The following is a 60,948-nucleotide window of genomic DNA, read 5'->3' on the forward strand; positions in this document are numbered from 1 at the left end:
ACTTCTCCCATTCCTTCTGGTATAGCCCCGTCCGTGGGCCTCTTTAGCGCCTTGGCCCCGTCAATTGGCTTCTTTGGCACCTCCGTTAACTTCTTGGCCCCCTCCGAGGGCCTCTTCACCCCACTGGTAACCTCCTGGGGTGCCACCATTGGTTGTTTCTACACTTGTTCATGGGCCAGGTAGCTCGATGGCCCAAGCCGCACCCCGGTCGGGCTTGGTCATGTAATTAGGCCTGTGGGCCTGACCTCGAGTCTAACACAGTAAGCCCGACTGTGTTTCGGGCCGGGCTTGGGATTTGTCAAAAAAGCCCAGCCCAACTCAACTCAATATTAAATATTTTATAAAATACATAATATGTATTTTATATATTATATAAAATATATAAATAATATAATATTTGTAATTTAATATATACATTTTTTTATTTTTTTCTTTATAATCTCTCTCTCTATTTAGCCACTTCAGCAATAGTAACAGCATGGGCTAAATTTCGGGCTTGGGCCCAGGCCCACGGGCTTTTTATGAGGGCCGGGCTCGGGCCCAAGTTGTAGGCCGATGGTCGGATCTGGCTTGGGCTCGAGCCTTAGAAAAATTTATTTATACAGAATGAAAGCCTGGCTCGAACCCGGCCCGGTCCGGCCCATGAACAGGTGTAATTGTTTCCCCTTGCGGGGACCAGCGGAAGGCGTTGCAGTTCAAACCTTTTTTTTTATATTTATTTGGGACGCCGTTGAACGTGTAACACGTGTTAAAGTGGCAGAAGGCGGAAATCTGACAGGAAATTCTACAACAGTCCAACTGCAGACGAGATCGGGACTCGAGAAAGGGAGGGAGCGATGGCGAGGTTTTTTATCCTCGGTTCACTGCATTGCCACTCGCTCTCGAGTCTCGACTCTTCCTCTCGGTGGGAAGAAGAGACGAGTGATCTCGGCTGAAGAGCATTGCCGGCCTCTGAAAAAGCTAATCTTTGGAGGTCGGTTGCATTTGTTTCAAGCTTCTCTCAGTTTACATTCACATATGTCATTTTGTCAAAAATTTTCTATAAAGACTCGTTATTATACGTTTAAGCGTATTAGTTACCTTCATCTTCATCTGGTCATCGTTTTATCCGATTCATGTACGTAGTTTCTGAGTCTTTTTTTTTTTTTTCAGGGAAATTAATCCTCACCAACCACCATTTGATTCTAGTACGATTTTCTTTTCTGAATTTACTGATACTGTTGTCGTTTGTTGTGGTTGAATAATTCAACAGTCACAAATTTATTGTAGACCTTTGGTGTGGCTGAGTATTTTTCAACAGTCACAATTTACTATACTAAAACTGCTCCGACATCTCGCCTAAAATTTAGGGATCACGTTTCCATCTTTTCTTCTATAAAAGGGAGCTTCCAGGGAGAAGATGGGTGTGTGGGTAGTGAGCATTTAAGAGTTGAAGAGATTGGGAGATCACCATCGCCATCTTCCAGCGAGATTTGCTCATATTCTGTTTATGATCGGTATACTTCTTCACTGCTACCATTAAAGGTTCTTTCACACCAGATCCAAGTAGTCGTCTATGCAATAGAGTGCTTCAAGGCTTTATTAAAGGCATTTCAGCACTAGTAAGGTGGCCAGTTTGTAGAATTCTAATCAAGAATGGCACATGGGAGATTGCATGGAAGACACTAGTAAGGTGGCCAGTTTGTAGTACTCTCATCAAGAATGGCACATGGGAGATTGCATGGAAGACACTAGTTAGGTGGCCAGTTTGTAGACTTACGATGAAGCCATATCTAGTCCGGACAGTGGTAAGTGGTTAGTTGCCATGGAAGAGGATATTGTATCTCTCGAAAAGAATGGCACATGGGAGCTTGTAATGCCACCACCAAAGAAGAAAATTGTTGGGTGCAAGTGGGTCTACAAGAATAAAGAGGGGATTCCTGGTGTTGAGGATGCTCGACACAAAGCAAGGTTAGTAGCACAGGGTTTCAGTCAAGTTCTAGGTATTGATTATACCGAAGTCTTCTCCCATGTTGTTAAACATTCTTCAATTCGTACCTTGCTTGTTTTGGTAGGTATAAATGATATGGAATTAGAGCAGTTAGATGTTAAAACTGCACTCTTGCATGGTGATTTGAAAGAGAAGACTTATATGAAACAGCTAGACGGTTTTGTTGTGGAAGGAAAGGAAGACAACGTTTGCTTGTTGAAGAAATCTTTGTATGGCCTTAAGCAGTCTCCAAGGCAGTGGTATAAGCGCTTTGACGCTTTCATGACTTCTAGTGGTTATTCCAAGAGTGCTTTTGACAGTTGTGTTTATTTTAGGAAGCTCTCTGATGATTCCTTCATATATCTGTTATTATATGTTGGCGACATGCTCATTGCTTGTAAGAATAAGTCTGAAATTGTGAAGTTGAAGTTTCTCTTGAACAGTGAGTTCGAGATGAAGAATCTGGGTCCAGCGAAGAAAATTCTGGGTATGGAAATTATTCGTGATCGTGAGAACGGGAAACTGTTTCTCAGTCAGTATAACTATATTGAGAAAGTTCTTGATCGTTTTGGCATGACAAATGTTAAACCTGTCTCCACTCCTGTAGCAGATCACTTCAAGTTGTCGGTGAAGTAGTCACCGAAGTCCAATGAGGAGAAGGTCTATATGGCTCGTGTGCCTTACTCTAGTGCTATTGGTAGCATCATGTATGCTATGGTATGTTCGCGTCCAGATATTGCTTAAGCAGTCAGTGTTGTGAGCCGTTATATGTCCTATCCGGGGAAGGCTCATTGGGAAGCAATGAAGTGGATACTTAGGTATTGGAGAGGTACATCTTATTTCTGCCTTGAGTTTGGAAGATCCATAGAGAAGCATGTCGGTTATTGTGATTCTGATTATGCTGGAGATCTTGATCGGAGGAGATCTCTCACTAGCTATTGTTTCACTTTGGGTAGTACCTTTATTAGCTGGAAAGGTTCACTTCAGTCGACTGTTGCTTTGTCTATGACTGAAGCAGAGTATATGGCGGTGGCCGATGCTGCTAAGGAAGCTTTATGGTTGCAAAATCCGGTTGGTGAACTCACAGGTAGTCGGGAAGCTACAGTGATCTATTGTGACAGTCAGAGTGCCATACATCTGACTCATGACTAGATGTTTCATGAGAGGACCAAGCACATTGATGTGCGTTATCACTTTGTTCGTGATGTTGTTGAGGATGGTCGTGTTTTGGTCAACAAAATAGCATCCGCTGAGAATCCCGCAGATATGTTGACAAAGCCATTACCATCATCCAAGTTCGATGCTTGCATTGGCTTAGTTGGTCTTGTCTCATTTGATGCTTGATGCCCTTGGGGCATTTGGAGAGGGAGGTTCCAGAGATTTGCTGATTAAAAGAACTTGTTGAATTCTTGCCAAGGTGGAGATTGTTGACGTTTGGTGTGGCTGAATAATTCAGCAGTCACAAATTTATTGTAGACATTTGGTGTGGCTGAGTATTTCAACAGTCACAATTTACTCCACTAAAATTGCTCCACCATCTTGCCTGAAATTTAGGGACCACGTTCCCATCTTTTCTTCTATAAAAGGGAGTTTCTAGGGAGAAGATGGGTGTGTGGGTAGTGAGCATTAGAGAGCTGAAGAGATTGGGAGATCACCATCGCCATCTTCCGGCGAGATCTGCTCCTACTCTGTTTGGGATCGGTATACTTCTTCACTGCTACCATTAAGGGTTCTTTCACACCAGATCCAAGCAGTCGTCTATGCAATAGAGTGCTTCAAGGCTTTGTTAAAGGCATTTTGGCACTAGTAAGGTGGCCAGTTTGTAGTACTCTCATCAAGAACATGAATAAAACAAGTTCTCTTTCCTCTCCCGTGGATGTAAGTCTCTTTGACCGAACCACGTAAATCTGATGTCATCTTTACTTTTCGCTTTGCTTTTATTATTTGCTTTATAATTCACATATTTCTCAATTGTTTTCTAGATTGTCATACTAATTATTCGGTAATTCAGTATTAATCCTATCAGATACTCGTGCTTGAGGAGCCGGTGAAGGAGCAAATCTAGAGATTCGGGTAGTTCTATAGCTCAAGACTGCAGAGAAATCATGGCTGAAAGTGTTGAAGTTGAGGTTTATTCTGGTAAACTAAATGGAAAGACCCAGCACTCACCACAGGAGTTTGGTGGCACGGTGATAATCCCAAACTCTTTTCCAACTATGGTTGAGACGAGAGCGAGCATCAGCGGGGAAGCCAGACGAGGGGAAGAGAAACAGAGAAGAGAGATTGTGTTGGGAAGGAACGTGCATAAAATGTCTCTTCCTGTAACAGAGCCTGATGTAGACGAGGAGATGACGGGAGAAAAGGAAGCTTATATGGCCAGTATATTGGCCAAATACAGAAAGTCCTTAGTGGAAAGAACCGAACATCATTTGGGTATGTATATATGAAAAGCTTTTCCTTTTCGTTTCAGTTTATTCATGTCGGCAAGTTAAATGGTTTGGCTAATAATGCCATGATCACATCACAGATTGTCAGATTCACACTAGGAAATTCTGGATTTTGTTTTTTTCTTGAAAATTAAATGGTTTAAAGATATTAAAATCTGGGTTTTGTTTGTTTTTTATTTGCTTGAAAATTAAAATGCTTGATTAATTTACAGGTTATCCTTATAACCTGGACTTCGACTATGGTGCTCTAGCTCAGCTGCAACATTTTTCCATCAACAACCTCGGCGATCCTTTTATTGAGAGCAAGTACGGAGTCCATTCCAGACAGTTTGAGGTCGGAGTTCTGGATTGGTTTGCTCGTCTCTGGGAATTAGAGAAGGATGAATACTGGGGATACATCACAAACTGTGGAACAGAAGGCAATCTTCACGGTATCCTAGTTGGGTTAGTAATTTGAAGCTCATATACGTATCTCATCATTCAATTACCATCTATCCATCTCCTATTGAGCATCAATGGGAAATCACTGAAACCTGATTCGGCTGTGCAGGAGAGAAGTGTTGCCAGATGGAATTTTATACGCATCAAGAGAGTCCCACTATTCAGTGTTTAAAGCTGCGCGGATGTACAGAATGGAATGCATTAAGGTCGATACTCTGGCCTCTGGCGAGATCGATTGCACAGATTTCAGAGCCAAATTACTTCCCAACAAGGACAAACCAGCTATCATCAATGTTAATATAGGTGTGTAATGCAAAGGTTATCCCTTTGTGGCCTCCATGTGCGATTCATGTATCTCAATCTCAGTTGTCGTCGTTAAAACTTACAGGGACGACGGTCAAAGGAGCTATAGATGATCTCGATATGGTTATAAAAACACTTGAAGACACTGGGTTCACACAGGACCGGTTCTATATTCACTGTGACGGGGCTCTGTTTGGGCTCATGATGCCTTTCATCAAACGAGTATGTCCACATGGATCGACCAAATCATCACTAATTAACTCAGTTTAAATTTCTTTTGGGTGAATTTGTTTCTGTTGTTGTGATCTTTCGTTGTTCTGAATGAGCTGCAGGCACCCAAGGTTAGCTTCAAGAAGCCCATAGGGAGTGCTAGCGTTTCTGGGCACAAGTTCGTGGGATGCCCAATGCCCTGTGGCGTTGAGATAACAAGACTGGAGCACATCAACGCTCTCTCAAGGAATGTTGAGTATCTAGCTTCTCGGGATGCTACAATCATGGGCAGTCGTAATGGGCACACTCCGATCTTCCTCTGGTACACACTGAACCAAAAAGGCTACAAAGGGTTTCAGAAAGAAGTGCAGAAGTGTCTAAGCAACGCCTTCTATTTGAAGGATCGCCTCCGAGCTGCAGGGGTTGGGGCCATGCTCAACGAGTTCAGCAGCACAGTGGTGTTTGAGCGGCCACAGGATGAGGAATTTGTGCGACGTTGGCATCTCGCTTGTCAGGGGGATATTGCTCACGTTGTGGTGATGCCCAATGTCACCATTGAGAAGCTCGATGTTTTCGTGGATGAACTGATGCAAAAACGTTCGGCATGGTTCCGGAATGGGAGGATTCTTCAACCTCCATGCATCGCAGCCGATGTAGGGAACGAAAACTGTGCTTGTATTTTGCATAAATGATGCGTTAGCAGGCCTCAGCCGTCGTAAGCTGAAGTTTTTGCTTTTCTGCTTTTCTGAAACTTCAGTCCACCGTCGTAAGCTCCAAACTCTGGAGGTTTTAAGTTATTGCCATCAATGGAGAGGAGAATAGGATTTATGAATATAAGGTTTTGCATTATTTTATTATTTTTTATTTATAAGGTTCTAGCCAGGTGCAAAGTTTAGTTCCACTAAACAACAGTTGATGTCAATATTTGTCATATGACTTCATTTCTAGCTTTATCCTTTTTAATTTTACCACTCATTATCCAACTAAGCATTTACACTTTTGTACATTCATTTTGAACGTGTTTGTTTCTTAAGGGGACATTTGGTACGATTGCCATTTTACGAGAGAAAGTGTTTGGTACGAATTTGTCATGGAAATTGGGACAAAACTCTTTTATTCACCTTATGACAACTAATAAGTCAAACCGTAAAAAAAAAAAAAAAAAAAAAAAAAAAGTTATGATATTGAAGAAAATATCATTTTGATATTTTTTCTCACAAATATTTTTTATAAAACTCAAAACCAAGGTTTTAAAAATCAATTCAGACATTAAACCGCTTTGATCAGCGGTTTGATTGTTTGGGTGTAACGGTTCGGACAGTTTTCCCTTTGGGTTAGAAATTTAGTATATTAAGTTATTTCTCTATTTTTCTTATGAGAATAGAGAGAAGAGTTTAAGGTGGCTGTGACAATGATGATGGTGACTGCAACCACAACTTCTTTCTATAATCTCAAATTTCAGATTTAGATATGAGATCTCACTGTTCTACTTAAAGGCCTCAACTTTCACTTGTGACAATGAGGTACCTATCTATATATTTAGAAAATCAATACTCAAGTCCAAATATTACCATTCCAAAATCCTAAAATTACTCTTTGCATGTTTTTGCTCTCTCCTTTATCAAATTTCTAAAATCCTAATTTTTCTCATTTTCTTTCTCAAAATTGAATAATGAGGGCGTTAAAAGTAACATGCGCATTAATAATATCCATTTTTGTCATTTTATTATCTTATTCTCTTAACTGATTTGCACTTGAGTGTTGATCTTTAGAAGTATAAAGTATCCCTTTCCCTTTTAAGTGTCACTACTCCCAAAATACATTTTTGATAACTCCAAGTAATTTTTTCTATATTATTTGCTTTGATTCTTATTCATTATTTTCTAATACCAAAATAAAAATCCTTTTATTGGAATTGCTCTTTATTCCAAATTTCTAAAATTTATGAACAATTTTTAGGGTGATTTTTATCTAATATTTTTGTCGGTGGATGGCTGATCTGGATCTGATGGGCATCAAAATAGAATCCAATGGGAGAAAGCGATGTCCCCTGACCCCTAAGCGCATGGCCCAAAAGCTCTGCGGACCGTGGCCACGAGACGAGACGAGATGCCTTTGCTCTTTGCTCTTTGCTCAAAGGAAACGACAATAAAAAGAATCTTTAATCAAACATGCTCACGTGTCGGTCAAAATCTTATAACATATCACGTGATCTGGAATCTTTTCAAATGATAATTCTCAGTGATCTGAATCTTTCGTCATAAATCTCATCCACTAAAATCCTTCCAAATGATACTTTGTATTCACTACACGTCTTTTGTTTGCGTCACCATTTGATAAATAAGCTATCCTCCCAAGCCAACTGAGTGGTTATCTGCTCCTCACAAAAGGCGCCTCATAACGATTTTCAAAATCTGAATTATTAATGTTAAATATCTACTATGCCAAGGATAATTAAATTACGACACCACTTAGCTTCGTACGCACATCTTACCATGTATTAGAAATAGACCTGTGGCCTGACGGGTTGGTGAGCCCCGGATGGGTTTGAATACGTAAATGAGCCCGTAGGATTAACCTCAAGCCAAAAAGCTCGGCCTACAATAAATTTGAACTGGGCTTAGGATTTGTCAAAATAGTTCGGCTCGACCCCAGTCCGGCCCGACCTATTGACTAAACCCAAAAACCCTAATATCCTAACCCTTCTCATTCATCTCTTTCCACATTTCCTGTTAGTCGAACTGCCTAGTGCCGAACCTCTCTTCGCTTCACATCTTCCTCACACTCTCAAGCAGTCGCAAAACCGGCAAACATTCACCGGCGCAACAACTCTAGCAGATTGGCAGTGAAGTTTCTCTCTCTCTCTCACTTCTTCTCTTTCAAATCTCAAACACCGGCGAGGTAGTGAACACAGGCACCAGTGACGAAGGTGATGAGTCCTCTCTCTCTCTCTCTCTCTCTCTCAGGCGCAAACTCAACATCGATGAACACAATCATCGACGATGAATTCTTTCTTTTGTTAGGTCGGGTTTCGGGCTCGGGCCCAGGCTTTGGACTTTTTATTAGGGCTAGGCTCGGGCCCATGTTATAGGCCCGTTAGTCACGGGAGATGTTCCCATTGCATGGTGGATGTGCATGTGAGGCGCCTAAATGTGAGGAGAAGATCCCGTGTGTGGGGGCAAAGGTGACTAATTAATACCAAAAAAAGCTAATACGGTTTCAGCATTCCGGTCTTAGCAGTTTCAGCATTGATTCCAATCCTGCAAGTCTAGCACGGCCCACCTAATACAATTGTTTCACATTTGACAAAAGATGGCAACTTTTTACCGTAGGTGGTTGTATTGTTTTAAAAGACTTCCTTGAGATGCGAGGCATATAAATTTTACCCTCACAATTTTGATGTGAGGCTTAAGCTTTTATATGCGTAAAAAGCGTGGTTCAAGCCTTAAGACGTCAAACGTAAAAAGGCATAAGCTTCAAGTTTCAATGATTATTAGTAATTTTGTGAAAAAAATATTGTATGCATTTTTATAGTTCAAAATATATAAAAGAAATATTTCGATAATTATGAACTAAATAAATAAAAAGAGTAAAAATGAAAAACCAATAGAAAAAATCAAATTTTATTAGTTTCTCTTAGTGTTTTAGGAGAATTCAATACAAAAAGGGCTAACCAAGTTTTTAGTTTCTCTTCATATATCAAGTGATTTTTTTCTAATTATTTTAAATATAGCACCAAGGGTATTATTTTTTTTTCATTTCTTTTCTTAATGGATTTATTTTTTTTGCACATATCAAATTAACTAAGTTGTTTTCTTTCTTCTAAACTATTGAATGATCATAAATCTAATATCCAATTATATGGATGATTCTTCACATGTTTCTTTTCTTTTAAATTGGTCATTTAAATTATTTGAGAAGTTTGCATTCTAAAACATGAAATGTAAAATATTTATAATTATTAGTTGATTAATTATTATTTTATTTATTGCTTAAATGTTAAAACTTATTGCTTATAAATTTTATTTTATCGATACTTATACATCCTATCAGTTCTACACTTGTATTAAATTCCCAGGCCCCACTATAAAAGATGTGGGCCCTATGTATTTAATACCGGCATAAAACCTTATCATTGGTTCCACTGCTGAACAACTAAATTGTTCATCTAAACTTTATTCCATTCTAACTTGGTATATTATACATTATTTTTATTAATTTATAAACTTTAATTAATTTTATTTTTAAACTGTGAGATTTACGCTTTATAACACATTAAAACTTATGCCTCACCTTTTGGGCCATTACGCCTCAACTACGTCTTTAGCCTTTTAAAACCACTTTGATGTTGTTTTTTCTTGAGAAAATTTAGACCATCGCTTTTTGATGGGCCCACGTAGTTTCCATCCGCACAAATCGTAGCCAATAATTTCCGAGTAAATGGTGGCTGATCAGCTACAACCGCAAGACGTGGGACAATGACATATTTGTTTTATGGGTATAGCTATATAGATAACTAGATTTATCTTTCTTTATGGCTAAATTTTGAAAAATTAAAATTCAGCCGTTGTATTAAAACTGTAGTAAATCTTCAACTTTTTCCCACGGTAATAAAATAACATCTTCTCCCAACAAAACACTTCTAATTCTGTCCCAACTATCCATTTCAGTGGTACATCGAAAACATCTCCTAGACTCCTATGCAAAATTTGCATCAGCGCCCCACAAAGTGCATCCAACACATGCCTCATAGCCAGGCCCAGCCCACTAACGCCTGACAGTGCTAACCACAGTAGGGGAGAAGTCCTATTGCCTTCATATGGAGTCAACCACGGAGCGGTTAGGTGTATCCACCAGGACCTGCCGCCTAACCTTGTACCGCCCTCATATGGTGCGTTCATCTTCACCTACCTCTAACACGCTCAAGTATAAATAAGAGGTAACTCTCACTTGACAGGGGTTCCAGAGCCCAGTATTCTGATACAACTCTCTCATTTACTTTCCGCACTTACCTTGCTTTCTTAGCATTTACTCCTGGGGATCCAGTGCATCCGAGGACTATCACCAAAACCTCATCTACACCTCCTCCTACCTTACACCTCATACTAACTTGAGCATTGGAGTTTCTGCCACAAGTCTCCACCCGGGGCCTCTAACACCCATTGTTATGCAGTACCTCGAGTCTCCAGGAACCTCGTCACTGAGACGACGACCTACAGTCCTCGGCATCTACCATACTCAGGAGGGAACACCTCGCCTCGGCTTACCTCTTTCGAGACCTCAAAGCCTTCGGCCTACCTTCGGAACTTGGAGAGTGAATTTACCTTGTTGCCCCCGGCTAATTCGAGTGGCAACAATTGGCGTCATCTATGGGAACCGTTGTTAAGACAACCCCCTTAAAGGATAAAGAACATTTTTACTTCAAGCGCTCATAAGTTCAAAAGCCATGGTGCAGAGAACCAGGAATAATCAGAACCTAGTCACCTATGAGCAGTTTCAGGCTGTCCTCGATCGTTTGGCCTGCCCTACATAACACGTGGAAGAAGTCTGCCCCCGAGCAAGAGGTCCCTCTAGAGGCGACCGTCTCGCTAGGGTGTCAGAGGATCAGGGCCGACGCGAACACATCAAGCTCCCAGCCCTCGGCCAGGGCAACAACTTGCTGGCCGAGCCATCGGAGTCGGGCAATAATTCACCACAAAGGAATATCTGTCCTCCCAGCCAAAGGGAAGAAGTGCTCGCTCGATCCGAAGACAGTCACCAGCCTTCGGAGCAACACCACCGTCGTCGGAGGGAGTCCCCAGGGACGATGATGGGCATATCGACCACCCTGGAGTTCGCTCCCGAGGCGAGAGCCGATGCCACGCCACTCCGCCTTCTGTCTCGGATCTCTAGGACGTTTTGAATGATCGTTACGCCTGCAAAGGAGCACACATCCCGACCTCGAAGTACTCAAGAATTTGAGCTGACACCCACTGAGTCTATGAAGACAGAAGCGGGGCCCATGCCCCCGTTGACATAGGGCTTGCCGAGTTGTGAGTCGAGATTGGGGCTATCGAGGACGAGCTCCACCAAGTTAAGGAAAGTCGAGCCGACGCCTCAACTAATCACGATAACTCCGCTGGCTGCATGGATGCATTCACCCTGCAAATCATTTTGGAGCCTCTCCCCCCACACTTTAAGGCTCCTACTTTGGAGTTGAACAACGGCTCCTCGGACCCTGACGACCACCTAGAGAGTTTTCGAGCGCTCATGATACTCTATAGGTATTCTGACGCCTTGACGTGCTGAACTTTCCAGGCCACCTTCAAGGGGGAACGCGTCGTTGGTTCTCCAGCCTCCCCCGAGGTCAATTAGTTCTTGGGAGTAGTTCACCAATATGTTTCTCGCCTGCTTTATTAGCAGCAGGCGATGCCAAAAGAGCGTCTTGCTCATTCCCATTAAACAGAAGCTAGGAAAAAGCTTGTGGTCTTACATCAATCGCTTTAAAAAAAGAAAGAGCTCGAGGTCAGGGTTCTCGACCCCATGGTATCAATGCGCGCCGCCACCAACGGACTCCGAGGACTTCTACACGTTAAAGAACGAGATAGAGTCCCTTATCCGCCACAGACACTTGAAGCAGTACGTTAGAGGTGAAGCTGGCGCTTCGTCCTCCCAGCAACAACAACAACAGCAATAGCAACACCAACAAGTCATCGGAGTCATCAATGTCATCATATGGGGCTCGGCCTTAGGTGAAACCTCGGCTTTGGCCTGCAAGGCCTACGCCAAGCAGTTGAACATCCGAGGGCCAGCCCCCAAGAGGCCCAAGCAGCATGAGGACCTTTCCTTCACAGATGAGGACCTTAATGGGATTACAGTCCCCCATGATGATGTGTTGGTAATTTCGGCCGTAGTGGTAAACTTCCTAGTCAAGAGGATTCTCGTCGATAGTGGCTCCTTGGCAGATATCCTCTTCTATGAAGCTTTCGAAAAGATGAAGATAGAGCTAGAACGCCTTCAGCTTTCCGACGTCCCACTTGTCGGCTTCTCCAACAATGTTGTTAGGTCAGAAGGAAAGATCATCCTGCCAATCACGGTAGGAATCGAGCCTCGGCAAGTGACGAAGATGACAGAGTTCCTCGTCATGAGGATCGGCTCCCCCTACAATGCAATCATGGGGAGACTGACCCTTCACACACTGCGAGACACCATGTCCTCCTACCACCTCGCCCTCAAATTCCCAACCGAGCATGCCGTCAGAGTTGTTCGGGGGGATCAATATGTCGCCCACCAGTGCTATTTGGCGGCGCTGAAAGGCAAGAACAAGGAAGCCTTGCCACTTGAGGGCCTTGACCTCAGGGAGGAGCCGGCGAGCCGAGGCCAACCGGTCGAGGACCTCATCTCGGTTCCCCTAGACGAAGACGAGCCCGAGAAGACTGTCCGTGTCGGGTCCAACCTTCCCCCAGAGAGTCTATCCGAACTGGTAAGTTTCCTCAAAACTAATGCTGACGTCTTTGCTTGGTCCACCGATGACATGCCCGGAATTTACCCTTCAGTCATTACTCACAGGCTGGGTGTGGACCCGAGCTTTAAGCCGATTGAGTAAAAGAAGAGGAACTTTGCACCGGAGCGATGGAGGGCCATAGAAGAGGAGGTTGACAAGCTACTCGACGCCAGATTCATTTGAGTGGTATACTATCCTAATTGGTTGTTGAATGTGGTTTTGGTTAAGAAAGCTAATGGGAAATGGCGAATCTGTATTGAGTTCATAAACCTTAACCGAGCCTGTCCCAAGGACAGTTCTCCCTTTCCATGAATAGACCACCTTGTTGATGCCATTGCGGGATATGAACTGCTTAGCTTTATGGATGCCTTCTCCGGATACAATTAGATAAAGATGTACCCTGAAGACGAAAAGAAGACCTCGTTCATCACCGAACATGGCACATACTGCTATAAGGTGATGCCCTTTGGGCTTAAAAACGTAAGAGATACCTACCACCGTCTTGTTAACAAAGTGTTCAAGGATCCAATGGGGAGGAACGTTGAGGCCTATGTAGATGATAGGGTGGTGAAGAGACTAAAAGCCAAGGCCCACACCTCAGACCTGGCTGAGACCTTCGACACTTTGCAAAAGTTTAATATGAAGTTAAACCCCAACAAGTATGCCTTTGGCGTCACTTCATGAAAGTTTTTAGGCTTCATCATCACTCAACGAGGTATCGAGGCCAACCCTAAGAAGATACAGACCATATTGGACATGCCACCTCCTTGGTCGGTGAAGGAAACCTAGAAGCTCACTGGCCATGTGGCGGTGCTCGACCGCTTCATGTCAAAGTTAGTCGACCATTGTCTTCCCTTCTTCCGAGCCATCAAGAAACTAAAAGACTTCCAGTGGACGGGGGAATGTCAGCGAGCTTTTGACGAACTCAAGGAATACCTTACCTCGCCTCCCCTCCTAGCCTACCCGCTCCTTGGAGAAAGTATATACATTTACCTGCCATCTTGGGATGAAGTAGTCTGCTCAGTCCTGATTAAAGAAGATAGAGCACAAAAATTGATATACTATGTCAGCAAAGTACTGTGCGACGCCGAAACCAGATATCCCGAAGTGGAGAAGCTGGCCTTCTCTCTCGTGGTTTCAGCCTGAAAGCTTAGGCTGTACTTCCAAGCTCACACCATTACGGTGTTAACAAATCAGCCCCTCAGAGCTGTCCTTGCCAAGCCTGAGACCTCAGAGCGCCTAATCAAATGGGCCATCGAGCTTTCCAAATTTGACATATGGTACCAGCCGAGGCCCGCCATCAAAGCACAAGCCCTTGCAGATTTTATGACAGAGTAAACCTTCAACAAGCTCTCCCCTAGGCCCCAGAAGATGAATCAGGAAATGGGCGCCCCGCTGGAGACGCTCCTCCTGCTTGGAAGCTTTTTGTGGATGGGTCGTCCAATGCCAAAGGAAGCGGCGCTGGCCTTATCCTTCTCACCCTAGATAACTCAACCATCGAATATGCGCTGAGGTTTGATTTCCCAACATCCAACATTGAAGCCAAGTACAAGGCCCTCCACACCGGACTGCAACTAGCCAAGGACCTTGGGTCATCATATATTAAAGTCTTCAATGACTCTCAGCTAGTGTTCAACCAGGTGAATGGTGAGTACGAAGCCAGAGAGCAAAACATGTCTAAGCACCTCACGAAAGTCTAAGAACTAGCCTGCCATGTCTAGCACTTTACCCTACAGCAAGTCCCACGAGCCAAAAATGCGAGGGCCGATGCCCTATCCAAGTTGGAAAGCACCTTGGACATGATCCTTGGCTGTACTGTTTGCGTGGAGAAGCTACCTCAGCCGACCATTGAAGAAACTCAAGTACTACCAATAGGAGCCGAGACATCATGGATGGACCCTATCATCAACTTCCTCCTTATAGAACAACTGCCCAATGACAAGAAAGAGGCTAGACGTCTCCGACGTCAAGCAGCCCACTATACGTTGCTCGAAGGCAAGTTGTATAGAAGATCCTTCACCCTACCCTATCTCCGATGCCTTCGGCCCGAGGAAGGGGAGTACATTCTTAGGGAAATGGACCTCTTCGTCCCTTTCCCACAAGCGACCGGAGGGGGGGGAGGCTGGAAGTACCTCATCGCCGCCGTGGAGTACTTCACGAAGTGGGTCGAAGCCGAGCCCTTATTCACTATCACGACTCGAGCAATCCAGAACTTCTTCTAGGAAAACATCATCTGTTGCTTTAGCCTCCCCCACATTCTAGTCACTGACAACGAGAAACAGTTCGATGACGCCAAATTTTGAGAATGGTGTGCCTCCCTCAGCATCAAGTAGCAGTACACCTCGGTGGGCTACCCCTAGACAAATGGCCTAGCCGAGGTCACCAACAGAACCATCCTAGACGGACTAAAAACAAGGCTAGAGCGAGCTAAAGGACTGTGGGCCAACAAATTGAACAACGTACTCTGGGCATACTGAACCACACCCCGGACGGCCATGAGAGAAACTCCCTTTGGCCTGACCAGTGGTACCAAAGCGGTAATACCAGCAAAGATTGACCAACCAACGCTCTGAGTTGAAGCCTACAATGAAGTAGAGAACAACGAATCCGTCAGAGCCAACTTGGATCTGCTAGAGGAAGCCCGGGAGCAGGCATAAATCAGGATAGCTGCCTACCAGCAATGTGTGACCCGCTACTACAACTCGAAAGTAAAGGAAAGACGCTTTCGAGAAGGGGACCTCGTCCGTCATGGTCCCCTAACCCGGAGTAGGAAAGTTGGGCCCTAACTGGAAAGGCCCCTACAGAATCAAGTGAGTCCTCGGCCCCGACACTTTCACTTGGAACATTTGGATGGAAGACACATCCCCCGGACTAGGAACTCGGAGAACCTCCAAATGTATTTTCAATGAATGTAGTTGCCTATGGCTAAGTGATGAATGAATGAAGCAAAAAGTTCCTTTTCGCCTCAGATGTTGAATAAATGCATCCTAAGTCCCCAAAAACCCGCAGCCTCGAGACTTATCGACGAGCGAAGCCCTCCTTCGAGGGATGAGCCCATTTCATGGGCCGATGTGGAAAACAATGACGACCCTAGGACAAGCACCTCACCAAGAGCATACACGCCAAGGCGAGAGAGACCTTTTACGCCTACCTCTTCGACGGACGGTGGCCCCCTCAGCACGCCAAGGCGAAAGAGGCCCCTACACGCCTTGTCACCTTTGAGTATGGTGACCCCCTTGGCTACCTATACTTAGCGCAATGGAAATACTGAGATCGAGCCCCCAGCTTCGCCGGTCGGACACCTCGGCCTCCCCTAAGGAAACACTTGGTGAGAAACAAGCCAAGTGAACTGCACCCCGATGGTGCTACTCCACCTTAGCTCCTCGTCTTCCCAAGTACCTTGACGACATATCTCAGCCAATGACCTTGGCCATTGTGCCCGGTCACCTCGGCCTTGCCTAAGTTGACACTTAAGGAATTCTAGAGCCATGTGAGCCCTACGTCGGACATGTGGCCTTGCCTCATCTCCCAATACCCCAATTACTTGAAGTGAGCATGCAAACAAACTATGTACACTATGAGCAAACCATGCGTGCTTTGTGTGTTGTGGTCCCATTGTTCGGAGGGGCAAGGACCTCTCAAAGAAGAAGAAAAAAAGAAGAAAGAAGAAAATAAGAAAGACAACATACACAAAGCACAATGAATACAAAAAATGGCTTCATTCATTGTTTAATCTTTTATATTGCCTTTACAAACAGTTTGTCAAGGCCTCATAGGCCAAGCATATGTACATTCACAAAAAAGAACAAAAAACAACAACTGAACAAAAAGGGGGAGGAATCTATGCTTGAGCCTTTCCATTGGCAAGAGGAGGAACAGAGTCATCGGTAGGTTGGGCTTTGTTGGGAGCATCAGGGATCACCTACAGCCCCTCGACATTAAAATCTGGCATCACTAGTAGGAGCGCCTTCTTCGTGTTTTTAATACAGTCGAGGTAGGAGGACGAAGCGTACTCCGTGAGCTCATCCAGGTAATCAGAGGACTTTTTGTACGCCTCCACCGCCTCAGCCACTGCTTTCCTTGATTGCTCCGCTAACGCCATGGCCTCGACAGCCTTCTTCTCTGCCTCAGCAGCCTTCTTTTTAGCCTTGGTTGTCCGTCTCTCCGCTTCGGAGATAATGCTCTCCAGCTGAACCCTCTCCACCTGTTCCTTGGAGAGTCCTTGCCGCGCCTCCTTCAACTGAATCTCAAGGCGCTCCCGAACTGACTACTTGTCCAAGAATGCATTTCTGAATTTCTCTTATTCCTCCTCGGCAGCGACAGTTGTCTTCTAGAACTTCTTTCATTCCTTCTGGAGTTTTTGCTCGGAAGATTTCTTCTCCTTCTCCGCCTTGTCATTGCGAGACATGGCCAGCCTCATTCGGTTCCCCAAACCGATGAAATGTATGCAGGCCTGCAATAAAACCAATTAGTAAATGAAAAAGTAGGGAGAGAAAGAAATACAAAACCAAAGAGCATCTTACCTTGGCCAGGAGGTATTGGCCCTCTTCGTAGATGGCCTTGGGGTCGCTCTGCCATAGACAGTAGTGGTCCCTCGGCAAGATGGCCCCGCTCACCAACTCCTGGCTGACCCCCTCGTCCTGGATGGAGTCCCCTTCTCGGAGCTGCCACTACGGGTAAAAGATCTTCCCGACCCCCTCGGCTCTCTCGGGGAGCCCCTGTACTGATGGAGGAGCTGATGAAGGCCTGGATGGGCGCTCCCCGGGCATGGACCTCCGCGCCACCTCCTCTGCCTGGCGCTCCATGTTGGCCACCTTCCACGGCAGCTCCTCCCTTGGTGTATCTACAGCGGACCTCTTCCAACCCGCCTTAGCCTTGTCCGTGGACCTCTTCAGCGCCTTGGCCCCGTTAGTTGGCTTCTTCGGTGCCTCCGTTAACTTCTTGGCCCCCTCCGAGGGTCTCTTCACCCCACCGGTAACCTCCTGGGGTGCCACCATTAGTTGTTTCCCCTTGGCGGGGACCTGCGGATTTCCCCCCTTCACGGGGACTGGGGGCAACCTCATCGCCGGGATGCTTCGGCGTCTGTCTTCCGGCCCTCTTCCCAGCCTGCTTCGCCCAGGCCTTCTCGAGCAAGCACTGCTTGGCATCCATGGGAACTTCTATGAAACAATAAAAGAAAGTGGTCAGTACACTAAAGCGAAAATGTGGAAGACGTGCTAAGTAAGTACAAAAACCTCTCCTACCAAGGGGGGTAGGGCTAATCCCAGCGAAGACTAGGGGGACCTCCTTCTCCACCAACGGCTTCGCCTGGAATGTTCCCATCACTAGCAGATGAGCTATGGCTGTAGCCTCTTCATCTCAAAGCGGAGGGGGATATCTTTTGATGATTACGCAGGCCTCCCCCCAATCAGACCCGAACCTTTAGCCCTCGGTTAAAGAGACGTAAAAGAATTTGTCCTTCCACCCATGGACGAGCGAGGGGTTATGCATTGGCTTCCCCCTCCGAGGGTGGAAGTAATACATGTTGGCCTCGGAAGCGTGCTTCCTCGGCGCGAACATGGCATGGAACATCCTTAACGCTAGCTCCACACCCCAAAGCCGAGCCCATACTATCATTGCTACAATGGTCCTAAGGGCGTTGGGTACGAGTTGACTGATAGTGATACCGTACCACTCCAACAACTCAGAGATTAAAGAAGGGAGGGGAAACCTAAGGCCAGACTCAAAAAAATGTTGGTAGGCATAGATTTCCTCCTCCTCGGGGGTCCGCGGCCGATCACCTACATCAGGGACTCTAAGGTCATAAGACTTATATGGAACCTCTTCGCCAGGGATTTGACTTGGCCCACATCCAAGGAGTTGTCCTACTCTGAACGCGGAACACCAACGTCAGCCACCCTTCGGGCAACAGTCCCTCCCGCCGCTTCGGCAACAACCTCTATGACATCCTTCTCAGAGAGAGGAGACCCTTCGGGCTCCCTCGGCGACACCGACGCAACACTTTCAAGGGGAGAGTTATTACCCTAGTGGCAGCCCTCAGCACCCCTCGAGGCTAACCTTTCTCTTAATATGACCACCTCCTGCCGAAAGGGGGGCTACGGCTAAAGAACCTAGGGAAGATAGAGGAGAAGGGGTTTCAGGGGAGCTCCCTCCTGAGGTGTTCGGGAGTTCATGGCATTCAGGGCCCCTCGAGGCTAACCTTTCTCTTAATACGACCACCTCCCGCCGAAAGGGGGGCTACGACTAAAGAACCTAAGGAAGATAGAGGAGAAGGGGTTTTAGGGGAGCTCCCTCCTGAGGTGTTCGGGAGTTCATGGCATTCAGGGCCAGAGTCCAAGAACAACATAGTCGACTACCTAAGTAGGAGGTGAAGACGAGATGTCCTGAAGAATGGAGAACCTGGGAAAGTCCTGAAGGATCGAGAGTTAGGGAGTTGAGTTCATTTGATAGCAAGGGTGTCTAAGTTCAAATGAAGGGGAAAGTCACCACCAAGGCCCCTATTTAAAGGAGAATGGGGGCCCAGATCTCGCTGAATCCAACGGTTGAGGCACCTCCGCTTCCACCATCCAACTACAATGCGCCACCTGGCGCTCATCCTCGGAATGCGAAACAATGCCCAAGCAACGACTCAGATCACCATGGATCCAACAGTCACGGGAACCCTCCACTTTTGCAAACCAGTTCTACTGCACCTTTTAGCGCATGCCCTTGGAAGACAAAATGATGCCAGGTGAACCGCGAGGCTCGCTTGCCGTAGCATGCTGGGCGAATTGCAGGGCCTGCCCATCGCGAACCACCGGGCAGACCGCTCAACACGGCAAACGCGCACCTATCGAAGTGACCATCTTCCGCATGGTAGGCCCTGACATGACATAACTGTGTGTGATACGAAACATTTCAGCTAATCCAAGGCATCCGCACCACACATGTCTCCGAACCGACGAGGGACGTTGCACACAAAGTGAAAGCGATGCCACTGTAGGACACCCCTCGACTGACGAATCTAAAGGCATAGTGACTGCTATTCCCGATGATCAAAGTGGAGGCCTTACCCCGACTATCACCTTCATTACCAGCCGAAGCCAAGGCCTTGCCTCGGCTTTGGGAGTGGGGGGCAAATGATGTGGGCTAGCCGGGCCCAGCCCATTACGGGCTGGGAGGCCCAGCCCATTAACTCCTGACAACACTAGCCACAGTAGGGGGGAAGCCCTGTTTCCTTCGTATGGAGCCAACCCGGAGCTATTAGGCATACCCACCAGGAATTGCCGCCTAACCTCGTATGGCCCTCATCTAGTGCATTCATCTTCACCTACCTCTAGCACGCTCAAGTATAAATAAGAGGTAACTCTCCCTTGACAAGGGATCCAAAGCCCATGATTATAATACAACTTTCTCATTTACTTCCTGCACCTACCTTGCTTCCTTAGCATTTACTCCTGGGGTCCCAGTGCATCCGAGGACTATCATCAAGATCTTGTCTGCACCTCCTCCTACCTTACACCTCATACTAATTTGAGCGTCAGAGTTTCTCGGATCTCCACCCGGGGCCTCTAACACCTCTTGTTTTACAGTACCTCGGGTCTCCAAGAACCTCATCACCGAGACGACGACCTATAGTCCTCGGATTCTACCGTACTCAGGAGGGAACACCTCGCCTCGGCCTATAGTCTTTGGCCTCGGCTTACCTCTTCCGAGACCTCAAAGCGTTCGGCCTACCTTCGGAACTTGGAAAGTGAATTTACCTTGTTGCCCCCGGCTAATTCGAGCGGCAACAATGGGTATAGCTGTATAGATAACTAGATTACTCTTTCTTTTGAAAGAATTGTAGGGTCCATCTAATGGACACCATAAACGTTGCGGAATGGGTGGGCGAATTTCAAAAATTTTCCTACATTCTCCCAACTAGGAATCACATTCCCTAAATTTAGAATACAATATTCAAGGATCCTACTTGAACCATAATCGAACCAGATCTGAACCAAAAGCCAAAGGGAGGAATATACCTGATCCGGAGAAGCAGTATCTCCCAAAGTTGGTGTTCACACCCAAAGAAGAAACCAAGATCCGCTCTTGCTGAAGATGACACAGCTGTGGGTGGAACGGAACCAGCAGAGTGCGTCCTACACACTGGATCCTTCACAATAATCCTCTGGAAACTCTGAACACCAAATCCTCTTCAGTCTTTTCTGTAAGACTGATGTCAAGAACTGGTTTCTTGACTTCTTTCCTCTACAAAGATCGAGTCTTGTGAGAAGCAATGGCGGCAGCGGCTGGAGGAGAACTCCAAGGATGAAGACAGAATAATTGGTTCTCTTCTCTCTGGAGTATGAATGAGAGCTAATCTCTATTCGCAGGAAGCTTTCTTGCCCCTCTAAACCCTTGGTTCGAAATCTGATTTGAATTTGGTCTCCCAGAGTGCAGAAGGTTAAATGCCCAATCCTTTTACTAACATTAATCTTAGATTCGCCCCATAGATGGGTGATCATATCAGCCCAGCTCGAAATGGGCTTTTGGCCCATTTAGTGTTCAGTGTTTAACTAGTTTCCAATCTGCTGCCCAGTTGGGCTTCTTTGTATGGCGTGGGACCCAAGCATTGATCTACACACCAGCCACATGGGTTCGGCCCAACCTTGATTACAAGGCCTAGCCGAATTCACTGAAAAACTCAATGAACCCTTGAGCCCATCACATGGACCCTATGGGCCCAACACTTACATTAAGTGGTCCCTGGGCCAAGCCATCTTATAAAAACCCAGGGACTGTGAGCAGGGGCAAGATTAGCCCATCAGGTACTATCCTAAATGGTCTTACACTTAACCTCTCAGCCCTTAATGATCAAGCACTGCCCAACAAGAGAGGACCTCTCCCTCGGCTGCAAGGAACAGTGTTGCACTCTCTACTCACATGGATCCCGGGAATTAAAACCATTTGCAAACATTTCAAAACCGTACATATACATATATATATATATATATTAATTTTGCAAAACAAAATTCCAATGATTGAAATCAACTGCCGACAGTTTGGTTTCCATCAGAGAGAGTGCCTTTCCCGATCATTACCCTTGTCCGACAAAGGGGCTGATCCTGTCACTATGATCACCCACTCAGATGAATTCTCGGACTGTCCCAACATACCTAGGTTTTGATCCCCGCTAAGGATCTCACTGATTGGCATATCAAAGATAGCCCGATCCGACACCTAGTGAAGTGTCATAATCGAGTCTAGGGGTCAGGTGTAATTTTTCAGTTTTGCCCATCTGTCTCCAAGGTCCAGGGCAATACTGGAAATCTGGTCCGGTTCAATGATTCAAGTAATCCCATACTACATGTGCCTTGGGTCTTACCCTGGTGGCCGAGACAAGCCATCCCAACACTTGGTGGTACACCAGTATCAGCCTTGGCAGGATAAAACTAACACGAGTCTCTATAAGTGTCCAGTTTTAGGGTCTTACACAGAATTATACCAAACAACATGAATCAAACATGCACTTTAATTATTTCCACTAAATAACAAAAGTACATCAAATTAGATTGAAGCTAAGGGCATACAAAACTGTCTAACATCTTTATGGCTAAATTTTGAAAAATTAAAATTCAGTCGTTGTATTAAAACTGTAGTAAATCTTCAACTTTTTCCCACAGTAATAAAATAATATCTTCTCCCAACGAAACACTTCTAATTTTGTCCCAACTATCCATTACAGGTGGTACATCGAAAACATCTCCTAGACTCCTATGCAAAATTTGCATCAGTGACAATCTAAACTCCCCTATGAGAGGTAATGGGATATTGGAACATTGTTGGGAGCATTTTGTTGATAGAAGAACTTTATTCATATTATAGGGATGGCAATTTAACCTGTTCCCATGGGCCCCGATTAGGGCAAGTGTTTTTACCATTGATCGGGGTTCGGGACTGGTTTCAAGGAAACTTGAAACTCTAGGGTGGGGATGGTATTTGTCCACTTCACCTCGACTCTAGCCCCGAAGGCGCCTATATATATAGGTTCATATATATTATATTATTTACATAATATAATATAGTTCTATATAAGTTTCAAAAGATAAAAGGAATTAATATATATGAGCCTATAATAAATATAGGTTCATATATATTATATTATTTACATAATATAATATAGTTCTATATTGCAATTAAAAGTGAATGGAGTGGAATGATGCAAATTCGAGGATCCCCATTCCCTGTGAAAACGGGGATGGGGTTGAAATTTCTAGCCCCGATGGAATTCGGGGCGGAGACAGGACATGCAAAACTAGGAATGGCAACGGGGCAGGGTGGGGACAAGGACAAGGTTATCCCTATCCTCGTCCCCACGGGGATTCCCATTCCTCATAATTTTTTATAATGTTAATCATTTTATTTTTGTTTTTTATTTTATTTTAAAAAATAAAAATAAAATAATTAAAATTTACAATCCGATTAGAAAAGAATTAAACATATTTTTAAAATATTAATATATAGATGTATGTGTACATATATACAAATATATTAGTGGGGATCCCATGGGGCAGGGAGTGCTCTCCCTGTCCCCGGTAATGGGGACGAAAATTTCTCCATCTCTGTCCCCACGGGGGAAAAATCATCCCCATCCTTGCCCCATTCGGGGCGGATCCCCATGGGGATAAGGGAAAAGGGGAAATTGCCATCCCTATGCAAAACCCGGCATGCCCCACCACATTTCCATTCCTACCTATTGAAATTCACACCCAACATGCACACAAAATAAAAAATAGAAAATATCACAAGTTAGAATTTAAAAAAAGAAGGTCGAATTTAATTGGAATCTGTTGCTCTCAAAACGCACCTCACACCTATCTTACAGCCACATCCCACCTTGTATTGAGACCAATAAACTGGAACCATAAACCTGATAGAAAAATACGTAACCGTTTTTGGTCACGTATCATTTTTTTGTGATGTGTGAATTTTTTTTGGCTGAGTACCTCGTCATCTCGTCTACTCCCAAGTGGCTTGTGACTCAGAGGCTCAAGTGGAGCTCTCTGGTGGAGAGCTTCCTAGTGGCGAGCTACCTAGTGGCGAACTGCTTGGTGCCGAGCTGCCTGGTGGCGAACTGCCTGGTGGTGAGCTACCTGGTGGCGAACTGCCTGGTGGTGAACAACCTTGATGAGCTGCTTGGAGGTGAGCTACCTTGATGAGCTGCCTGGTGGGGAGCTACCTTGATGAGCTTTGTTGTTCTTTTAGAGGCCTGCAAGGAACCAAATGTCAGAGGACCTGGGGTGGCTAACCCGGCGAGGTCACTCCGATGCCTAAGTTAGCACTTAGTGGAGAGCTAAGAATGATATTAGAGAATGAGAGAGCTAGAAAGCAGAGGTTACCCATCCTTTTTTCGCATCCCTTGGCCCTTGGGGGGTGAGGTCTTTATATACTGAAGTCCTCGTGGGTTAGGTGGAGTAGTTCCTGGATTCCCGCTGTGAAGGGACCTGCTTTCGTGTTAGGTGGGGATAAAGCCACCAACTTGTAAGGTTGCCTATTTCCGCCTGACTCGGGGAGTGGGTGAGCTAATATAGCCATTACAAGTCACAATTCCGTAAAATGCGGGGTACGGAGGTGTGTTCCTTGATGTTGTTAGGTTGGCGCCTGTGTCAGGCCGTGAAGTCGGTGCCTGAGCCAGGTTGGTAGCTCGTGCCAGGGCCAAGTTGGCAGCTCGTGCCAGGGCCAAGCTGGCAGCTCGTGCCAGGGCCAGGTCACGCCAGGGCCTAGTTGTTCTCAGGTGCCAGGCTACAAGATGGCGAGCTGCCTAGTGGTGAGCTGCCTGTGAAGTGCCGAGTTGTCTAAGTTGCCAGGCTATAAGAGGGTGAGCTGCTTGTGGCGAGCTACCTGTGGCGAACTGCCTGTGGTGAGCTGCCTGTGGCGAGCTGCCTATGGCGAGTTGCATGATGACAAGCTGCCTAGTGGTGAACTGCCTGAGGCGAGCTCGAGCTGTCTAGCTGCCAAGAGGCTGCACTTGGTTGGCATGATGTGCCAGGTGTCACAATGTCATTGGAGGGCCAAATCCGCCCTCATCATTTGCCCCTCACTCCCGAGCTGAAAGTAACTCGATGAAGGGAGTAGATTTCTCCTTTTGGCCCATAATTCGACGAGCTCGTAGGTGCTGATTCAGTTTCTTAGGCTCTGGGAGCTGCTTGGAAGCGAGCTGCCCGTGAGGCGCCAAGGCTTCTGCCAGTTCGGTACTTTAGTCCTTAGATTCTGGGAGTGACTTGTAGTCCATTCTCCTTGACTTTGCCCATGCCGAAGAGGCGAATGGGTCTTATGCAGGTGCCGAGGTGAATTGTTAGCTTGGCCTTTGGTCTTCTGGGGGTGAGGAAGTCTTTTATTAGTCCATCAGTTCGCCTGGGCCAGGCCGCCAGGTTGGCGCCCATGCTAGGTCATGCCAGGCCGGCGCATGTGCCAGGCTGGCAAGCCGCGCGTGGGCTGCGCCAGGCCGTCAGGTGGGCGCCTTAGAGCTATGAAGCGAGAGCTTCAATTTCTAAAAAGGTGAGGACTTAGCTTTCTGAGAGAAGAGGACTTAGCTTTTTTATAAGATAAGAACTTAGCTTTTTGTAGCGTTTTCCCACAGACGATGCCAAATGACATAACCGTTTCTGGTCACGTATCATTTTTTCGTGTTGTGCCAATTTTTTTTTGCTGAGTACCTCGTCATCTCGTATGCTCCAAGTGGCCTGTGACTTAGAGGCTGAAGTGGAGCTCCCTGGTGGCGAGCTACCTAGTGGCGAACTGACTGGTGCCGAGCTGCCTGGTGGTGAGCTACCTGGTGGCGAACTGCCTGGTGGTGAACTACCTTGATGAGCCGCTTGGAGGTGAGCTACCTTGATGAGCTGCCTGGTGGTGAGCTGCCTTGATCAGCTTTGTTGCTCTTTTAGAGCCTTGCAAGGAACCAAATGTCAGAGGACCCGGGGTAGCTAACCCGGCGAGTTCACTTCGATGCCTAAGTTAGCACTTAGTGGAGAGCTGAGAATGATATTAGAGAATGAGAGAGCTAGAGAGCAGAGGTTACCCATCCTTTTTTCGCATCCCTTCGCCCCTAGGGGGTGTGGTCTTTATATACTTGAGTCCTCGTGGGTTAGGTGGAGTAGTTCCTGGATTCCCGTTGTGATGGGACCTGCTTTCGTGTTAGGTGTGGATAAAGCCACCAACTGGTAAGGTTGCCCATTTCTACCTGACTCGGGGAGTGGGTGAGCTAATATAGCCGTTACAAGTCACAATCTCGTAAAATGCGGGGTACGGAGGTGTGTTCCTCAATGTTGTCAGGTTGGCGCCTATGTCAGACCGCCAGGTCGGTGCCTAGGCCAGGCCGGCAGCTCGTGCCAAGGTCAGGTCGCGCCAGGGCCAAGCTGCCAGCTCGTGCTAGGGCCAGGTCGCGCCAGGGCTAGGTCACCAAGTCGCGCCTGTGCCAGGCCACGCCTGTGCCAGGCTACGCCTAGTGAGACACCATCAACTTAACAAAGGCAAGTTGTTGCCAAAGTGGTCTCGGGTGTCACCTAGTTGTTCTTAGGTGCCAGGCTACAAGATGGTGAGATGCCTAGTGGCGAGCCGCCTGTGTGTTGCATGGTGGCGAGCTACCTGTGATTGCTGCATGGTGGCGAGCTGCTTGTGAAGTGTCGAGTTGTCTAAGTTGCCAGGCTATAAGAGGGTGAGCTGCCTGTGGCGAGCTGCTTATGGCGAACTACATGTGGCGAACTACCTGTGGCGAGCTACTTGTGGCGAGCTGCCTGTGGCGAGCTGCCTGTGGCGAACTGCCTGTGGCGAGTTGCATGATGGTGAGTTGCCTAGTGGCGAACTACCTGAGACGAGCTCGAGCTGTCTAGCTGTCAAGAGATTGCACTTAATTGGCATGATGTGCCAAGTGTCACAATTTCATTGGAGGGCCAAATCCGCCCTCATAAAAACCAGGTGTTATTTATTAAAATTCATAGGTTGATTTTGATTGGTCAAAACTTTTTTCATATCATATCTTTTCCTTATTATAGATTTTCTCTATAATAAATACAAGTAATAGAGATATTTTCGGTGTGCGGCCAGGACATGATGTGAGGCGCGCTACGTGAGTAGCAAATCCGGACTACGAAGTTAGAGGGAGATGGAGAGAGACTGGAGAGAGACAGAGAGGGTCAGAGAGGGGGCTGGGTAGAGGAAATCTGCTGTGACCGATGTCGCAAGCAACTCCAATAAATGGCGACCACATCAGCTTTTTTTTTTTTTTAATTTTTATCAAAAAAGAAAATTTAAGCCATCACAATCAGTTGATATTTCAAACACGAGAGTAAAAGTAATCGTTCGGAAAAAAAAAAATGTATGTAATCGTCATTTATGAATGCGACCACGGTCACAGCAGATTTTTCCCTTGGGAGGTGTACACACGTTCGCCTATAAAAGGAAGCTATGGCGAGGTTTCCGCTCCTCTTTGCTTCCCTCCACAGGATCGAACGCGGGAGGAGCGAGCTTCGTTTCAGCGAATTTACCGCTTCTGCAAGCCCTGGCTTCTTGAAGTTCGTTTACGTTTGTTTCAACCTTCGCATTTTTCCTGGATCTGTAATCTCTCAGACATTGATTTTCTACAACAATTCTTACAAAAATATTTAATTTTGATTTGTAATTTTTCATGATCTTTTCTTTTTTTCGATTAATTCACTCTGTTTTCTTAGAGATAATTCGATCTTTTTTTAACTAGTTTTTTATAAGATTTGTTATGAACGAATTTCGTCTTTGATTTGTAGTAATACTTGTTCAATCTACTGATTTTAGCTGTCTTTCGTTTCAGATTGAGGCATTTTTCTGCATTGGAGCTGTTCTTGGAAGCGTTGATTGTGGAAGATTTGCATTTTGAGAGCTTGAGGAGGCAGTGAAGGATTAGATCTAGAGACTCAAATAAGTTACTTCTGTTTGTTTTTTAGGCTGAGCAATCATGGTTGGGAGTGTTGAAGTTGATGTGCTCCCAGGTGAATTGAATGGAAAGGTTGAGCCGTTACCCGAGGAAATTGATGCAACTACTGTGATTTCGGAGCCATTGTCTCCGGTAAATGAAGAGATCGTCAGTGATGAAACTAAGAAAAGCGATGTGGAGCAAAAAAGAGAGATTGTATTGGGAAGGAATGTTCATACAATGTGCCTTGCTGTTACAGAGCCTGATGCAGACGATGAGGTAACGGGAGAAAGGGAAGCTTATATGGCCAGTGTATTGGCAAGGTACCGGAAGTCTTTGATTGAAAGGACGAAGCATCACTTAGGTATACAAAACACTTCTTCCTCTTCCTTTCAGTTAATTCCTTTTTATTTAAAGGAATATTTATTCAATGTTATGAAACAAAGTTTGGTCCTTTCTTCGGTCCTATTTGATTCATCTGTTAGCTTTTATTGAAATGTCGTGACGGGGATTCTTATGTCATCTACCATTTTGAATAATGCAACGTCAATCTCAATGCTTATAGGGAAAACTAAAAATGTGAACCCGTTTGTTATCATGGCTTGTTTTCGTGGATTTCATTAATCGATTTTGTGTTGCTTGGTGTGGTTTTAAATGTTCAAGTAATGGTTGTTAGTATAGAGATTTGCATGCCAAAACATTGATCAATGCATCTTGATAGTGCTTTTTTTACCAGATATAGGAGTAGGACTCTTGTGTGTGTAGTCTCCACCTATACGGGTCCGAACCATTCCTGGTGGTTGTTGATGCCATGTTTCCTGGTCCCAGACTATCTCTAAGAGGCATTTCTTAGATATGAGACATTTCATAGACTTATGAACAAGGTAACTGTTGCGCAAAACCCAGAAACACAAATTCAAATGACATAAGAAAATGAAGTAAATTAGAGATAAAGAGAAGCAAACAACAGAGCACACACAGATTTATGTGGTTCGGCTTGTAACCTATGTCCATGGTGAAGGAGGGCAAAAAACCACTATAGAATCAACAATGGAGATTTCAGAGTTGTGCACAACCTTTTTGACAGAAACCCTAAACCCCAAAACACCCAAAACCTCTATACTTCTCTCCAAAGCCAAAAAAATGTATTCAATAGAAAACTCCCAAACTACATAACTCTTCATGTTTGGGTTGGATCCATAAGCTGAATATGGATCAGGTCCAAACCACTGCGGGGGCTTCGCTCCCCACATCCCTAGTGGTGGGCTACCTATGCTTCCACTACAAACTGCTAAGAAAATTTGCCTTAAGTTTTTTCTCAACTTAATTCAAAGTGGGTTGTGTTGCTGCCAGATATGGGGCTGAGGGCAACAAGGTAATTTCCTTAGCGTCTGAAGCCGACTGGTCCGATTTGTAAATAAGAGAAGAGCACACGTCAGAGGCCCCAGGTGTTATCCCAGGGGCGGAGACTTCGACGATCAAGTTAGTTGAGTACTTAGAGAGTGGTTGGACTAGGCAAGAGACGAGAGCTTAGAGCTTAGTGCTTAATGGCCAAGAATGGTAATCTGAATCTTTCCCTTGAAGTGAGTGCCCCCTTTTATAGCTAACCTCCCCTTAAGAGTGACTGGAAGCAGTTGGTGATGTGCAGCCAGGATTTGATCTGGTTGACGCACGTGGTGCGATCACTTGCCCCCCACTCTTGAGGCCGTAGTGGTCCAGGTCGGATGATGTGTTATGTGGAGACCTCGACTTTGGCTGAAGAGTACCATGGAGTTGTGTGGAGGCGTTGGCCTCGGCTTTAGAGGACTCTTCTTGGCGGTTATGTGGCGACTACTTCTCTGTTCACTCTCCGTCTCGATGGAGGATTTTTATGTGCCAAGAACGCATACTGTGGCCTGTACGGGTGTGGGATGTCTGTGTTCGTCGGTTGTGCCCTGTACCGGTGTCGACGTCATCTGGTGCAGATCTGTACACTGGACAGGCATGGTGTTGATCGGTCGGGACTGCATGAAATGGCGTAGAGGGGCGTCCGGTTTGGTCCGTTCTTGACCTAGAGATAACAGGCGAACCGGCCCATTCCTTCGGCGTCGTTTCGTCTTCTCGAGGTTGATGCCACGTGGAGCCTGTTGGTTCGGGCTATCAGATCGGCTAGTTCGCGACCGTTGGATTAGAGGGATATGAGCCGTACGTTTTCCTTTAAATAGGGAGGTTGGTAGAGCGAGTCTTCACCATTTGCTCGAACCTTGAGTCTTCACCTGCGATCAGAGACCTCGGCTACCAACAACTGGTTCCCCAAGTCTTCTTTGAATGAACACTAGGTAAAGGACTCCCGTCTTCAATATGTTGGCCTCATACTCTAGACTTGAGTGTTATGCCTTTCCTGATTGGAGTGACCTTAGCAGTTCTCCTTCCACCTCGACTAGTAGTGGGAGTGATAGTAGTGACTCTGAGAGCTCCCCTCGGTCGCCTAGCATCCAAGTGCTGAGGGAGAGGACCGCCCCATGGGGAGCTGAGCGAGACCAAAGGGGTGTAGACTCTCTCGATGAAAGTACTAGCTCTATGAGGCCGAGGGCTGACAGCATGGGGAATGCCCCTAAGCTTCTCTAAGTGGTGGAGCTGGAGGAGGCTGAGGAACCTACACCCAAGAAGCGGGTCGAGGCCGAACGCCGAGGCATGACGTTGATGCGTTACCCCCGTTTTGACTTCGATAGTGAGCTCGACAAAGAGCAAGTGAGAGCTCTATCCAAAATGTACCATATCATTGGGGACTATTGAAGGAAGGGGAAATCCATTATATGGATGGTCAAACCATGCAGGGTGGCTGGGTGAAATTTCAAAAATTTCTTCTCCCTTCCGAGAATCATATTCCCAGTTTTAGAAAAAACTGCATTTATCAAGGATTGTTCTTGAACCAACCCGGACCAGATTTGAAACCAAAAGAAAGGGAGAGCAATACATGATATAGAATCCACATGTGTAGCTCCCAAAGTAGGTGTTCATGCCCAAAGAGGGTACCAAAATCTGCTTCCACTAAAGATGGCGCAGCTTGAGACGAAGCAGGTTCAACAATGCAGTCTTTTTAGCAAGAACTACAATCCAACAGCTTGGATCAAGCAAGGGAGGTGAGCACGAATTAGATCTAATATTTTCTTGCAAAAATCAGAATCAGAACTGATCTCTATCAGTTCAAGAATGGAGGTTGAATTAGGGTTAGGGCGGTAAGAGCAGAAGGAGAGAGAGAACTAAAAGCAGTCTGTAAACTTGGAGTAGTTCGCCCTCTTCTATTTATATAGATCTTAAAGAGCTAATCTCCTAATCTAATTAGGAGTTTCCTAATCCAAATCTTTATTTGGATTTGGACTCTTTAAGTAGATAAGACTTATCCTCTTATCCTTATCTACTGATTCAAACCCATATCCATACTCAAATTCACCCATGCTAATTAATCCAATTAATCTTTGTGCTTTAGGCCCATTAAGCAAGTGGCTCATGCCCCTTTATTAATTGCTGGCTAACTTGGCTCTCTTTGTATGGTGTGGGACCCTAACATTGATCTCACAAAAGCCATATGGGTTTAGCCTAGCTTCTGTGACAAAGCCTGGCCGAATTCACTGCTAAACACAGTGAACCCCTGAGTCCATCAGAATGGGTTCTTAAATGGGCCCAACATTTACACTAAATGGTCATTGAGTCCAACCATCTTACGAAGGCCCAAGGACAATGGTCTTAAGTGAGATTAGCCCATCAGGTATAATAGCCCTAAATGGTCTTCCACTTAACCTCTCAGCCCTTAATGATCAAACACTGCCCGACAAGAGAGGACCTCTCCCTCGGCTGCAAGGTATAGTGTTGCACTCTCTGCTCGAATGGATCTTGGGAATTAAAACCTTTTGCAAACCTTTTTCATAAAACATAATATATATATATATATATATATATATATTTTCATATAAATATATTTTGCAAAACAAATATCAAACACGGTTGAAATCGATTGCCAGCAGTTTTGGTTTCCATAAGAGAGAGTGCAGTCCTTGACCGTTCACTTTGTCTGACAAAGGGGCTGATTTTGTCACTATGATCACCCACTTGAGTGAATTCTCAAACTTCCCTAACATACCCAAGTTTTGACCCCCTCTATGGATCTCACTGATTGGCATATCAAAGACAGTCCAATCCGACACCTAGTGCAGTACTGTAATCGAGTCTAAGGGTTAGGTGTAACTTTCCAATTTTGCCCACCAGTCTCCAAGGTCCAGGGCATAACTGGAAAATGGTCTGGTTCAGTGTTTCAAATAAACACACACTACATGTGCTTCTAGTCTCACCCTAGCAGCTGAGATAGGCCACTGCAACCGACTTGGCAGCACATTAGTGTCAGTCTTGGCAGGATAAACCTCCCTAGGTCTATCCAACGGCTGAGAATATTTTAAACTAACACGAGTCTCATAAGTGTCCAGTTTAAGGGTAATTACACAGAAATACACCAAATATAGCATGAATCAATTATGTACTTTTATTCATTTACAATAAATGTATCAGTACATCAATCTGATTAGAGCTAAGGGCATACACTATCTAACAACTACAGGGTTAGAGTTCCCTGTGTCAATGATCGACCGTGGCAGCCCTTGTGTCCACGAGCACTACCTCTACTTTGGCCTTCGTTTCCCTTTTCCTCCCCTCGTTCTAGACATCCTTAATTACTTTAACCTTTCCCTTAGCCAGCTTGCTTCGAATGCCATTAGGACCATAGTGGTCGTGTTGATGATGGCCTGCCTCCGAGATGTGACCGTGACCCTAAACATCTTCCGGGGTTTATTCGCATTGAGGAAGCATCTTGATGGGGAAGGTTTGTGGTACTTCCAAAGTCGACGGGGTAGGGTAGTGGACAACCCGTTGTCTGTCCACAACTGGAAGTTCTTTATTAGCTGTCCACAAGGTTGGTCCTTTTGGACTGAGTGGGGAATGCCAGACTCGCTAGCTGAGAGGATCAAGCTGTACAATAGCAAGGAGGAGTCGGCCGTGATGAATTGGCTTCGGTAGATTGGGACGATCCATGCCGGTCCCTTAGTGGAGGAAGAGGCCTTGGTGTTGGATGGTCTCAGTCCTGCCCCCATTGGTCACTCCTGTTGTTGGCTAGTTGTCATTTGTTCAACATTTATCATTGTTCTTCTAATGTCAACTCTTCTTCTTGCTTGTAGAGATGGACGGTGGCTTGAAGGAGAGGCTACTGCAAGTTGTGGTGGCCAAGTCGAGGAAGGGTTCGGCCGAGGGGACATCACGGAAGCCAGAGGGAGGGATCTGCCTTGGCCGAAGGAGAATACCGAGGCTGAGAAGAGGAAGGTGGCCAGGCCAAAGTGGCCGGTTGAGGTCCCCCTGGATACAAGGACAAAGAAGGTCGCAGTGAGGGATTTCCGAGCTGAAGGTGTTGTTGGGGGGTCTCGGTAGTCGGGGCCTTACTCCTCAGACCTGTGGGAGGATATTCTATTGGCGGCGCGCTGGGTGTTCCGCCCGAGCTGGAGCGTCAGTGAGGGGACACCTTGAGCAATGTAGGCGTTAGTCGCGTGTTAATCACTGACATGCTTCCTGTTGGGGACCGTCAATCGTGGAACCAGGTCTCCCCACAAGTTGTCTGAGACACATTGCTCGACAAGCTGGTTGAGGTAAAGCTTGACCTTTACTTGCTTTATGACACTGCTTTCTACCTTAGACTTTTCTAATTGACGTGAGTTCCTTGTATCTTTGCAGATGTCTTGTTGGTTTGTCGGCCTCTGCGACAAGATGGAGGTGATGATACAGAAGTTGCGGACATTGCAAGAGGAGATTGAGCAGTTGAAGTGCTAGCTGGCCGAGGAGCGGGCCAGCCGAGAAGCCACTACTGAGACGGCTCGTGAGGAATACGAACGCCGCAAGAAGCTCGAGGCTGATGTGGCCGCCAAGAGGAACCAGTTGAGGGTCGCCATGGCTTCGTTGGACGAGGCGGAGTAGAAGCTTTAGGAGGCGCCCACTCAGGCCGTGGAGGAGTACAAGGCCTCGGAGACACATAGGGAGGAATTGGCCGAGTTCGGTGCCACCTCTTATCTGGAGGGGATTGAGGACACCAAAGCTCAAGTGTTGGCGTTCTTCCCTAACTTCGACGTCAACCAGCTGGGTCCTCGTCTTTCGAGTCAGCAAGCAACCGAGGGCCAGGATGACGCTCAACAGCTCACGCAGCAGGAGGTGGCGGCCGATGAAAATGTTAATATTGAGGCCGAGTGAGGATGCTTGTCTATGGCCGAGGCTCCCTTCTTTAAAGGCTTTTGAACATACTTTTTGTTTCTTTTTCTTTTTGATATACTTTTTGTAAGGGGCTTGGCCTCCCCCATCAGAGGCCTCTTTTTGTAAAGGAAATTGAATAAATATACATTGAACTTTTTTTGCCATATTGAGTTTCTTGTTAAAAATATGCCTTTCTTTCTTTTTCTCATTTTTCTTTTCTCTCACGCAAGGGGCCGATGCCTCCCCCAAAGGGGCAAATTTTGTAAAGAAACTTGTAACTCTTAATTTAGCCACTCGCGAAGGCGTTTCACCTTAAGTCTCTTAAGCTGAGGCCAACCCTTGTTGCCGAGGTCTCGGAACCCTCTCCCTTAGCAAAAAGGAGGGAAGGTGGTTTTCTTAGCCCACATGGCTTGTTCTTCCTTAGGGACTTAGAAATCAAACTTGCGCACGGCCGAGGCCCAGCGAATGGTACGCGATCGAGGTGGCGGAGTGCCTTTGCCTTGATGGGGTGGTATTATTTGCTTAGTGTGTTCATCGTATTTTGTGTTAAGTAATGGGCCGATGCCGGCTCTTTGGCCTTCACAAAGACTCACTTCTTTTGAGGGTCTTTGAGGCTGAGGCTAGTGTTTGTGGTCCGTTCATTAACAAAGGCCGAAGTCCCAAAAGTCCTTGCCTTAGTTGAAAAGGCGACTAAGGCATATGACTCTCAAAGAGTCGTATGCCTTGGGCCGACGTCCAGTCCGAGGGTGAATCAAGCCGAGGGGTCTTGGTGATTGGATAAACAAGAACATTTACAGTAGGGTGAATCAAGCCGAGGTGAGAGGAACTTGCACACTTTATTCACAAAAATTTTCACTAGCCATGTTTACATCAATGATAATACATCCGGAGGTTCTCAAAGTTCCAGGTACGGGGTACTTGTCTTCCACTCATGTACTCTATCCGAAAGGTGCTGGGGCCGACCACCTACTTGATCCTGTAGGGCCCTTTCCAGTTAGGGCCAAGCTTTCCGACATCGGGCTCGGGAACCATAACCTTCTTGAGGATGAGGTCACCTTCCTTGAAGTGACGCTCTCTGACTCGAGAGTTGTAATATCTGACAACTCTTTGTTGATAGGTCGCGACCCTGATTTGAGCTTGCTCTTAGACGCCATCCAACAGATCAAGGTTGTTCCTTAACTTTTTATCGTTCTCAGCTTCTTGGTACGCCTCAGTTCGAAGCGTTGGCTGGCCGATCTTTGCTAGGACGACAAATCCTTTCCATATGTCAAGTTGCAGGGAGTTTCACCCGTGGCGGTCCGAGGTGACGTTCGGTAGGCCCGCAAAATTCTGTATAAGATTCAATCTATAAATTTGTTGAGCACTATTAGGATCTTTTTATGTTCTTCAGCATTTTCTCTTATAGAATATTTATACATGTATTTCAGTTTTGTTCAGTATTAAATACATGAGATATTCATACCATGCTTTTGTTATTTTTATTTGGAACAAAAGATAGGGGCCATTACTTGGTGTAATGGTAAAATCTTGGGCTGGCAAGCGTGAGATTGTGGGTTCAAGTCTGGGGGTAGCCACTTTGTGTGGAAAAAATGCCAAAGGTTACGACTGTACCCAGTCTAACCTTCTCAAGACCCAAGATAACTGGGACCATCATTGTTTACTGGCTTTTTCTTTCTTTCTTTCTTTTATTATTTTTTTTGGAACAAAAGGAGCAATGCAATGCTGCTGGCCCACTTATCTCGGATAAGGAAGATGATATTTGAGATGTGAGATATGAGGAAAGATCTATACAAGAATCAAATTATTCTACAATAAGCAAACAAAGGCTTCATAACATCTCTTTCTCTCTCTCACATAAAAAATATGTTACACTGTTCTGTTCTCTTAATATTGTTTCTTGTTATTGCTCTTTCCAGTGGTATAAAGGTCTATTAAGGTTAAAAATGTAATTGTAGAGATGTTATTTGTTTCTGTAGCAAATTTCTTGCGTTCTTGCATTTGGATATTATATTCTTCATGTTCAAGAAAACAAGATTAATGCTGTGCCAATCCCATGCATGTGAGGATAAAGCAGATTACCATTGTGATGATGATATTTGGAATAAGAATACCAAGGGAGAAGAACTAAAACATTCTACAAAACTAAATTAATGAAAGCAAACGAAGGATTAGAAAAGGATTTTCCTCTTGCTCTCCCTCAATATGTTGCATATTTCTCTTAATATATTTTCTAGTTCTTTGCGTCTTGTGTAACTCCAAGAACTTCATCTATTTCATATTAGCTTGTTTATTCTTATGTTTGCCACTTGGGTATTATTTTCTTTACAGGTTATCCATATAACTTAGACTTTGATTATGGTGCTCTGGCTCAGCTGCAACATTTTTCCATCAACAACCTTGGTGATCCCTTTATTGAGAGCAACTATGGGGTTCACTCCAGACAATTTGAGGTTGGTGTTTTAGACTGGTTTGCCCATCTATGGGAATTAGAGAAGGATGAATATTGGGGATATATTACAAACTGTGGAACAGAAGGCAACCTTCATGGTATTTTGGTCGGGTTAGTGATATACAACTTATGTGGTTTGGTGACTTATTTATGATATGATAAATAACTGGTATTTTATTCTCTATTGGGATCTTTGTAGAACATGATTTGGTTGTTGTGCAGGAGAGAAGTTTTCCCAGATGGAATTTTATATGCATCAAGAGAGTCACATTATTCAGTCTTTAAAGCTGCACGGATGTACAGAATGGAATGCATTAAGATCGAAACTATGGCTTCTGGTGAGATTGATTGCGATGATTTCAAAGCCAAACTTCTTCCAAACAAGGACAAACCAGCTATCATCAATGTTAATATAGGTATGCCTTATTTTATAATTTTTCTGACTTCTCTTTGTCTACTCAACTAAAAACTCAATCAATTTTTTATCATCCCTAAAATCTACAGGGACAACAGTTAAAGGAGCTGTTGATGATCTTGACCTGGTCATAAAAACCCTTGAAGATACTGGCTTTACACATGACCAGTTCTACATCCATTGTGATGGTGCTTTGTTTGGACTTATGATGCCATTTGTCAAACGTGTAAGTCCACTTTTTTTGTTTTTGGTATCATACCAAGCTTAAAATGAGGATAATTGCGTTAGAGTGAGCTGCTTACACCACATTCTTCATGTACATATTATGGTTTCTGGATCCACCAATGACATGTTTGCATAGGAAACATACTAGGCCATATTGATTCACCAATTTTACAGTTGCTTGGGACTCCTTTCCTAACCATCCAAAAGAGTGTCATGTTGGATTTGGCTGCAAGTTGGGTGACCCGATTTGAAGAATTTCCAATTACACCAGGCTTGGGTAAGAGTCCCCATTCAAAATTAACAAATTCCCAACCCCTTTCATGTGTGTAATTTTTATTGTACATGTTTGGATGTTGCTTCATTGCAAATTAAATCATGTTATCCTACGAATAAGACTAATATGTAATAGCTTTAACTCCCCAGTCACCGAGAAGAAACCTCCTTTTCTCATTTTATTATATTATTTATTTACTTTACCATCCATATATAACTCATTGTATTTTGATCACTTGTCATTCCTGGCGAAAACAGGCGCCAAAGGTCACGTTTAAGAAGCCCATTGGGAGTGTTAGTGTTTCTGGACACAAGTTTGTAGGGTGCCCAATGCCTTGTGGAGTTCAGATAACAAGATTGGAGCACATTAATACCCTCTCGAGGAATGTCGAGTACCTTGCATCCCGGGATGCCACCATTATGGGTAGCCGTAATGGCCATGCTCCAATTTTCCTCTGGTACACACTCAACCGCAAAGGATACAGAGGGTTCCAGAAAGAAGTCCAGAAATGTCTTAGGAATGCTCATTACTTGAAGGACCGCCTCCGAGCTGCAGGGATTGGTGCCATGCTTAATGAACTCAGTAGCACTGTTGTGTTTGAGCGGCCACAAGATGAGGAGTTTGTTCGCCGCTGGCAGCTTGCTTGTCAGGGGAACATTGCTCATGTTGTGGTGATGCCCAACATCACAATTGAGAAGCTAGACAATTTCTTGAACGAACTAATCCAAAAACGTTTGACCTGGTTCCAGGATGGAAAGTCTCAACCTCCTTGTATTGCGGCAGATGTAGGGAAGGAAAACTGTGCTTGTGTTCTGCATAAGTGATGTAATAGCTCCATGACTGTCTTGCTTTTGTTGTTGATTGTCTGTAGCCAAACATTTTGGGTTTAATAGTAAAATTTAGAGAAGATAAATCTATTAGAAACCTTTTCTGTTCTCAATCCTCTATATTTCTTTTCTTTACAAATTTGTATATTTGCTACATCTTTCTTTTTGAGATTCTTTCAGGAAAAGTTCGCCTACAATTCCCTATTTAATGCGCATTACCTTTTCAATTACTTCCCAAATCCCAACTTCTCAACTCTTTTCTAAATAATTAGCGAGGGGCGCCCGTGCTAAGCACGGGAGAATAATACTGAATAATTGGGAGAGTAAAATGAAGAAAATTGATAGCAATTACATTGGCAGTCCCAGTTCTTGATTCATCATAATAGAAACAATATAGAATAAAGAAAAATAGTTTATATATAAAGAGGTGTTCGTTTAATAAGATGAATACAATTTTTTGAAGGATAAAGAAGATTATTTATTGGAAAAAGAAAGAACTGCAGCCTAATATTTCCATTTGTGTAGGTCTCATCCTCACCCCTATGACATTGAAACAACTGCAGTCTAATATTTCCATAAAAGAAGATATTAACAATATAAACTTGCAAAAAATCCAAATTGGTTCTCGAAGAGGTTAAAGAACACAGCAAGATTTTCAATCAATAACTAAACCCCTCTATAAAAACTAAGCACCGCCACTTGGGATACACATTATAATTTGGCACCGACTTTTCATAGCCCTTGAAGAAGAGATAAACTTTGCTAATACCGACCAGACAGTGAGGGGCTCTAAAAACCAGAACCTCAATTATAATGTATGCTGATGCCAACCAGTCCAAAATAGCAAACCAGTATCTCCCTTTAATTGCTTCTAACGAATAAAAACCCCTCCATTCCATAAAAACCAAAATTGCAAAGCATGCGTACTTCAAAATTAGTTTCATCAAGGAAGCAATCTTTGCATTGGATGGGGAAGATCGGGAAACAATAACTTAGCATCAAATCAGCATAAATTCCATCTTTATCCCATCAAGGTTAAACCCCATAGACTACCATGATTGAAATTAGATTTGGGTTCAATTAGGGCACAAAACCAGAATTCCATTTATAGTTGGAAAATAAAATAAAGTCAAAGGCATCTCTCTACCCAAAAAACAGTTCAGGGCATCTCCCAGATACGGTGTTGTTAACGAAGCAGACACAAAGACCAGAAAGCTCACAAAATCAGGTTGACCAATATTGTAATTGTCAGCCTGTCAAAAGACTCAAAACCACCCAAATTCAGGAATCAGAAGGCTCAATTTCTCACTGGTTCAACTGTCCAATCTGGTCCAGGTCTGACAATACTGGTCAGACCATAAAACTTCTCCCTATCAAGATCTCCCCAAAATCTACCTCCATTTCACCAGACAATAACATATATGATTAATTGGGGGCAAATAGCACCAGAATTGGCCTTTCAGGGGCAGAAAGAACAACGCATACCATATTCATCAAAAAAAGAACAACGCATACCATACAAAGGGGATATATGAGAATGACTGAAGTTGCTAAACTGAATGACTTATTGCTTTGCCAATAAATAATAATAAAATATTCAAGGGTATAGAAAGCTACCCAACTTCAGCTTCAGCCACCAAGGAGCACACAACCTCCTTAAAAACTTATTCACTAAAAGACAAAGCAATAAGCTTTTCAGTTCAGCCACTTCAGCTGTCCCAAGAAAGTCCAGAGTCCCAAATGCCAACTATATCCCATGCTTTCTCCCAATCCCAAACTCTAGTGATCTCCAAGAACCACCATAGCCACTTTCCTAAGAAAACATACACTAGCAAATGCTAAATGAGAGGGTGACCCTTGGAATGCAATTTTCTTTTTATATGTTAAGTGTATAATCATTATAATTCTGATACAACCTACTGAATACTAAAGTCAAACCATACAGGAGATCCCTCAATGTTTTTAGCAATTCTACTTTCTACAAAGGTTTTACAAAAACTAAAAAGAAAAGGGGGGGGGGGGGGGGGGGGAATAAAAAGACTGAAGGAAAGTAACATTAATATACTTGCTTCATTTTCCTTCCATAACAAAAATGCCAAGTCCATCAATCACCAGAAGATCATGCTTACCAAAATCCCAGCAATCACTAACCGACATAAATGATTCATGGAAAATGCCAATATTATAAAGTCGAAAAATGCAGATAAATAGAAAAAGTGCTCAAGTTTCTACATAATATTTTAGTGTATACATACATGGTGACGCCATCCAGAGACACTTGACAGCTGACATCAACATCAAGACAGTATGAGTCGGGTGCCTATATCACCTTGATGAATTTTAAAAACAAAGTCCGCAGAACAGCTCTCATGTTGCCACCATAAAGAGGCTAAATCATCGTACAATATAAAGAGATCAAGTATTTAGACACAGAGTTTTAGCCAATAGAGTTTGGAGTCTTTCCTTCTAGAAGTCCAGAGAAGCATGTATGATACATACTTCACCTAAATTGATGTTCAATAAGTGGTTCTGCACAAGGCCCTGCTCAACCAAGTCATCTAGTTGACAGTATACTCATCTATCAATCAACCACAAAGCCAATTTAGTATAAACTTCATTTTAAACAAAGTGCCAAGACCTTTAGGTTTTATTGTTCTACATTCAGGCAATAAGATTTTATTTTATTTTATTGACCTTGTTAAATGGGGCACTATTGTTTTACCAGCAACAGTACATAAATTCATATAAGATGACATATAAATTAATGCCACTGAAAGCTTTAAGAAGCCATTGTGATAAACAACAAGATGGTTTCATATCCACCCAGTTAAGAACTCCTACAAAAAAATTAAATCAAATTCCCATACAAGGGAAGGCAAATATTACCAGAAAATCTAGCAGCAAGGTCTGCACAAAGTTGCACATCAACAGAATAGCTCAGGAAATCCTCATTTTTCCAGTTTTCAGCTGCCAGTTTTCAGGAAATTCCTATCCACTCTCTTATGCTTTCTCCTTTCCATGTATTTGGATTTGTGCTTCTTATTTTCCTCAAAATCAGAACCATAAGCACCAGTTCGGCTTTTCCTACCAACCTTTTTCCCTGATTTATGAACTTCTATTTTGTAAACTCGGTCACTTCCCTCAATATTTCTCAAATGAGAATGCTTCTTTTCATCAGCTTTTCGACCTTCTCTGAGACATCGTCTCTGTAACTCTTCATATAAAGAAGAATCTCTTTCATGTTCATACACAGATGGTTTTTTGTCCTGGGCATGCTCGATTATATAGCCTTCTCCCCTTAGCCTCCCTGGCCCATATTCAACTTCTTCCAACATTGGTGATGTGCGCTGAATAGGGCTTTCAGGATGATCGGTCCCGATTGAAGCTTTCTCACTGCAGAGGAGTTTGATGTCATATGTCTACAGAATTTGTACATATAGGTTTTCCACAAATATTAGTAAATAAATGAAGGGAGCAAAAAAACCGAAATGACTATACCTTTTTCTGTCATCGTCTTTTTTCCTTGGCAGCATGTCATCTGGACGATTCCAACCTTCAACAGAACCACAGCTAGCTAATCTTTCAAGGGAATATTCTTCTTGCTTAAGAACCTTTGTAAGAGTTTTTTTCAGACCATCACTTATGGATGAATGCCTTGTTCTTTTTCGTGAGGAACCAAAAATGTTATTTCCATGATCCCTAAAATATTAGAAATCCATAAGAAAGAATAAAACAAAATTAATATAACTAAGAAGTCAAAATTGACAGAACAGTCAATGTCAATCCTACCTGTAGAAATAAGTTCCTCCTCACTTGCTCCTGAATTGTCATGATGAATAATATGATCTCTTAGTTGCTTGACAGGACTTGGCTTGTCATGGTGGTGTAATTGTTCTCTTGTTTGCCTAAAATGTTAGCATATCAAAGTCAGTAAAGAAGAGCATAAACATTATGACATTTTAATGCAATACCATGCTACAGAGTACAGACCTATCTTCGCTGGGATTCATTCTCCGTGGATTTGGTGAAGTTTCTGATGGACTTCGAGACATTTCTGGTGATCGTGACAATGCAGACATTTTCTGATGGGCCTTCCTTTGATAAATTGAATGCCCATTGCATGCCTGATCAGACTGATCAACCTCATCTCTCTCAGGGCTATGATGAACAGGAGACATTTTCTCACGGGTCCTATATGGAGGACTACATGAAACGACAAAGTATGACTTAGGCAAACCATGTTCCAAAACAACACCATGGGCTCAAAGAAAGAAAGAAAAAAACTACCTTTGAGATGCAGAATCCTCATGTATTTTCTGTTATCCACTCCATTAATGGAGAGGTCACGATCCCTACTCAAGCTCCTTCGGCTTCTGTCTGCAGGATTGTAACTTCTATAAGGACTATGACTCCTGTAAATAGATTAGTAGATTAAAAACCAATATTTTTATTATAAAATGAAAAGTATAGAGCAAATTAAAAGTCAAATACCGATTTCCTTGTCCAGAGGATCGTTTTCTGTCTTGGGGACCTGGGAAGAGGTGACCTCCTTATCAGTGGTGGAGACCGATACCGAGGTGATGAGACCTTCCCATGCCGCAAACCCTACAGATCGTCACCAAAAAACAAACCATAGAGAATAGGAAGAGACCAGCAAAAGAAGAAGAAGAAGAAGAAGAAGAAGAAGAAGAGAGAGGGAGGGAGGGAGGGAGAGTAATGGGAGGCCGGTGGTTTCCGCATTGCTCGAGTTCTTCGGCGCAATGAGATAACCGATGGTGAGGTAGTGAATCCGCGTTGCTCAAGTTTTTCCGGCGAGAAGGAGAGGATGAAGAAACGTTGAGAAATTTGCAGAAGTCGTCGCTGGCCAGAATCGTCGGGTTTTGTCGTCGTTCCTTCTGACATTGGAAAATGTTGTTGACGGTCCAGAGAGCCTTCAAAGACGGAGAAAGAAGAGGGGATACGTGTAAATCATGCAAAGAAAAAATCAGAAAGGTATCTTTAATGAATATACGTACCGCACATGCATTTCAAACCAGGGAGAACGTGGGAATTTACAGTAAGATTCCGTTTTGCAAAAGGGAAAAGCACCGAATTCGGATCTCCTGTTAACAAGAACCCTATGCACATCTACCCACAAATTGGGAACTCCCGTGTAGAGGATGAGATGTTCTATATATATAAGTATATATATAAGATGTGTATTAATGTATTAAGAATTTATTTAATGCATCCCAAGGATTAAAGTATTGGTATCGGGTATTGTATCAGATAATTTCGATATAAATATGTTTGTGAAACGTACGAATACGGACGAAAAATATGAAAATGCTTGGATACGTTAAGGAAATACATATAAATTTAATAATTATATTAATAACTTCAAATTTAGTGTAAAAATAATATATAAATACATAATAATTGTATATTTTAATCGTATATTTGAAGAAATATATTATTATTGATATAACGGGATGTATAGATATTATACAATTTTATTAATAATGCATCAATTTTTATATTTATTAAAATCCAAGGCACAAAAAATATGCAACCATTACATTTGAATTATTATATCAATTCTTTTATTTTACTATTTCAATTTTTAACATCAACAAAAGAATCAACTAAAAATTAATTTGCAAATGTTTAGTAAATAATATTTTCGCTTTTGTAAACAATAAATATATTTATATAAAATGTAAATGAAATTTTGAAGATGCATATCATATGAAAATTCATAAATTTTAATTACAAAAATAATTATTCATTATTAATATTTTTATTTTATAAAATTTTTAAAATAAAAATTTAATTTTTATTTAAATATAGATTAGTGGATTTGATAGATTCAATTTATATTATATTCTCAAATATTTTGTAAACAATATTTTATCTTTGTAATAATAAATACATTGTTATTTAATGAAAATTGAAATATTAATTAATAATTTATAAAATAATTATTATAATTTATCAAGTCTACATAAATAATTTTAAGTATTAAAATCATTATTCTATTAATAATGTTTTTATTTTTATAAATATATTGAAATTAAAAATCATTTATATATATGGATTTGATAAATTATCTATTTTATTAGTTTATAAAATAATAATTTTGAATATTATTCTTGTTAATTTGTACATGGAATTATTGGATATACTATTTGTTTAGATGAAATGCAATAATTAATTTAATAAAAGATAATTTATTTCATTCGTTATTATGAAGTGGAAGATGGTTTGATGGTTAATACACTTGCGCACTTGGTTGGTGCGCAATTCAGGTTTTGGGGATAGAATCACGCTAAAAGCATTTTTTCTCGTGAAGGCTATGAAGCACTTGTACGATATGCGGGTTTGATACATCTCTGTATCGATACGTATCAACCAATACATTGCGATACATGCCGATACAATGTTGTATCAGACTGATATGCACGACTAATATGATACAATATCAGTCATGGCGTATCTTGTATTTTAACCCTTGATGCACCCTATCAATATTTATGTGGTGAAGGAATCTATAAAAACCCCAAATATCCATTATTCTCTTAAGCCTACATACATCCTATTTGCTATATTTGTGTTGCTCTCGCATGACAAATGTAAATCTCACCATTACACTACACTACAACTTAGTATTAAAGTAGAATAGGTTTAACTTTAATTTTATAAGCTATAAAATTACTACTTTAAGTATCAATCTTTGTTTTGTAAGGTGTAAGTTTCTGTTGTAACTCTTGATTAAACATATCCCAGTAGCTAAAATTTCACAAACTATTAAAATTGTTTCTTTCCTATGTGTTTATATCAATACATAAGCGTTGTATAAATTTCACTGATGTATGCATATCTATTATCATTCCACCATGTGATCCAAAGAATTTGAACTCGTCCAATCAATAAATCATTAATACAATAATGGTAAAAGGGTTTATTGGTCAGATTGTTTAGTTTCTATGAATGACCCTTGAACCTTTTTCATAGCAACTTACTAGTCGATTTGGTTCTGGGCCCAAAATTAGGGTCTGGATCGAGACTGGGACAGTGCATTTTCTTGTCAAATGGAAACGGTTCTGTCCAGTCCCGATCCAAACCCAATCCGTTGACAGTCCTACCCACGATTAACCCATAGCCAATCTCAACTAATCATTCATCTCTATACCAGTCAGTTGAGATCTCTTTGCAACATTGCTCGTATATAAATGTGACTCTGGATCTGCTGCAAGGAAGAAATGTACAATGGGCTATGAGACCCAATCAACTAATCAAGTCTAAACGCCTGTTTTGTAGAAGCCAGTTCTACACGCCTTGTTTTGTAGCAGATCTGGATAGGCCATTCTATACTCTTCAAATTCACATCAACCTTATATCTATCTATTTGCTGCTACTTGTCACACTTGATGTTTGCCATCCAAAGCTTCAAAATTTTAACTCAAGAAACACATGCAGAAAAAGAAAAAGGCTTTGGCTGCATTTGGCATAATGACTTATCTCTTTTGTGTTGTTAAAAACTCAGTATTAAAAAGGCATTTTAACTACAAAAAGGAGACAAATCCTTAAAATAAGGAATGCCAAATGCAGCCTTAGTATGAAGGTACAGCAAAGGGAATAACTGGTGGAGAGTTCCCTCTGGGATAAATAATGATGCAGAGGGGCGAATATCCCCAACCATGTAGCCATATGGAAGATTCTTAGAAGGCATTTTAGACCTGATGGAGGACGGTTTGACCCAACTTATGAAACAATGACGTGTGGACATTGACTCAGCACGAGCAACAGCTCAACATTATAGCCTAGTGATGGGCCCATAAGGCAGCTCGCTGTATCGTAGCCCAACATAGGAGAAGCTCGCCACGACGCGAGCTCCGGGTTCCCCGAGCTCCCTTCAAAGGAGTACCTCGAGGTAACTTTAGCTCGCCGGGACCTGCCTGGCTTGCACCACCACCCCAGGGGGCTAAGGCACCCCAAGCTACCTCCGAGCTCGGGGTCCCCTGACCTTTCCTAATACCCGAGCTCCCCCCAGCGGATCCCGGGTCACTCCCAGACAGGAACACACCAACCCGCCTATAGACACCCCGAGGAGAAGGCACCTCGGGCCGGATAGCTCGGCTTAGCTTGCCCTAGGCAGCTCGCCGCTTATAAGATAGCCCGGCACAGGGTACCTCGCGGAAGGGTGGTTCGGAATACCACAGGAAGACCTCTTGCTCGACCACCGTACCCGACAAATCTAGAGGCGGCAGCCATATCCCTCGTCAGACAGCGTCGTGCCCGCAATCTTCAAAAGGTGCTTTACACCTGACAGGCACGTACCCTGCAACGACGGCCCCGCGCGTGCCACCTCAACCCTGCCAGTAACGACTGTGGCAGGTTGGCAGTGGCGGTTATACCTGCCCTATCAGAGGCCAGTGGGCCGGATGTAACAGATTTCTGCTACAAGGAGTTTAATATCAAGGAGGACAGGTATGTTCAGGATTATCATCTTCTACACTCGCGCTATCTGCACTCTTAGCCTTTGTCTTCTCATTGCTTCTCCTACAGAATACTAACTTAAGCATCGGAGTGTTCCCGCCGGGTAACCCCCCCCGGGAATTCTTCTTCTTCTCCACCTCAGGTATTTTCCAGGAGCCACGTGAATGCCAGATAGGAGTGACCGGATCACGCTACATCAAGATCTTTTCCTTGATTGATTTCAAAAGTCTTGTACTATAAACCTAACTTCCATGTGGGGAAAGCTTTTTTTAATTATTTTTAGAAAAGTTTGAAATTACAATCCATAGTGTTCCCTATATGATGGACAAAGCTGAATTAAAAGCATCATCCCTTCATATGGCTGGAGTATGAGTAGAGGTGTAAATCGGGCCATCTGGATTGAACCTGGATTGAACTAAACCTAAGACTGAGTTTGGAAATAATGCAAATGGAGTGTAAATCCTGGTTCAGGGTAAATTTGCACTCTGGTTCACTTTTTCCTGTGTTTAGCAACATTACAGCTAAAAAGGAATTAAATTGATAATAAGATGTAAAAGTACATCAATAAAAAGGAATTAAATTTGCATTCAAGTGGGCTTTTGATAAAAAAAATTCTTTATTGGAATTTATGTTTGAATCCATTACAGCTAAAAATCCTTTTGATAAAAAGATAAATTTGTCAGTACAAAATTAACCCAATTTTACATTTTATATCAACCATTTTACACTCTACATGTTTACATTCACACTTGTTTACATCGCTTCCAAACGCAACCTAACAGTCAACCATATATGATTAACAGCCAATTTGGCTCTTTGGATTTTCACGAAACATAGTTTATGGGCTGTTTGTTCGTGTGGGCCCCACACACAGATAGTCAGAAGCCGCTGCACTTCCGCGTTCTCAAATGGGCACTTAGAATTAAGGAAACCAATACTCATGAACTCTTTTTTTACAATTTATTTGTTTTTTTTTTTCTGTTATATTAGTTATAAACGGAAATAACATAAGTAAATTAAGCTTGTCTTTGGTTGCACACAAAATGAAAATGAAAGGAAATGAATGAATTCCTTGAAAAATTATAATCCATACTAAATGAATCATATTCTTAATTTTCCTGGCGTTTTGCCTAATTTAGAAAATAAAGCTTAAGTAGTGGAGAAATTTACTAAATTTGCAAGATATGAATGGTGAAGATCAACTTGGGGTTAATCACTGCTGGAAAACCACAAGGAAAGTTTGTACTCATTTTTTTTTGGAAAATATTTGTTTTCCAAACAATTTTAAATGCAACCGAACACCTTAAAACAGCAATTTTCATGAAATAGTTTGTTTTCTTTGAGATTATGTGCAATAAAACATACCCTAGGTGTATTTTGATTAATACATAGGTTTTACAAAGTATTAAAATAAAAAAGAAAAAAAAAGACTTCAGTGTTTCTATAATCTATATTATATTCCAAAATGCAAATCATATTTCTTCTTAATCCTTTTAGAAATTTATGATTTTTTTTTATTTTTTAAAAAACAAAATTAAATATGTGAGTATTTAAGCTCACCAACTTGGGCATCTTTTGACACCAACCCATGCATGGCACAGGTGTCTTCTAGTTCTTTCTATTTACGAGTACGATTATCTTTTCAAGTTATAGTTCCAAATGGGCCTTAATTTAGTTGAGACAGAAGAGAATGAAAATACCCTTGACAGGGGATGAACATGGGCAGCCCAGAAATGGTTGTCTTTGGGCCAAAAGGCCCACAACCTTGAGCCCATGGATCAGTTTGTCACTCGTGATCGATTAAGTAATGGGCTGGTTTAGACCTTGTTCGACATCTGAACTACTGTTGACACTCTAGTCATATATACTAAAGAAGATGCCAACCAAAACTATAAATAAATAGATCAAGACACAACCAACTTCTCTTGAATTTGATTTGTATTTGCTGCATTCAGTCCATGAGACGCAGACTTTGTACAGAGCATATTCGGTTGTAAAGTATATGCCTCCTATTCTATATATCTTCTTTGATTGTATTATTGCACTTTTTAATTGACTGCATTTTGATAGTTTATTAAACTCTACGATTCGGTTATCTCAATCGAACTTAATGGGATGACATTTTTGGCCTTTGCTTCTCTCCTACCACTGTCATCCAACCCTCTCTTGATTTTATATTTAAACCCTAAATTCTAAACCGTAAAATGCATTTGGTCATACTTATGTTCTCTGATAAGGTATAAACCAAATATTCTGCCTAGGGTTGAAGTTAGGGCTGCAAGTTGGGCGGGCTTGGGTTGAGGTTTTATTAAAATTTGAATGGGCCTGGACCAAAAACTCGGGCCCGATGCAGTGTAAAATCTTAAAATCGGATACCCAATTTACACCCCTAGTTGAAGTTCTGACTCTCTTCTATGTATGTATGTATATATATATGGGTTGGAACGAGATTGAGGTTCACCCAAAACAAATGGTATCCGTAATTTTTGGGTCATGCACATACACAAATCATACACTCTGAATTATGCTGCAGTGGGGCATATGCTGGATATGGATACATAGTGGTTTAGTCTTCAATGGGAATCTCTTTTTTTCCCTGTTAAGATACATGATTCTAAAGCAAACTAAAGTTTTAGAGCCATGCCCATATAAAGGAAGTGATGTTAATGGTACATTGCCCATGATTGATAGACCAAACTGGCCCACGTACCATGATCGGTCCTAATCAATCACTCTTTATTCAAGTTTTGATTTAATCAGGATTCAGGATACGACAAGACATATTGTTGTTTGTTGGCCTTTGATTTGCCCAATTTTCGAATGATCCACCTCACCCATTTCAATTTGCTACGTCTCCCATGGAATTCCACTGCTCCCTTAAAACAGTACAAAATTCCAAAAGCTCCATTTATCAAACACTTTGAGATCATCATCCACTTGGGCTTTACAAAGCACCTAAATGGATGGTCCATCCACTAGCTCTATTGCAAAGAAGTGGGCCTTATCTGAGATGTGTCCTGCTCATATCCTGATTTGAGAGGGTTTTGAACAGTTGAACTGAACCACATATTTAGTTGGATCGGATAGTACAATCTATTGGATTAGAGATGATTTAGATCCGGTAAGGGGTTTGCAAATTTTGGGTCTGAAATGAAAACCAAATAACTATGTTATATTCCCTAGTCTTACCGACCCGACCCACCAACCCCCATTTGGTTTGTGCTGGTATGTCCCAACCTGGTCTGGTTCAATTCAAGTAATCATATGGATATATATCCAGTCATTTAATGGATAGCCCGGATTGTGATGTTCAGACTCCAAAGACCCAGAACGAACAAGGTTAGGTTGTAAGAGGGAGTTCCTATTCCTATTTCATATACAAATGTATCTTGGGTCGGGCTCAACCCAAACCCTAAATTGCCCAAACTGAACTTAATTTTATGTATCCTTTGTCAATAGCAGAGTTGATCAAGAAGAATATAAATGATAAACCCAATTTGGATCTGTATGAGCTTTTGGGGAATCTGACCGTACTCAAACCGTATAAAAATGGTTGTACTTGTACATTTTTATGCAATTAATTGTAAACATAATAATAAAGTGAAACAGGATTATCTCCTTATTAAATTCCTGTTTTCTAAAGAACAAAAAGGGTTAAAGGAACAAACGGCTAAGGAAAAAAGCAGGTGAATATCCACTAAAATTGCCCACATTCAGTCATTAGGCTTTATTGAAGAAAGAATGCAAGACAAGATAAGACGTAGGGTTGCCTTTGAATTGCTCAATTTTCACCTTATCTATAGCCTATAGCACCTTAGCTTGTTTCCCATGCAATGAATCCCATTGCACCCTTAAAAAGAGAAAAGTATAATCATGGGCCTCACCTCTCCGGCTTTGCTCAATTGACCCATAAATAGCAAAACAGAACTTTGAACTTCATTGATCAGATAATGCTTAGGATGATCTTGGTGTTGGTGTCTTTAGTAAAGAGCGTTCATGGATGGCCCCATCCAATGATCCAATAGACAATCTAATTATTTTAATCTGGTTGACCCAGCTGGTTGGATTGGTGACTTGCTCACAATCCCGATTTGGGTCAACCTATAATCCATTTGGTTGATGACCCATCAACCTGGATGGTTGAACCATTGACCCAATTGACCCATTCATTGGATTAACCAGCCCATTGACCTAGATGATTAAACTGTTAACCCGTTGGTCTGGAAGCCGGGTTTTAATATCCGGTCTGTGCAACCTGACCCGATTAAACCAAGACCTGAAAAAAGTGACTCTTGGGATTGCCAAGAGTCCCCCCTTGAGCTCCATCCTGCTTCCTGGAATGAGAATGAGATCCAGCTCAGTTTCAAATAAAAGCAGAGAAAAATATGCGTTGGTGGGTTTCATGTGGAATCCAAACTCCTCCCCATTTACTGAAGTTGATCTCCTTCATATTCACAATCTTCTTTGTCTCTAAATCTCAAGTGGTTTCCCATTCAGTATTCCATCTTTCAGTAATAATTTAATATGTCTAATATAATTGCTATGACTTAGTAACCACTTATCGCTTATAATTGTAATTGCATATGTTGTTGCTGCTTATAATGCGCTCTCTCTCTCCCTTTCTCTCTCTCTCGTCAAGAAAAGATGCTAGAAAGACAGAGAGATGATACTTATCATACCTTTATTTGTTATGTCTATTTATGTGCAACAATATATTAGGTGGGTCATTTTATGTCTTTTATTTGTTGTAAGCCATGGAGACTTGTAATTAAAGTTTAAAATTTCGTTTCGTATCGATTGATACTTATCATACCTTTGAGGTTTTGACATGGGGAGTGGTATCAAATTCTTAGTACCATTCCTTTTCGTCATGTCGGAAGCATATTGTGCCTGTATTGGTAACGTTTTGGTGAATATCGGCCTATTTTGGTGCTGTATTGGCTGATACAGTGTGATTTTACTATTGCGGAAAACGAAAAAACACTTCATTCTAAAGAGGGCTTCTAAACCCATTTAAGAAGCCCTCTTTCTTCCCCAAACCCTCTAGAAACCTTCATACCATTTATAGAGATTGAAATCTAGCCAAAATCCACCAAAACATCCACAAATTTGCAAGATCTAACAAGTATTTCAAGATTGTTAAAAAATGAGCGAAAATATATATGTTTTTTTTATTTTTTTACAATCTCGGCCAATGCTTTTGTGTTTTTTTTTTTTTTTAGTTTGGATGCTTAAAAACATCTTTGTGTATGTTGATATGCTATTCTTGTGCAAAAATTCCTGCTTATTTTGTTCCTATATGTAGATTTTTGTGAATATTTGAAAAAATTCCAAAATATAAAAAAATCTGAAAGAAATGAAAATTTTAGGTTTTTCTTGTGATCTACCTCTACCATGTCCATAGATCAATTGAAATTTCTTCTAAATAATTGATTTTTTAATTTTTGAAATAATATATAATATATAGATAATTTCTTCAATTTTATGTGATCTAATCCTATAGGTTGAGTATGTTGTAGAGCTAAGACTGACATCAATATTTTGAAATATCATGTGAAAAATTTAATTTGTTTTTTATTTTTTATTTTTAGATTATAAATATTTATTTGTTTCTCTAATTTTCTATTATGTCCATAAACCCATTCAATTTTTCCGTTACATATTTACTTTTTAAATTTTAGAATAAAACATGCAAAATAATTATTTGAATAAAAACAAATAATTGTTTAGTTTTTAGAATGAAACATGCAAAATAAGTATTTCATCAATTATGTCCAGAAATCCATTTAATTTTTTTGTTACATATTTACTTTTTTTTTAATTTAATTTTTAGAATAAAATATGCAAAATAATTATTTGAATAAAAATAAATAATTATTTAGTTTTTAGAATGAAACATGGAAAATAATTATTGATTTTATAATAAAAATAATAGATGTCCATGAATCCATTAAAAAAAGTATTTGTTTAATTTAAAAAAACATGCAAAATAATTATTTGAATAAAATAAATAATTATTTAAAAAATACAGAAAAATGTTTTATTCAATAATTACAAATTTTACATAATTATTTGATTCAACAATTTTTAATTGTTTAATTGGATTAGATAACACTTGGCAAAATGTTTAAAACAATTAAAAAGAATTTTTAATAATATTTAAAAATGTTAAAAAAATACAAAATAAAAGGCATTGATATATTTCACATGATAATCTATAATTTGAATGTGAATATAATTGTGGCCTAAAAAATATGAAAACAATTATTATTTGTTTTATTGCATATTTGTATTAGATAATAATTGAAAAAAAATATTTATTTTTTTTACATTTCATAATAATTGAAAATTAGTTTACTAACACATTAGCACTTAAAATTGGATAATTTATATGACAATTGAATTTTTATGTGATTCATGTAAAGTTGTAAACATCATATTGGCATTCAAGTGTTGAATTTTTAAATTATAATAAATTTAAAATTTGATTTTGGAACTTGGAAGATTGGAACTGAATTAAGTACTTTATTAGATAGTATGTTTTTGTTTTTGTTCGTTGATTATAATATATTTTTTCATAAAACCCATTAAAACACGTGATTTTTATGTATAAGTAGCTCATTTAAGTCTTACATTTAGTGATATTGATGTTTATTTATGACTAGTAAGCATGTATGTGCTATGCATATGTCAATTATAGATAATAGTAATGATAATAATAATATATCCAAAATTTTCTATAAACTTTTATGTATTATTTTTGTTTTTATATTTTATATTTTATAGTATTAATTATATGTAGATTGCAAAATCCAAATCTGATAACACAAACACCTCATCCAAATATGTAATAATCAGATTGAGTTGTGAATTTTTAGGTATCATTGACAAGCCTACATACTTGGTAGGAATGCAAACTGATTGGATCAAATTCGAATCAGGGTATATCCAAATTTGATCCAATACTATTAACAATAGATCCAATCACATCTTATAAACATGGATTTGAATATGAATATGAAGTTAGATATTTGGATATGATCATTCCAATTTAATTTAAAAAATAATCAAATATTAAAAGGACATTTAAATATAAAAATTTAAATAAAGAAAAACAAAAAATACAAGTATTAAATACAAAAATGTAATATAAATAATATTTTATAAATAACATACACATATATCAAAATTCGATCTATTTGATCAGATTACATTATCCGACTTGACCTGGCCCAATCCATTTGCACCCCTATTTCTTGGCTAGATTCTTCATTTTGTAATGTTTTATTTTTTTGGTGTATCTTTTTTTTGTTTATTTATCAAAAAAAATGTAAGATTTAATTAGAATGAATTGAATGTGGTGAAAAGTAGTAATTCAATTTACAATTTAAACCTCATAATTAAATATGGACTAAATTAAAAAATGAGTATCTAAGTCAAAAAAAAAATTCAACAATCTTATTCATATTTTTAATAGTAGTGTAAATATAGAATTATAGATGTGTTCAATTTTTACTATAGTTTTTTTTTTGTATTTTTGTGTGTAAAACTAATTCTGATATTTTACACTTACTTTTTGTCTCATATGATAAATATATGATATTATAAATGTGTCTGATTTTTATTTTTTGTAAAATGTATGTATTTTTGTATTTTTATATTATATTAATTTTTATTATTTATTTCTGACGTTAAAGTTTAATACATTTAATCCAAAAGTTGAACTATTTATTATTAATTTTTATATTTCATTTTTAGCCAGTTCTAAACTATGTATTTCATTGTCATTATCAATAAAAATAATTTGATTACATAAATGTGTCTAATTTTTCTACATTTTCTATAATTTTCTTTATTTATTTTTATTTTAAAAATTTTATTATTTAACTATGATTTCATAGTTGATCAATTTGATTCGGATGGTTGAATTGCTTAACCACCACTTGGATAAAGAATGATTTTATTCTTAAGTCAATTTTAAAATATATGGATTTATACTGTTAAAAATATTGACAAAGATCTTATTAGTAGCATTTATTAGTGAAAAATAACTTAATATATATAATTTAATAAGAGAATTTGGGATTTAATACCTTAAGTATAAGACTTAATTTGATGAGATTAAATGGGGTGAAAAATAATAATTGAAGTTACATTTGAACCTTTACAATTAGAGATGAATTAAATACACAAATATGGGCACTTTATTAGCCATTAAAACTAACATTAAAACTATAATAAAATGACTTTTATACCCTTTCTCAAACAAAGAAATAGAAGGTAATTTTAGTCTAAAAAACTTTAAATTAGTTTAAGTTTGAGGCATTAGACAACTTTGACATGTATTCATATTTGCATTCATAAATAGGCAATATTTATAAATATGTACCTGTGAATTAATAACTGTTAATTTAGGGGAAATATTTTTTTTTTCGTTTTCTTAAAGGAAAACATTTCTTTTTTTTTTGGTACTGAGACAAGTACAGTACTCCACCTAGCTAGGCCTTAATTGACTAATCCTAAATCTAAGAAATGAAAGCATTTTTTATGAAAGAAAGAAAAGAAGTGAAGATATCCGCCCAACCCAACCTGATGTGATTGGGTTGGAGGTTCAACAATTTCGGTTGGGTGAGGGTGTATTCACCGAAAAATAGTTAGTTTAGGGATGACCTCAACGTGACCTAACCCAATCCAATTTGCAATATTCCTGGCTCAGAAGATAGAAAAAAAAGAAAGTCCTATGAACACTTAACCCGACCTGACCTAACCCGGCCTAACCTGGCCCAACCTGGCTCAGAAGATAAAAAAAAAGTGTTATATTTTCAAAAATCAACATTTAACCTGACCTAACCCGGCTCAACTTGCATCCCTTGCTGCAAACATGCACAGTAAACACCATTGGTCACTTTTGAGATTGCTTGAGTATAGCGTTTCTTCTAATAGAGGAGGATTTTAAGTTTAACCCCAACTTTAGCCTTCATTGTTCAGTTGATGAAATTAACAATGAAACTCAATTAAGTAAAGTCTTTGGGGTAATTCAAATATTAATTATAAAAAGGGAAAATTTTCAATTAGTGCCCTGCATTTTGGGCCTAGTGTCATATTGATTCCCAAACTTTAAAATGCGATGATTCAGTATCTGAACTTTCAAAACATGACAATCCAGTACCTGTCATTAATTAGCTGTTAACCAGCTGTTAAGTGACATTTGAAAAAGACACAAATGCCCTTTGAATGTTATTTAATTTTCTTTATCAACTATTCAAACATTGACAAAAAATTAAGTCTCAAATCCTTACCTCTTCTATTCAAGAAAGTTGGCGTCACCAGAATGCCCAATCAAACGTGACCCCAACTTTCTTGAATGGAAAAGGCAAGGATTTGAAACTGTTAATTTTTTGTCAGCATTTAAATGGTTGATAAAGAAAATTAAATAACACTTGAAGAAACGCATTTGTATTTTTTTCAAATACCACTTATGACTGGTTAACAGGTAGTTAACGATAGGTATTAGATTGTTACGTTTTAAAAGTTTGAATACTAAATTATGACATTTTAAAGTTTAAGAACCAAATGGCACTAAAATAAAGGGTACTAATCCAGAATTTTCCTGTATTCGATGATGTTGCCTGAATGTTAGAAAGATGCTCATATGGTGCAGAAACTTTTATGATGTCTGCACAAACGTAGTAAACTTTTTACGATGTTTCAAAAATATTTTGTGATGTTTATCAAATGTTACAACCCGTGTTATAAAAATATCAAATTATACATGTTTTACCGACGTTTTCTCTTTTTTTTTTTTTTAAGGCAATTTGCATATTTATCAAATTATACATATTTTATCTTTTATCGACTTTCAAATTATACATGTTTTTATCTTTTATCGACTTTCAGAAAGCAATTTGCATATTTATTTCTCATGGACAAAAATGAAATTTCAAAGCAATCGTATTGAAGTTCTCTGTTAGGACATTTAACAGAAGGCCTATATATTTACTTGAAACATGAACGGAAGTTTTTTTTTTTTATACTGTTTACCCAAAAAAAAGTACAAGATAGGTTTAAGTAATTGGCCTAAAACTGCTGGAATAGAGTGAATTCCAATGGGTTCTACACAGCCAATTTAGTGTTGCTTTCAGGAGATCTCATCTCATCAAATGCCGTTCGTTGGATCTCAAATTTTGACTAATTAAAATAAGAGCTATTACAATTGTTGACAATAGAGTATCAACTATATTGTTAATAGAGATCTGATCAAGCTGAGTTTGTTGTCTGAAATATAGGTGATAGATTATAGGGTTATCATCTTAAACTTCTCTAACCTTTTAACATTCTCTTAAAACTTACCCTAACTTTTCAATACCTCTCCCCTCTATCAGTCGCTTTTATTTGTAAGATATATCTTCCACCATGTCAACGCTAGTGACCATAACAGTAGTCCACATGCTCTATTAATTTTATGCAAAACTAACCATAACCAACCACTCTACCTTATTGATTAATAGTGTTATCAGTGAACTCCTAAAGTTTGATGTTCAATTGATTCTAAATCCGATTATTTTGGATTTGGATGTTAGAACTTGTATTCAATAAATAATTAGATTGGATGCATATTTAATCTTATCTAATCTGATTAAAATTTAAATTCAATGAAATATTATTATATTATATATGTAGTACAATTATATAAATTTTATCATTGACAAATTTAATATTATATATATATATATACATTTTTAAGTTAGAAATGATTAATTTTTTGTATTTAGATCTCAATGTTTGGTAATCAGATCTGGGGGTGAGCAAATGGGTAGGTTCTACTTGGAACCAAATGGAATTGGCCTTGAATCAGCCAGGTATTTTAGAACTGGCCTCAATGGGGGTTCTAGGATTTAGGGTTTACTCTACCCAAAAGAACTGGCCTTGGTTGGCCTAGGTGGAATTGAACTACCTTAAAATAAATATCAAAATACTTTGAGGATGCAAAGGTTTAAATCCAAGCAGTCATGATTACAAAGACCATGGTCTCATTGACTTGACCATTAAGCCACTTAAGTCAATTAATGATTTTTCTTCAATTTAATATTTGAATGTTTATAATAAATAATGGAAAAGCTAATATTACAAAATTTAAATCATAATGATAAATTTTAGACTATATATTAATATATTATGGTAATCTATAGATTAATTTAATCAATAAATGTATTATAAATTTTGAACTATATATTATCATTATTGAAATTCAAGTTTAAATATTTTATGATTGCAATAACAGGTTCCATGGATAGAATGTAGAAGCGACCTTGAAACCAAACTGAACCAACCCATGTTCACCCTTAATTGGATTAGATGCGGATGTAATAGTGTCTAATTTATTTACAGCCCATGTTTTTTTATGGCAAAAATGCACTTGGATTATTTTTTTTTCTCCCCTATTTCATTTTCATTAATTCATCTCACAACCCACCAATGGTTCATTTTCATTCATCTCACAACCCACCAATGGTTCAATTGAAACGTATGAATGTAATTATTGGTTCAAAAGGACAGAATTGAATTGAATATAATTTTGCAAACACCGTTACACCAATTTGATTTTTGGAATCTTTGGAGACATGGGTGACGTGGCTCTTCTATCCACCGTCCAAAGCAGGGAAAAAGTGAACTCGCATTTTTCCTTTTCTGCAGGGTTTCTAACTTTGCTTGCGAGTTCCGAAAAATAAAAAAAATAATAATAAGAAAAGGCTTTGGTTGATGTAGCCAAAGTTTAAGTATATTATTTATTGCCATAATCAATGCTTTATTAGGGATCTTTTCCTTGTATTTTGATATTTTTCTCTTGTTTACAGAAAAGTAGAAAGGTTAAGAATTAGATTTATTAAAACAAGTACTATACAACTAAGCTAAGGATATCTAAATAGAAATATACATAGCCTAACGGAATTTATTAAATGTCCACAGGCATTTCTTTTCATTTGTGCCCATACTATTGCACTACAGTGCATTTGCCTCCATAAATACCTTGGTTGAGGGGGTGTGGCATCCACACTTCTCCATCTCTTCTTCCTCTTCCTTTCTATCAGCTTCTATTTCTGATCTGTTTTCTAGTTTCCTAGCTTCATGGCTGTCCTTGAAAATCATGATCAAGCAATGGCTCTTCCTCATCATCATGATGTTGAGCAGCAGAGGCAGAGCAGCTGCCAGGAGAAGGAGAAGTCATTAGATTACTCCCAAAGAGCACAGTGGCTTCGAGCTGCAGTTCTTGGAGCCAACGATGGGTTGGTGTCCACAGCATCACTGATGATGGGAATAGGAGCTGTGAGACAAGACATCAAGGCCATGATACTTACTGGGTTTGCTGGGTTGGTTGCCGGAGCTTGCAGCATGGCCATAGGCGAGTTTGTTTCAGTTTACTCTCAGCTGGACATAGAGAGAGCTCAGATGAAGAGAGTGAAGGCAACAGGCGATGATCGAGAGAGCAAGGAGGACGGTGAGACCGAGCGCTTGCCGAGCCCGATCCAGGCGGCAGCAGCATCGGCGCTTGCATTTTCAGTTGGAGCAGTGGTGCCGCTACTAGCAGCATCGTTTATCAAGCAGCATAAGGTGAGGCTGGGGGTGGTGGCTGCAGTTGCTAGCTTGGCATTATTGGTGTTTGGTGGGGTAGGGGCTAGGTTGGGGAGGGCACCAATGGTGAGGTCTTGCTTGAGAGTATTAGTTGGTGGGTGGCTGGCTATGGCAATAACCTTTGGATTAACCAAGTTAATTGGATCTAGTGGCCTCTAAGAGAGGCTATCAGTTAATTGATTTCCTTTCATACATAAGAGGAAGGAGGAGGTAGTTGCTGATAATGAATAACATGGAGGGAGCTAGTGTGGGTCATGCCTTTTCTTTCTTAATTTCCTTCTTGTTTCTAGATCTATATATATATATAGAGAGAGAGAGAGAGCAGCCTTACTTTGGTTGTTTATATATTTCAATTTAATGTGTAAGTGAAGCTTCAAAGCTTTGTAAATCTCCCCCTCAAAATCCAATATGATGAAATCTAAGCTCACTGAAATTTTAATGTTGGAGTTGGTATGGATTTATTATATGTTGTTGATTCAATATCAGCTACCACACTTTATATTGGCTGGTCCTCTTCAAACCTGACAAATCTTTTTGCTAATCTTAGTATAAATCTACATTCAATCCGGGCCCAAGTGTCTTTTATTCAAATGGGTTGGATTGGTAAGGGAAAAGTTCTGGTATCCTACCTTTCCATTCCGGAATGTGAAAGAATATCAGTTGATTGGCTCTGCATCTCCTGTCCACAAGACACTACTGGGAATATCTATCCATGCATGATAATATATAAGTACAGGAGCTTCACGATGTGTGGCTGTGATGTTATATGAATAGGTGTGATAGGTGTGGGTAGGGTTCTTGTAGGTAAGAAATCCAAGTGCCAGTTGATTGGTTAGCAATTGGGTGATGTTTATTAATTTTTTTTAGGTATGATACTTGCATTCTTTATCAGAACTTTTCCCAATCATATTATCAGAAAAATGTTTTAAATATTTAAACATGGAGAAATGAGGAAATTAGTAAAAGAGTTTATGCAACTATTATATTCTTCACATGGGACCCATGAAAAGATGTTTTATATGTCTGGATCCCACTAAAGATTTACACAAATTCATTGTTTATTTGCTTTCCTAAAGAAATTTAATTTAGGGCATACAGTCAAGCCCTACATTAGAAAGAAATGTATGCTAATTGACAGTAGCAAAAGACTGGTCAACTAGGTCCCGTTTGGGAGGGCTTTCATTCCGTTGCTTTTGGCTTTGTGAGGTGGGGCTTACCTGCAAAGCACCCTACAGCTGATTTGGGCTCTCCCAATTTTTCTTGAAAAGCCAGAAATCATCCCAAACAGGTACTAAACCATTTACATGTTTTTCATTGAAATTTCATGACTGTCCATAAATCCGGACGGGGGCTGTCAAAAAAAAAAAAAAGGTGAATGAACTCTGATTGCCACTCCTCTACATGTCAGCCCTCAATTTTCAATTAATATGATTTACAAAGCTGCTGCTCCAAGGTCAAGCTTTAATTGAGTTCTGCCTAGACTAAATTAGCCTATACATTACTTCGATCTATTGTAAATTCTTGCACAGAGAACCGATTTGCTAATGTGCTAGCAAATCATAGAATAATGGTTTCCTATTGATGATTGGCTTCTATGCAAATGTGTGGCAAGCATTTGGCTATAGGGTGTC

At 41.0% G+C, this 60,948-nt stretch overlaps 3 protein-coding genes and 1 pseudogene across 9 annotated transcripts; 3 read left to right on the top strand and 1 right to left on the bottom strand.

Moving 5' to 3' along the window:
- The first annotated feature begins 3,578 nt into the window (after positions 1–3,578).
- On the top strand, positions 3,579–6,417 carry LOC104586259 (serine decarboxylase-like). 3 transcript variants are annotated; one of them, XM_010243432.3, is made up of 6 exons: positions 3,579–3,847; positions 3,981–4,402; positions 4,629–4,860; positions 4,967–5,160; positions 5,246–5,382; positions 5,493–6,417. In XM_010243432.3, the coding sequence occupies exons 2-6, from the start codon at positions 4,075–4,077 to the stop codon at positions 6,060–6,062; spliced, it is 1,461 nt and encodes a 486-aa protein (XP_010241734.1). In that variant the 5' UTR covers positions 3,579–3,847; positions 3,981–4,074; the 3' UTR covers positions 6,063–6,417. The 3 variants fall into 3 exon arrangements, with proteins under 3 accessions (XP_010241734.1, XP_088744583.1, XP_088744580.1); XM_088888457.1 differs by having other exon boundaries at positions 3,609–3,670; XM_088888454.1 differs by having other exon boundaries at positions 3,612–3,780.
- A 20,812-nt stretch (positions 6,418–27,229) lies between these two features.
- Positions 27,230–38,322, top strand: LOC104586258 (serine decarboxylase-like). Of its 2 annotated transcripts, none has more exons than XM_010243431.3 (6): positions 27,230–27,384; positions 27,657–28,122; positions 36,348–36,579; positions 36,691–36,884; positions 36,973–37,109; positions 37,640–38,322. In XM_010243431.3, exons 2-6 carry the CDS (start codon positions 27,801–27,803, stop codon positions 38,204–38,206), a joined length of 1,452 nt encoding a protein of 483 aa, XP_010241733.1. In that variant the 5' UTR covers positions 27,230–27,384; positions 27,657–27,800; the 3' UTR covers positions 38,207–38,322. The 2 variants fall into 2 exon arrangements, with proteins under 2 accessions (XP_010241733.1, XP_010241731.1); XM_010243429.3 differs by having other exon boundaries at positions 27,268–27,427.
- A 2,072-nt stretch (positions 38,323–40,394) lies between these two features.
- Positions 40,395–43,350, bottom strand: LOC104586256 (uncharacterized). Of its 4 annotated transcripts, none has more exons than XR_016076482.1 (7): positions 42,701–43,187; positions 42,497–42,621; positions 42,200–42,412; positions 41,999–42,114; positions 41,708–41,908; positions 41,096–41,602; positions 40,395–40,787 (listed from the first exon to the last, which is right to left on the bottom strand). XR_016076482.1 is itself a non-coding variant. In XM_088888469.1 (6 exons), the coding sequence occupies exons 3-5, from the start codon at positions 42,385–42,387 to the stop codon at positions 41,850–41,852; spliced, it is 363 nt and encodes a 120-aa protein (XP_088744595.1). In that variant the 5' UTR covers positions 42,388–42,412; positions 42,497–42,586; positions 42,701–43,186; the 3' UTR covers positions 40,874–41,602; positions 41,708–41,849. The 4 variants fall into 4 exon arrangements, 2 of the variants coding, with proteins under 2 accessions (XP_088744595.1, XP_088744592.1); XR_016076481.1 differs by lacking the exon at positions 40,395–40,787 and adding an exon at positions 43,225–43,350 and having other exon boundaries at positions 40,874–41,602; positions 42,701–43,140; XM_088888469.1 differs by lacking the exon at positions 40,395–40,787 and having other exon boundaries at positions 40,874–41,602; positions 42,497–42,586; positions 42,701–43,186.
- A 15,342-nt stretch (positions 43,351–58,692) lies between these two features.
- Positions 58,693–59,756, top strand: LOC104586255 (vacuolar iron transporter homolog 4 pseudogene; annotated as a pseudogene).
- The last annotated feature ends 1,192 nt before the right edge of the window (positions 59,757–60,948 follow it).

The sequence above is a fragment of the Nelumbo nucifera genome, chromosome 1, assembly GCF_055504915.1.
Source record: "Nelumbo nucifera cultivar China Antique chromosome 1, China Antique-T2T, whole genome shotgun sequence".
NCBI classification, from domain to species: Eukaryota; Viridiplantae; Streptophyta; class Magnoliopsida; order Proteales; family Nelumbonaceae; genus Nelumbo; species Nelumbo nucifera.

Excerpts from the sequence above, each read along its gene's own strand:
- LOC104586259 (XM_010243432.3), top strand. The coding sequence starts at position 4,075 with ATGGCTGAAAGTGTTGAAGTTGAGGTTTATTCTGGTAAACTAAATGGA. Across the intron at positions 4,403-4,628 it reads AAGAACCGAACATCATTTGG|GTTATCCTTATAACCTGGAC; the intron begins GTATGTATATAT and ends ATTAATTTACAG. Across the intron at positions 5,383-5,492 it reads TGATGCCTTTCATCAAACGA|GCACCCAAGGTTAGCTTCAA; the intron begins GTATGTCCACAT and ends AATGAGCTGCAG.
- LOC104586258 (XM_010243431.3), top strand. The coding sequence starts at position 27,801 with ATGGTTGGGAGTGTTGAAGTTGATGTGCTCCCAGGTGAATTGAATGGA. Across the intron at positions 28,123-36,347 it reads AAGGACGAAGCATCACTTAG|GTTATCCATATAACTTAGAC; the intron begins GTATACAAAACA and ends TTTTCTTTACAG. Across the intron at positions 36,885-36,972 it reads TATCATCAATGTTAATATAG|GGACAACAGTTAAAGGAGCT; the intron begins GTATGCCTTATT and ends TAAAATCTACAG.
- LOC104586256 (XM_088888469.1), bottom strand. The coding sequence starts at position 42,387 with ATGTCTCCTGTTCATCATAGCCCTGAGAGAGATGAGGTTGATCAGTCT. Across the intron at positions 42,115-42,199 it reads ATGAATCCCAGCGAAGATAG|GCAAACAAGAGAACAATTAC; the intron begins GTCTGTACTCTG and ends CTAACATTTTAG. Across the intron at positions 41,909-41,998 it reads GGAGGAACTTATTTCTACAG|GGATCATGGAAATAACATTT; the intron begins GTAGGATTGACA and ends CTAATATTTTAG.